Source organism: Panthera pardus, unplaced genomic scaffold (assembly GCF_024362965.1).
Source record: "Panthera pardus isolate Hobbes unplaced genomic scaffold, ASM2436296v1 HiC_scaffold_12, whole genome shotgun sequence".
Lineage (NCBI taxonomy): Eukaryota > Metazoa > Chordata > Mammalia > Carnivora > Felidae > Panthera > Panthera pardus.
In genome coordinates this window covers 13043535-13105602 of record NW_026526677.1, presented here as the reverse complement: position 1 = coordinate 13105602, position 62068 = coordinate 13043535, and the positions used below count along the sequence as shown (strand labels likewise).

The 62068-nt window shown below is 55.6% G+C and overlaps 2 protein-coding genes across 12 annotated transcripts; one reads left to right on the top strand and one right to left on the bottom strand.

Annotated features, from left to right (window-relative positions):
* Nucleotides 1–7962: 7962 nt before the first annotated feature.
* On the top strand, nt 7963–22473 carry RTN4RL2 (reticulon 4 receptor like 2). The gene is made up of 3 exons (XM_053899692.1): nt 7963–8369; nt 13986–14467; nt 21095–22473. Exons 1-3 carry the CDS (start codon nt 8339–8341, stop codon nt 21842–21844), a joined length of 1263 nt encoding a protein of 420 aa, XP_053755667.1. The 5' UTR covers nt 7963–8338; the 3' UTR covers nt 21845–22473.
* Nucleotides 22474–30891: 8418 nt separating this feature from the next.
* Nucleotides 30892–61285, bottom strand: SLC43A1 (solute carrier family 43 member 1). Of its 11 annotated transcripts, none has more exons than XM_019414412.2 (16): nt 59437–59551; nt 57118–57315; nt 51707–52044; nt 45486–45663; nt 45332–45387; nt 45120–45196; nt 42739–42831; nt 40967–41100; nt 38964–39142; nt 37716–37862; nt 37585–37620; nt 37209–37347; nt 35148–35289; nt 34822–34895; nt 32296–32419; nt 30892–31221 (listed from the first exon to the last, which is right to left on the bottom strand). In XM_019414412.2, exons 4-16 carry the CDS (start codon nt 45593–45595, stop codon nt 31075–31077), a joined length of 1458 nt encoding a protein of 485 aa, XP_019269957.2. In that variant the 5' UTR covers nt 45596–45663; nt 51707–52044; nt 57118–57315; nt 59437–59551; the 3' UTR covers nt 30892–31074. The 11 variants fall into 11 exon arrangements, with proteins under 11 accessions (XP_019269957.2, XP_019269956.2, XP_019269958.2 ...); XM_019414411.2 differs by having other exon boundaries at nt 57118–57310; nt 59437–59550; XM_019414413.2 differs by having other exon boundaries at nt 57118–57237; nt 59437–59548.
* Nucleotides 61286–62068: the final 783 nt, after the last annotated feature.

Below are 62068 nucleotides of genomic sequence, written 5' to 3'. Positions count from 1 at the left end.
CATGCAGATTGAATGAAATCACATACGTGACTCACCTCCCTGTCTGGAATGGAGTAAGCCCCTAACAAACACGATCGCTATAATTATTAGAGTGAGTCTAGGCTAAAGAGTTTTGATTTTATTACCAATAATTGTGGTTTTGTTCGTATAGCATTCTGTTGTGAAAATAATATTTCTATTTTTCACATTTATTTTTGAGAAAGAGAGAGCATGAGTGGGGGTGGGGCAGAGAGAGAGAGGGAGACAGAGACTCTGAAGCTCCAGGCTTGGCTGTCAGTGCAAAGCTAGACGTGGGGCTCAAACTCACAAACTGTGAGATCATGACCTGAGCCCAAGTCAGACCCTCAACCGACTGAGCCACTCAGGCCCCCCTGAAAATAATACTGCAACATTAACATAGAAGATTCTTTTTTTAGTGTTTATTTATTCACTTTTGAGAGAGAGTGTGTTGAGGCAGGGGAGAGGGGGAGGGGCAGAGAGAGAGAATCCCAAGCAGGCTCCACACCATCAGCTCAGAGCCCGACTCAGAGCTTGAACCCAGGAACCGCTGAGATCACGACCTGAATCTAAACCAAGAATCAGATACTTAACCCACTAGTCCACCCAGGCGCCCCGACAAAGAAGATTCTTAAACAAAAAGGAAAAGCACTCATTCTCCCAACCTTAAATAATTTTCAATTTTGCATATTCTCTTCCAGACTTTGTCAACATGAATACTTACTGTTCATAACTGCAATCACAGTGTTCATGCAAATTTCATATCCTGCCTTTTCTCAACAAACATGATGTTATAAACATTTTCCATGCTTCTGCATATTCTTTATAATTATCTGTTTGTGGCTGCCTAATATTGCATTGACTGGATGAGCCTTGGTTTTCTTAACCATCTCGCTGCCTGGAAAAATGTAGAAGGATAATGCCAGTGGCATTCCATGACCTTTTTTCATCTACTGAATTATGTTCTTAAGATCAATTCCCCGAAGTGAGATTAATGGGTCAAAAGGTAATAATGTTTTTGAGGCTCCTGTTACATTTTACTAGATTGTTTTGCAGAGTTTTGCATGCTGCTTCCAGAGATGTAGGAACACAGACTTCATCCAACGTTGCCAGCGCTGGGTGATGGTGTTTATGAATTCTGCTAATTTAATAAGTAGGAAACGCTATCCTGAGACTGCCTTCATTTCCATCTCTTTGATCACAAACAGGTTGAACTATTTTCCAAGTATTTGTTTACTCTCTGCTTATCCTCTTGGGTGAAATCGTTGCCCATCTCCTTCACCTGTTTGTCTGTTGAAGTCTTAAGGTTTTCCTTATTAATTTGAGCGCTTTAGAGTTCATAGATATTAATCATTTGCCGGCCAGATTTGGCCATGGGAGGCTTCTGAGCAGGAGGTCATCAGATTACAACTACATTTTGGGGGATTAACCTTGAGATTAACTGAGGTAAGTGGGTTGAGAGACAGAGAAATCTGCCAGTGGCTACTGTGCTTGACGCCATAGCAGGAGCGTGAACTGCGCAGGGGTGGTGGGAATGGGTAGGCGGGTCCGTGTCCCCCATACGAGAGCTTGTGGCTCTCTGCCCTGTCTCCCACAATGCCCTTCACACACATGCACTCTCTCGCAAATTCAGTGGCTTCAGCCCACAGAATTTAAGGGGAAAGGAATTATCCTGTCCTGTCCATTCACTACAGAAATGAGAAAAAGCCCACAGGGAATCACACAGGAAAGGGGTTCCATAAGCACCTTCCTTCTCCGGGGTCTCCTGGAGGTAGCGGAGGGTTGGAGAATTGGTGCAATAGGAAGGGGGCATCATCAGAGTCTTTCAACACATAATGTGGGTTCCCGGTCTAACAGAATCTAAAGCAGCTCATCTAATAGCCCCCCGGCCCCCCAGGCAGGCCTTCCCAATACTTCCCAAAGCCCACTTTCCATCCCAGACTTGCCCCCTCTGCTGGACGTCAATGCAACCAGCAGCACCTTGCACCATGATTATTTACTAGACCATGGCATCCAGGAGGTCAGCGCTGTTTGCCGAGTGCCTACTCTGTGCCAAGGCTGTGCCCAGCGCATGAAATAAAGTCAAAGAAAACATGGACCCTGTGCTTGGCAAGTTCACACTCTAGTAAGAAAGGGAGGCTCTCTTCAGCAGGAAGGGAACTCCAGCAGACACAATGGGACCCAAATGTCTAACCAACAGAACTTCAGGGAGCCAAAATTCTGACTTTTGGTCAAGACTGGCATGGAGCTTCATGAAACAAGGAAAGATTCACACAGACCTGGATTCAGAGCTTGGTTCCACAAATTGCTAGTCATGTCAGCTCTGATTAAGTCACATGACATCTCAGCATGGCTGCCCCTAACATTTGCAGGCTTAACACTGCAGATGGAAGGTAGGTACCATAGGCTGGGAGGTTTCTCCTCACCCCACCAGTCCATGCCAGGCAACCCCTGCCCACAAGTACCCCTGGCCTCTTACCCACACCAGCCTTGTTCCTTTGCATTCTTCAAGGGAATCTGACATTGGAAAACTAGGTTCAAACATAGAATGATCTAACTCCATGGCGTTCTACACACAAACTCAGCCACCTCCTCTTGTCTTCCCAAACATAGCTCCATCCCAAACAAGGACCTTACATACATCCTATGTAGGAATATCCTATCCACATGTCCAAGCTCCAGCTACTCCCCACAAACAGCTGCCCGATGGGAAAAGACACTCCCATAAGCCCTGGAAGTAGATTTGGGCCATTTGAGCAAAAGATTCCAGGATTCTGGATACCCACAGTATGGTCTAGAAGCGGAATACAGGCTCCCAGAGGGCATATCCCCTTGGTTGCAGGGACTTCACGCCCCATGAAGGGATGCTGGCTAGAGGAGGACCCGAACAAAACCCTTTAAAGCATGGGACCCAAGGCAAGAAGGATCTTTTGTTTTTTTAAGTTTATTTATTTACTTTGAGAGCAAGCACAAGCATGCGCAGGGGAGGGGCAGAAAAGAAGGAGAGACAGAATCTCAAGCAGGCTCCAGCTGTCAGTGCAGAGCCCCACATGGGGCTTGAACTGATGAACTGTGACATCATGACCTGAGCCGAGATCAAGAGTCAGACACTTAACCGACTGAGCCACCCAGGCGCCCCCTGGACAAGAGGGATCTAAGAGTAATACTACCTCTCTGAGGAATCTCTATCGGTAAACAGGGGATGTTAATAGACCCTGCCCCACAGAGCTGCTCTGAATGTTAAATGAGCCAGTGCACATAGTTCATGACATGAAGTGGTTAATAAATGCCAGTAACTGTTATAAATAATATAAACGGACAGAGACCCTAGAAACCAAACAGGGAAGGAGAAAACATGTTGTAACACCCTTGCCCTTTAAACTACTTCGGTTTATGTTTTTTTCCTGATTTTGGAAAGCAGCCCTGTCCCCATTAGGCAGGCAGAGTAGGACTTTGGGTGGGAGGGGAGAGGGTTCTGGGTGAAAAGTGCAGGCCCTGCCCCCGCCCCAGTATGCAGTCACTGAAAGGCTCAGGGGCCTTAGAGAGTCCCTAGAAGTTCTGACCTGCCCTTGGGTCCCTCATCACACCCCCAGAGCTGGGAAGGGAGTGTAGGGCAGCATGGAAAAGGATCTAGCTGGGAGGCTGCCTTCCAGTAGCTTCTGATTCCGGAGGGAGAAATGAGGATGTCACAAAGGCATGGCTCTGGGGACCCTTCCAGTGTCCACACTGCTCCTTTCAATGATGGGGAGCCTGACGCCCAGAGAGGAGAGAGGTCTGTCCCAGGATACACAGCCATTTGGAGGCTGGCTCCAGGCTAGAACCGGACTTGGAGCTCGGGCCTTGATTGTGTTCATCACACCAGGCAGTGCTGGTCCGTGCCAGAGGGAGGGAGAGATGTGGAGGCCAGACACACACACGGGGTAGGAGGTTCTAACTCAGTGGCGCCTGGGTGGCTCAGTTGGTTAAGTGTCCGACTCTTGATTTCGGCTCAGGTCATGATCTCACAGTTTGTGGGTTTGAGCCCCGTGTTAGGCTCTGTGCTGACGGCAGCTGGCATGGAGCCTGCCTGGGTTTCTCTGTCTCCCTCTTTCTGCCCCTTCCCCCTTCTCAAAAATAAATAAACTTAAAAAAAAAAACAAAACAGGTAACTCAACACCGACTCCCAGAATCAGCTGTGACCTCGGGTCCCCACCCTACCCTCTGCCACTAGACGGCAATATCTATTTCTGCCGGTTGTTGTGAGGCTGAAAAAGAAAATTAATAGTAATTTTATTAGAGTTTGTTGAGCACAGGGTCAGGTACTCTGTTAGGTTCTTTCATGTTTTATCTCATTTAATCCTCAGACAACCCCGCGCCCTGGGAACTAGTACTGCCCCCCTTCCATTTTCTGGCTGAGAAAACTGGGGCTAAGAACAGGTAAACACCCTGCCCAGAGTCCTGGAGCTAAGTCAGCAGTGGAGCTGCAGTAGGAACCTGCCCTGGACCCCAGAGCCACCCCCACTTTGGCCGCCGCCCGCCAAGTGTCCTACACAATGAAGTTGCCAAATCAGGTGTCAGAAAGAGCCAGGGACGTTCTGTGGACTCACGAGATGGGTTCCCCCAGGGGAAACAGGAGCCCTGGGGGTCACAGTGAGAGTAGGAGTGCTGTTAGTAAGTGGGCACTCGTAGAGGAAGTCGAGACTCACCTAATGTGTGCCAGTGTCTTGTTTCCTGTACCTGACCTCCTTTCCAAAGGAGGTTTCCACAAGAGGGACCCTCCCCCTTCTCCGGGAAAATCCATCCATCCCATCAGTCCATTCCTGAAGATCCTTGGGTTTCCCTTGGGGCTGCAGATCCACATACAGCCACCAGAGGGCAGGCCAGCTCTGTGGCGAGTCCAGAGGACCCAGTACCCCCAGAGACTGGCCAAGTAAGTGTCCAGCCAGGCAGGGATGGACCCAGATGCCCTATGACACAACCATCCTTTGTATCTTGCCATCAGCTTACTCCCTCGGATGTCAAAACATCTAACTGTAGAAGCCAAACTCATGTTCACACGTGGTGCCTGATTCCACTGGGACAAAGATCTTAAGAACGACCACCAAAACAGTAAGGACAATTGGTTATCACCACGGACACGGGTCAGAACTTCATTTTACTAAGCACTTTCTCATATCTTGAGTGGTTGGAGATGTACTGAAGCCTTATGAGTATGTTCCCACTGTACAGATGAGGAAACTGAAGGACCAGAAAAAGAATTAACTTACTTAGGGTCATCTAGAGAACGCTGGTCTTCAGACTGGAGGGAGAGTGGTTTCCAATTCCCTGACCGTCTGGAGGTGGGATTGGGGGGGTGGGAGCAGGGTGGGGGGGGGCATGGGGGATGCAGGTGTGGACAGGGAGAGAAACAAGGGGTCAGAACGCTCTACAGGGAAGGCCAAATGCATTGTGGTACTTCCTGTAAAGCAACCATCCACCCACCCAGCCACCCACCATCCATCCATCCATCCATCCATCCATCCAAAAGGGTTCATTGAGCATTTGCTGGGGACACAAAGACGGAGGAGAGGAGTTTCCTGCCCTCAAAAAGCTGGCAGTCTAATGCGGGAAAGTGGTGAGTCAGCAGATTATAAGAAACTGCACGGCTGTACAATGGGATGTGAGCAGAGGGTCTGCGACCCTCTGAGGGGCGGCCAAGTGGAAGGTGTCTCTGGGTCTCCCAAGCCCCGAAAGAGAGGCACGGAGCCAAGGATTATGGGCAGGAGCACCCCTTTCCAACTGCATCTCACCCCGGGATGGAGGCTCCCCTCCCAGCTTCGCGTGCTGGCCTGTGTTGGGGGCCAGGGGTCCTCCCACCCCTCTCAGAAGAGCGCGGGCCCAGGGAGCCGATGACAGCACACCTGAGTCAGCCCGCCGCCCACCCGCCCCTCAGCGTCTGTCTCCGCATCTTGTGATATTTCGCTCCCCGGGAGCCAGCCCCACTGCGCTCCGGAGGCAGCTCGGCAAACAAACCCAGCGACAGATTGTGCCGCGGCTCATTCCGGGGAAGGACGCCAAATCCCACCCTGCTACCCCCAACACTCCCTCCCCGCCGCCCCCTCCAGGCCCTCCTCCCAGGCGCGGGGCCTCGGCAGGGTGGGTCCCAGGAAACGCTGGGGCCTATTCCTGCCTTCTAGAGATGGGAGGGGGGTTGGAGCCCCAGAGACGCCCCTTTCCGCTCCTGCCTCTCCTGAACCAGAGAGGCGCGGCAGAGGACATTAGGTGAGGAGAGAGCCCAGGAAGGGCAGGCGACAAACCGGCAGGGGGCGCCCGAGCGTCCAGGTGCAAGACTGCCGAGAGCCTGCCAATGAAATGGGGGTGGGGAGACGGAGGCAGACACCGAGAAACAGACAAGAGACACAGAGATGTAGAGGCAGAGAGGCAGAGGGCCATGGGACAGAAGGGAGGCTACAGAGACACGGAGAGACGGTGAGAGAGACAGAGAAGTTAGTGATAGAGACAGATGCATAAAGATAGGAAATGACAGGGAGAGAGGCAGGAGGGAGAGAGGAAGGAATGGGGGGGGGGGGTGGAACAGAGAGACAGAGACTACAAAATATGAATAAGGGTGGGGGAAGAAAGTGAGAGAAGTCGAATGAGAGCCAGGGAAGAATGAGAGACTATGGGTGGAGCGGGGAATGAATGGGGAAAAGAAACCGGCATTTATAAAGCGCCGACTGTATGCCAGGGGCTGCGTTGGACTCTGGCACCGACAGGAGAGGAGGAGCCAGAGAGGAGGCAGCGGGGGCGAGGGGTTCTTTTTCTGTGCTCCCGGGAGCGGCTGCCCGGGGCTCTCGCGCTTCCTCGGGTGGGGCTGCGCGCAGATGGCCCTGGCCCGCGCGGCACGCGCCGCTCCCGCAGCGCCTACCCCGCGGGTGCCGCAAGGCCACCGTCCCCGAAGCGCCTTCCCCCATGGCCGCGCGCCTGTCCGGAGCCGGGGCGGCTCCGAGGGCCGGGTGCTGGGCGCCCGGGGCGGGGTCGCGGCCGGGGTCATTGTCCTCGCTGTCTTTGTAAGGAGACGCTTAGGTCACGGATCGGATGGTATAGCCTCGAACGCGGCCACACGAGGCGCGAGGGGCTCCGTCGGGATCAGAACGCAACCCTCTTTTAGAGGAAGAAGCAGCTCGTGTAAAATCAGTGGTCTCTTCCCCACGCAGGAGATGAGATATTCCCTTTAGGTCACATCACACTCACACTTAAAAATGCACACACTCGCACGCGCACCCAAACTTGCACCCCTTCGCAAACGCATTAAGGGCACACACACCCAGGCCCTATCCCCCTGCCAGCCATCCCAAGTTCACTGGCGCCAAACTCTAGCACTCCTCATGTTTCCCACCAGTGCAGCCCCGCACGCTGGTGGGCACTCTGCGGCTCACCCATCCGCACACTCACGTGCCCCCCTCTTCCCCGGGCCCGTTCAGAAGGTCGCGCGCAAACACTCCAGAGTCACACCTTCACAAGTGTCCTTGTGCGCGCGTGCACGCTCATATACACTCCATCTTGCACACGCAAACTCTTGCATATGCTATTCTTCTAATCGCACACACTCCGGGCCTGGGGTCTGCGAACGGAAGGGAAAGTGGAATCTAGGAGCTCTCCCAGGAAAGAGAAATGTGGAGGCCTGGACTTTGGCGCTGGGGACGCGGCAAGAAGGAGAGGTGACCCAGGAGCCCATCTCCTCCGGGAAAGTTGGGAGGGGGGACTGGACAAGTCCACAGGGTTCCCTCACACTACTGCACCGCCGCCGCCGCCCCCCTCCCCCAGGAAAGGATTTCTCTCGAAGCAAGGCTTCGCGAAGGCGATCGAACACCGTCCTCCGGGTTCCCCCAGCGGGGGAGGGGGTCGGGATGGAAGGGGCTGGAGAGCCGCGCCCGCCTCCTAGTGGCCAGGAGAGGGTTAAGTCGGCTGGCTAGGAAGCGAGGGAGGAGCCAGCGAGTGCGGGAAGGAGTGGGGGTGGTTGGGAAGTGCATCCTCGCTGTCCCCACTCTCCCTCGGCGAGCAGCCGGGGCGCACGGACCGACGGACTGACGGACTCGCGCGCCGCTCGCGCTGCTGGGGGGCGCTGGCACCGGGCGTCGACGGCCAGCTCCAGCCCTCCCAGCCCCGTCGCGCCCCGCCCCGTCCCGTCGGGGCCGATGGCTCCTCCGGAGGCCCGCAACCCGGGGGGCGCAGGGTAGAGCCTCGCGGCCCGGCCACACAGCCCGGGGACTCCCGGGCCCTCCCGGAGCCCCGCGGAGTCCCCGCCGTCCGTCCGGCGGGCTCAGGGAGCGAGTGGGAGCGCCCTCCCCCCGCCGCCCCCTCCCCCGAGCGTCGAGACAAGATGCTGCCCGGGCTCGGGCGCCTGCTGCAAGGTAGGGACCTCAGCCCGCCGGCCGGCGGAGGGCAACCCGGGGAGGGGAGCCGGGTGCCCCCTCCCCCCCGGGCGTGAGGGTGGGGCAGTCGTGGGGGTGGGAAGGAGCCTGGGGATGGGGGGGGAGAGCTTAGCTGGGGGCCCCGCCCCCGCGCCCAGGGTGGCCGGCTGGAGGAGCTCACCCGGCTCGAGCCTGCTGGGAGGTGCGGGTAGCTCGTGACCGAGGGGGGACGCAGGGGCAGGCGGACCCGGCCCGGGCTCCACCTGCTCCGGGGGACGCTGAGGACTCTGGCCGGCTGGGGAAGCGCCGACTCAGCAACTCCTCGTGCCCCGTGCCTCAGCACTTTCCAGTCACCTGGGAAGACTGGGGGTGTGGGTAGGGGGCTGTCTGGGAGGATGGGAGGCTCGGAGGGAAACCCAAAAGGCCCTGCCTGGTAAGACAGATGGAGGGCGCTAGAAGGGGGGGGGGGGGGTAGCTTCACGGACTGAGTGACAAACTAGGGTGTGGACCGGAGATTGGGGGTGGGGTGGGGAAGGGGTCAGAGAGAGGGGGAGAGCAAGAGGCAGTCGGTGATGGAGAAAGTGGTTTAGGGGAGAGACGGAGAGAGAGGAGGAGGAATAAAGGTTAGACGGGAAAAACCTGGAGGGAAGTGGGACCCAGGTGAGGCCCGAGGAAGAGAGAAGGAAAGGGGAGACCAGGTTGGGAGAGAGATGGAGAGAAAGCGAGGGAATGGGACCCAGAATCGGGAAAGGAGGATGCGTAATGGGAAAGAGGGAGGGAGGCTGGGACCCTAGGGACCAGGAAGGAAAGGGGAGTGGGAAGACGGGGAACCTAGAAACCAGAAAGAGGTGGTGGATGGAGATGGGGTGTCAGGAGCCGGGAAGAGGATCCAGGATGAACACCAGGATCACGGATAGCGAATCATAAATGGGAGAGGGGCTGGGCCTGGGGCTGGGGCTGGGAAGGAAGGAGGGAAGGAAGAGGAGGAAGGGGACTAGAAGGGAGAGAGGTACCAGAGGGGGCTGCCTAGGGATGAGACAAAGAGGCTTCTGGTAACCACTTCCACGTGGGAAGCCCTCCATTCCCAAAGCGCCCGCCTGGCACGTCCCTTCTCCCAGGCAGTGGTCGGTGGGCCAGCCTGGGGAGCTCTGAGCTCAGGGCCTTGGGGGCGGCTGTGAGGGGGCAAGGGTGAGGACACTCGAGTGGGGTGGCAGCCTCCAAAGGTGGGCACCTTGGCTGGCTGCGTGCTGCCATTTATATCTCTGGGCCCTGCCGTCGGATCCTGCCACCACCACCCTGGCGGCTGCTTATTTTGGGGTGTCACATTCTGGCAGAGTGAGAAGCTGTTTGCAGCAGCTCTAACCCTCTGTCACCCGCATCAGTGCTTCCCCAGGCCCCTGCGTCACAGGCATCACTGCCACCTCCATCCTTCTCTGCGCCCCCACCTCCTCAGCCCCTACCCCCCTCAGCATCTGCCTGCCAGGCCGCAGCCCTTTCCCAGCCTTCTGGGTCTGGAACCGTTTGTTGTTCATCTGGGACCCTGTGCCCTTCCCGCAGAGCCAGAGCCCTGGATGCCCCTTCCAGGGGGCATCTTTTCCCGGGGCCACTCTGCCCGCTGGGTTAGCACCCTGGCATCTGCCCCCCAACCCAGAGTCCATCCACCTCCTCCTCCTCAAGCTCCTTCTCTCACCAGAGCCTCGGGACTAAAAGGTGGCTCTTGGGGTGAGAACCTTGTTTCTGAGCCTTGGTACTCCAGGGTGATAGCCCAGAGTCCTTGACAATGGTCTCTCGGTGAATGGATACGTTTTGGCTCCAGGCCCCTCAGCCTTCCGGGATCGATACCATGTACTGGCCTCTCTCCGCTCCCCGGGCAGGTCAATCCTCACCCTATCTCCTGGACACTAGTCATTCCTTTTTGACTCCAAAATGGGCCGTCCCTTAAAGTAGCCACAAGCTGGAGCCCAGAAGAGGAAATCTGCAGAGAGCCTGGGTCCCTTCTTTGCTCTCACCCGGAAGGGCATCATGGCTGGCCCAGCCCCGTGCACCTGGGTGCAGTTTCTGTCTCCCTTTACCTTAAGGGCAGTGACTGTCACACTCAGGTGTGGGTTCTGTGGATGATATGGGGTCTCCAGCTGCAGAACCTGGGGCAACTCATTTTCTGTGCCTGAGCCTCCCTCCCCTCGCCTGAAAATTGGGGGCAATAATATTGACCTCACGGGGTTATGTTACATTATACTCTATGCGTAAAGACACTATTTCTCTACGTAGAAATACCGTGCCTGGAGCACAGTAGGTGCTTAATGACAGATGGCTTCTGCCCACCCCTGCTCTGCGCTCCCCTGCGGCTCTAGCCATCACCTGCTGACTTTAGAAAAAAGGAAGAGGAGGAAAGAGAGAGGACGGGGTGAGCCAAGAGGGTGGGGGAGGCTGTCACCACCACCTTTCCTCCGTCCCTTATAAGTAGTGAGGGCTTCAGTGAACTGAAGGCTTCAAGAAAGATATTGAAGGCAGACTGTCAGACATTCATGTCAGGAGGCCTGAGCTGCTCACTCAGAAACTGACCCTTCCCCTTTCTGGCCCTCAGTGGCACTGCCTGTGAAATAAGCGTTTTGGCCACTGACGTACCCACTCCCCCTTCCAGCTCCGACGCTCTGTATCTTGCCCTGGCCTTTGCTAGGGAGTCACAAAATGGGAGATGGGAGCAGACATGTGGTCCTCAGGGAGGGAAAGGAGACAAGGCCTGGAGGGAAGGAGTAATGGTGAGGAGCCGTGGGAAGCAGGGGGTGGGGAAGGGACCGTGTGGCGAGAAGAGAAAGGGCTCACACCACGGCACAGACCGAGGGCGGAGGAGGGAGAGAGGTGCGGCCCGCCAGCCCCCACTGCCTCTGCCCAGGAGCGCTCCAGCAGGGGCCGGGGGTGGGGGGCAGAGAAACCCAGCGCCCCCCACCTTCCCCTCCTCCTTGCCTCCAGTGAGAGCCGCAGCCTGAATTATGGATGAGGCTCCTTGGGTTACAGCTGCTTTGCACGGCAGAGAGGGCCAGAAATGGTAACAGAGTCACTGTTACGCAGCAGCTGTCACAGAGGGGCCCCCTGCTCAGGGCCCCTCCTCAAAGACCCTGCAGGGAACACCAGCTCCAACTTGGGGCAGTGGGCCGTGATGGAGGGGCGGATACAGGGGCAGGTGGAGGGGGCGTGGGGAAAGAAGAGAGGAGCCCCCTGATGTGGGCAAGCAGGGGGCCAGGGAGTTGTGAGTCAGCCCCGGCACCCTTGGCCTCTAGGCTGGAGGAGACCCTGGGGCCAGTGAGTGGCCCCTGACTCTGGAGAGCGGTGGGATTGCACATCCTTCCCCTGTCTCTCCTGGGGCACCGGGCAGCCCTGGAGGCTGAGGGAAGAGCTCCCTAATCCTCTGGAGGGCTGTGGCCTTCAGAGCTCACACTCTCTTGTGAGCTTGTGGATAAGGGGTGGGATTAAGGATCAGAAAAAGGATTTGACTTCCCCTGGCGTCAAGTCCTTGGGGAAGCAAGCTCAGAGGGGGACTGCTAAGAAGAGAAGTGTCCTGGCCAGGCATCAGGAGACTCCTTTTTGGTCCCTGCCCCATCAACCACTTTGCTGTGTGACCTTGGGCAAGTTCCTTGCCCTCTCTGAGCCCCAATGTGCCCTCCATAGAATAAGAACTTGAACCCGATGAGCCTGGAGGACCTTTCCAGCTCTGAGATCTCCTGTTCTTAGCCCCAAACCTCAGTCCTCGTGAAACCCACCCAGGGTTCCCTGCTGCGCTCCACCCCCCCCCCCCCCCCCCCCCCCCCCCCCCCCCCCCCGCCTGGTTCAGATGAGGGGTGAGAGACACGCCCCTCCACCCCACGTGGCTCTGAAAAACTCAGGAGGAGAAAGTAATCGTGAAACGCCGCACGGGGGAGGGGTGAGAAGGGCCGAGAAACGCGGAGGTGGTGTGAAGGAACGGAACAGCAGCCGCTGTGTCACTGAGTATTACATCACACCCAGCCTACACACGCACGGGGCCGCACTCACACACACGCGGAGTGCAGCCGGCACACGCTCGCACGCTCGCACCGCACAGCGCCAGGAGGGGCCCGGTCAGAGTTGGGGTGGCGCCCGAGGTGGGGGAACGGGAACACCGCACACATCAGGCATGGGGTCTCCCGCCCCCGCACCCGTGTGTCCCCCCAGGCGAGGAGGCGTGGCAGAGGGTCCACGATACCCACGCCACACCCCTTGCCTACCATCACACACACACACACACACACACACACACACACACACACACACGCCACACGGCAACCTCCAGAGCACAAGGCACCACTTAAAGTCACAGACCCTCGGTCTCTCCCCTGGAGTCTCTGAAGCCCAGAAAGCCCAGAAAACCTCGGGTCCTGGGTCCAAGCACCCATCTTCCTCCCCTCGGCCTTCATGGGCCTAATACATTGCTTGAAGCAGAAGGCTCTCAGTCTATGTGTGCCCAGGGAATCAGTGTCCGGGTTGTGGGGTGGAGGCTCCCCTTCACCCCAGGCCAACGTGCCAGCAGAAAATCCCAGGAGTCATCTGGAAGTCATGGTAAAGGGCAGAGGTCAAGCTAGGTCCAGTCCACAAGCTTACGAGCTGCAGGCAAGGCAAGAAGACCAGGGGACAGGGATGGACGAGGGGGTCCTGCACAGGGATACAGGGGCCTAGACTCGGCTCTTTAGCCCCAGGCCCTTAGGCCTGCTTCTCCATCCGTATCATAAGAAGGCTGAGCTATTTCCAGTATTCAAGTTGCTTGAAAATATATATACGTATATACATCTTTAAGTGACTTCGAATGAGAACAGCGTGTGGTATAAAAATGCAGATTCCCAGGCTGCCCCCCAGGAATTCCGATTCTGTAATCTTTCCAGGACCACCCGGCTGATTCTGTTGCAGGCGGCCGCTGGCCCCAGATAGAAACGCACTTGCCCCTGGTCCCTAAGGGCCCTTCCAGCTTGGAGAGGCCCTGGTTCTTCCAAGGTGAAAGGTGAAAGCTGCCGGCAGGCGAGGGAGGGGGCTGCAGGCAGCAGTGGATTCTGCAGGGCCAGACCCCAGGTCAGCCAGAGAGGGCCACCATGCACGGGCCTTAGATTCACCAAGGCTCTCAATTTAGTTCCAGCCGATCTCAAATGGGGGCGACTCACTCCCCAAGGGACATCTGGCAATGTCTGGAGACATTTTGGTTATCATAACCAGGGGGCAGGTGTGACTGGCATCTAGCGGGTAGAGGAATACCCGAAATAGGACATCATATAGGACTGCCCCTGGCAGCAAAGAACCATCAGGCGCACCACACCGAGGCGGGGCGGGGGGAGGGAGCCCTGGCAGTCCACATGGCCAAACCTACCACAGTGGAACCAGTTGAGAAAAGACCACCACTCGTCAAACAACGTTAAACCTCGCTGTCTACAGTGCCCTCTTGGCATCTCTTTATTTTTTAACACACCAGGAGCCTCAAAAATCAGAGGTGGCTGGGGCTTCTCGCGACTCTAGGGATGCACCCAGAACGCCTCCCCGAGAAGCCCTGCGGTGAGGTGTCCCCCGCACCCCACCCTGGCCCGCAGCCCACCCAGACCCGCCTCCCTCTCCCCACAGGTCCCGCCTCGGCCGGCCTCCTGCTGATGCTCCTGGCCCTGCCCCCAGCGGCCCCCAGCTGCCCCATGCTCTGCACCTGCTACTCGTCCCCGCCCACCGTGAGCTGCCAGGCCAACAACTTCTCCTCGGTGCCGCTGTCCCTGCCGCCCAGCACGCAGCGACTCTTCCTGCAGAACAACCTCATCCGCACGCTGCGGCCCGGCACCTTCGGGCCCAGCCTGCTCACCCTGTGGCTCTTCTCCAACAACCTCTCCACCATCTACCCGGGCACCTTCCGCCACCTGCAGGCCCTGGAGGAGCTGGACCTCGGCGACAACCGGCACCTGCGCTCTCTGGAGCCCGACACCTTCCAGGGCCTGGAGCGGCTGCAGTCGCTGCATCTGTACCGCTGCCAGCTCAGCAGCCTGCCCGGCAACATCTTCCGCGGCCTGGTCAGCCTGCAGTACCTCTACCTCCAGGAGAACAGCCTGCTCCACCTACAGGTGAGCCGGCCCCGCCCGGGGCTGCGCGCGCATGCGCAGAGCTCTCCCAGGACCCCGGGCTGCTCCGTCCAGGTGCCCATGGGGACACCCGTCCTGCCAAAGCATCTCTATTTCCCTGCCCCTTCTCTAAGTTTCTGTGTCCCTCTCACTCTCTCCAGGCGGGGTTCTCTTTTGTTTTCTCTCCTCTGTCTTCCTGTCTGTGCCTGTTTGGGTCCCTTGCTGCCTCTCTCACTAACTCTCCAACCCCCCATCTGTCTCCCTCTGCCCGGCTGTCTGTCTGTCTATCCTTTTCTGTCCCTCTCTGCCTCTCTCACCAACTTGCCTCCCCCATCTGTCTTCTTCTGCCTCTTCTGTCTGTCTCCCTTCACACGCCCACCCCACACACTCCCCCATGTCTGTCTGGGTGTATGTGTGTGTCTCTTTCTGTGATCCCTCCTTTCCCCCTTGGCTGCCTTCGAGGGGCTCTGCCTTTCACCGGGCACCCAGCCCGAAGGCCTTTGTGGCTGATTTTCTCACCTGCCCCCACACCCTCCCACATCCCAGGGAGGAACAGCAAGAGGGCAGAGCCCCTACCATTATGCCCCATGGGAGGCTCTGCCTCTCTCCAGCTCACTGGGTAATGGGACGAGGGCAAGTCCTCCCCTTTCTGGATTCCTGTCCCCCAGACCTGGCATCCCAGTGCAAGGGAAGAAGAACAAAAGGGTAAAGGGCTGTTAAGTAGCTGGAAAATGGATGCTCTGGAAACGGAAGGAATAACAGTAATTGCTATTTATTGTTATTGTCATTGATCTAAATATTGTTTATTGTTGTTGTTATGCTGACTGTTTGACAGCCAGATCCTCCCGTTCTATTTCCCCAGGAAGCAATCACACACCCTCCAAACCACTCTGGAAGAAATTCCTCCCTTGGCTACATAGCCTCTGGCTGGAAAGGGGGCAAGGACATCCAAATTCTCCCCTCTCCCCACATAAGCCTGGAAGGCTCTTGCTCCTCCCCAGGTCGGTGCCTGCCTGGTCTCACCAGTGTGCCAATTTGAACATCAGGTCAGTGTTGACGTGGACAGTGTTAATGACAATACCCTAACAAACCTGCGTCCAGCACCCATTATGGGCTGGGTGCCAAGGACTCAGCAGGGAACAAAACAGACCAAGCTCCCTGCCTTCAGAGATAGCATTCTAGTGGGGGGAGACAGACAAGAAGAAAAATGCAGAGGATGCTGGAAATCTTGTCATGGCTATTATCACTGCAAAAATAATGATAACAGTAGCATCCACTACTGCTCAGTGGGCACACTGTGCGTCTGGCACAGGCATCGACAGGCATCGACTCTGGTGTCGTTTACAGGCGTGTGACAAATTTTGACCGTCCTGAACCCCAGTTTGCCCATCTGTAAAACGGGGGCAGCAACAGCCCCCATCTCCCAGGGATTTTATAAGCGTTCAGTGCATGAATAATTTGTAAGGCACTTAGAATAGTGCTTGGCATACGGTAAGCACTATATAAATGCTTGTTAAAACACTATTTTAAAAAGAGAAACAAACCTCATTTAACATTGGTCTTGGTGAAATGGCCCATCTTGGACCCAATCCTGGAGATTTGGGTCAACCTCTTGGATTATCCTGAGGCCATGAGTGGGTCCCAGAATACTCCCTCCCTTTTCCTGCCTGCCTAAATTCGCCCCGGATCTCAGGGTGTATGAAGTCTATTCGGCCACCTCACCTCATTTCCGTAGCCCCGTTGGAGGCTGTTTCCTCCACAGATGAGGAAGTGGAGGCCGAGAGTCCCAAAGACTTTGTAGATAGAAGGCCTCTTCCCGCGAAGTCTCTTAAACCACTGCACAGAGGCCACGTGACAGGGGGCTAGCGTGTCCCACCATCTTGCTGAGCCTCACGTGAACCTGGCAATAGGGACACGGGATAGAAGCTCCCGAGGCCACTCAACCAGGAAGGGCGGGTGGCATCTGAGCCTGCGTCCACTCAGACTTCTCCACCGGCCTCTGTCCGGGCACAGGAAGTACAGCAGTGTGGGCTCCCCTTTGAGAGCACACGCCTTGGAGTCTGCTAAACCGAGGTTCAAATCCTGGCTCCCGTAGGACTTAGGACAAATTACTCAACCTCCCGGCCTTCCATTTCCTCGTCTCTAAAATGGCAATCGTGATGGCACTTAACATTTATCTGGGACATTTTGTAAGGTGGAACACTTAGCCCCGAGCCACACTCAATGCGGGTGCTATCATCATTATCCTATTACAGCCAGTAGTTCAACAACTACTCCTACGGAGCCCCTGACCTCCTTAGCAATATAGATCAGTTGGTTCAGAATGACGACTTTGGGGCCCGAGGACCCGAGTTTGAATCCCCCTGCTCTATTTTCCGACTTACTGAACTTTAGGCAAGGTTCCCCCCCCACTCTGAACCTCAGTTTCCTCATCTTTAAAAGGGGGGGGGGGCGGATAAAAGTAGTACCTGCCACAAAGAACGGCTGTAAAAAGCAAATGCATTTGTGTATATAAAGCACATAGTTCAGTGCAGAATAAATCATGTCATGATGCCATGACCCTCCATCGACCCTCAGGCCAGGAATGGCAGCCAGAGCCTGGGGTCAGGAAAGGCCTAGGCAAAGGGGGCCTTGAGTGGACACGGTGAGGGCAGGGGGTCCCCTGAAACGGGACATGTGTGTCAGGCACCCCTTGGTGTGAACGGTGCTGGGGATCATGGGAAGGAAGTGTCTTCGCACCTGGCCCTTCATAGAGGAGAAAGAGCCAGCCTCTGCCTGGGAGATGCCATAGGCAGGTGAGGAGACACGCGGGCTGGGGTGAGACCCACAGAGTGCAGGTGTGACCCAAGATGGCGCCTGCCCAGAGAGGGGAGCTTCGGAGGCGGTGAGAGGGCCACAGCTTTTCAGGAAGAGGAAGGTGGAGGTGGGATGGGGTGGAGTTTCTCATGGACCGTCTGTTGTAGGCCAGGCACTGCACCAGGGGGGGTTCGCTCATCACTGGATATTTACAGAGCACCTGCCATATGCGAGGGATTCTGGCGGTGAACAGAAACAGTGTCCCTGCTCTCCTGGAGCTGACGTCCTACTTGAGGAGAACCAGATGATAGAGACACCAGGTCTCTCCTCTAATCGTTACAGCCTGCACGGTACGCAAGGGCAGTCTCTGCACTCTGGCAGATCCGAATTGGAATCCCAGGTCCGCTTCTGATTTGCTGTGTGGCTCTGGGCAAGTTACTTAACCACTCTGAGCCTCACCGGGCCCATCTGTAAGGTGGAGAACATGACCTGCGCCTCAGAGGTTTGTTGTGGGGGCGGAAGCACATGCTGCTTGCAAAAGGCTCCGCACGAGGGGCGGCTCAGGGTAAGCGTCATTCCCCCCATTTAGCAGCTGAGGACGCTGACCCTCAGCAAAGCTCAGGCACCAGTCCAAGGTCACCCAACTGCTGAGGAGCGTAGCCTAGCATTGGCCCCCGTCCGCCTGACCCCAGAGTCCACATCCACATTCCACCATACACGGCTGGTGGACCCTAGCCAAGTGGCTTGCCTTCGGGGAGCCCCACTCTCCTGTTCTCTGGAAGGGACATAATAATGTTATCGGCCTCGTGGGGTCGCGATGATGGAGTTGCTACATGGGACTGGGCAGCACAGAGCTTGGCACACGGTGAGAGCTCAGCAAGTCAGCTGCTTGACGATGCTGACGCAGACGATGACGGTGACACCTGGCACAGACTGGTGAGCATTGTGAGTGGGGGTGCCTGGCACAGAGTAGACACTCAATACAGTTTTGTTGAATGAATGAGGTACATTCCAGGACTCACTTACTCATAAATATCAGATGAGGTTGGATCTTAATGATCAACCATCTCCAGTCCCTTGTTTCACAGATGAAAACACCTGAGGCCCAGAGAGGTTCGTGGAGCTGCCCAAGGTCACACAGCCCAGCTAGCAAGCCAGAGACTGGAGCTGGGAGGGTGGAAGGCAAAGTGAAGAGCAGGATGCTGTGGGGGAGGGGTGGGGGGGCAGGGCAGGGATGCTGCCTTGCGATTCCAAATGGATGCAGGGAGCTGTGAACTGACCTGGGGGGAGGTGAGGGAAATGTGGTTTTCCGAGATGGATGTGGATGACTTTAGCAACCGCTGTCAGCCCTGAGGGAGGGGGTGATGGGGGGTGGGGGGGTGGTGAGGGTGAGGGCTGTGAAAGTCAAGAGCTTATTAATGCACAGAGAACGTCTGAACAGGGAGAGAGGAAGGCCGGGACTTGAGAGCTGCAGCCCAGGAAGTGGCTGTGGGATTTGGCAACAGCTTGGATGAGGGGAGGGGTGTGGACCCCCAGACGGAGGCTCAGCAAGGGCAAGGCCAGGACTTTTACAAGAGGGAAAAGGGGGCAAGGAGAAGAGGTGGGAATTAAGGCATTCTGTAGCCCCCAAGTTGGGACTGTGGGTCAAAGGCGCCTGAATTTCTGGGTTGTCTGAATCTCTGGTGCTCCCTTCCTGACCTCTGGAAGTCCCCAAAGTGCCGATTACCTCTGCTTCTACTCCCGCCCCATACTGATCCTGACCAGGGATCTCTGGGTGGGGCCCACTATTGCTAACACTCCATAAAAAAACCAGAAACCCTAACTAGGTGTCTCAGTGGAAGGGTTTCAGAGCCCACTCCCTGGCGGGGGGGGGGCCAGGAAGACAAGGACAAGGAAGGCCAGACTGGGACAGGCTGAGGCCACGGCTGTGCAGAGAGCCCACTGGAGACCTGAGCTGGACACACGGGGTGGTGGCAGCAGGGGGCAGAGAACGCTGGTGTCAGAGACAGCCAAGAAGGTTGAGGGGACGGATCTCAATGTGGCCAAGAGGAGGGTTCTTGGCAGGCTCAGTTCCTGTAGCAGAGAGGGCGGAAGGCAGATGGGAGGGGGCGAGCAAATGCGGGAGCTCAGGAAGGTGGAGGCTGTGGGTGTGGGCTAGGAGTCAACGCCCTCCCCCCACCTGAGAGCCAGCGACCAGGCTCCTGAGTGGGATGGGCGGGATCATCCCCCCTGGCAGGAACCGGTGGGAACCACAGCCTGGAAACAGGACCCAGGGGTGAGCTGCCTTGAGCACAGCGTATGCTCTTATCGCTGGGAACTAGACTTCCTGGGCCTGCTGACCACAGCGATGTCCCGCACAGAGGGGTGGATCTCAGTGCTGGGGTCCTGGGCCCTTCATCTCTCTGGGTCTTTGTGCTTTCCTCCATAAAGAGTGGCTGGGCCGGTGGACCCCAAAGCACTGACTCCCAAGTCTGGCTGGCCATCACCAAGCTGGTGAGCCGGATAAAATGCAGAATCCACCCCCCTGCCTCCTACCCACCCTCCCCTGTGCAGCATACCTAGACCTATTCCCTCACCCCCATTAATTCTAAATCAGAGCTCAAGATCCTTCCAGCACTAACTTGGCCTGATTCTGGGACCCCCCCCACCCCCCAGCCCCAGGCAGGCAGGCGGGGCAGCCCCTCTAAGGGGACCAGTGATGCAGGGCATCAGACAGCAGGTTTCCTTCCCCTTCCCTGCTGCCTCCGGGGGTGGGGGGAGGGGGGCTGATGCTTGGTGCCATTAATTTCCCAGCCAAGTAGAATAGCAGAATTTTTGAGCCCCAGGAAGCTCCTCTCTGTTAGAGGAAAAGGGATGGACCTAATTGTAACTGAGACCCTACTGTCGTAATAACCACCGTTTATTGGTGGTGGTCTGTGTGCCCAGCGGGTACTGTATCCTTCCAGCATGATCTCACCTAACCCTCAGGTTGTTCTCTGGGTTATACATGCTGAGGAAACTGAGGCTAGATGAGGCTAAAGAACGTGCCCGATGTAACGCAGCTGGAAAGAGGGCAAGCTGGATCCGAAGCCCTGGGCTGTCACTCCAGAGCCTGTGGGCTTCACTGGACCGAATCCCAATGTGCCAGGCACTGTGCCCAGCACTTCACCCATCTGCTCTTTGTGTGGATCGTCTTCTTTAATCCTCAGAACAAACCCGGGAGGAGGTACACTCATCCCCATTTTATAGATGCGGAAACAGGCTTAGAGAGATTACTGGCACGGCCAAATCAGCAATCTTGGCCAACCCACAGAATGCCTACCCCTGTGGAAATCCTGTTCTAAGGAACTGAGTGTATGTTGCTTATCTAATCTCCACATCTCACAGGTGAAGAAACTGAGTCAGAGATCCTGAGACTCGCCCCAAGTGGCACAGTCAGGACTGCTGGATCCAGGGCTTGAAGTCAGGCAGTCTGGCTGCCCGGTCTGCATACTTAAGCAAACCCGGGGTTCTCCTCCTCCAAGTGTGGTCCTCGGACCAGCAGCATCAGCACCACCCGGGAACAGAGCCTCAGGCCGCACCCCAGACCTGCTGAATCAGGAACCCAGGGGGCAGCACGCAGGCCCCTGCAGGAGATTCAAAGCACTAGCGGTCTAAGAACCACTGCCCTCAACCGTATCGCGTTCCCCCACCTTACCCTCTCCGCGGGTGAGGGGAGGCAGGATTCAAACCCAGGACTCCTAATCAAAAGGTCAAACCCTTTCCGGTCTACCGCAGCGCTCTCCCTCCTCTCCACCCGCCCCTAAGGACCGCTCTCTTCTCTCCCTCCTCCCCGCCCCCCCCCCCCCCCCCCAGGATGACCTGTTCGCGGACCTGGCCAACCTGAGCCACCTCTTCCTGCACGGGAACCGCCTGCGGCTGCTCACGGAGCACGTGTTCCGCGGCCTGGGCAGCCTGGACCGGCTGCTGCTGCACGGGAACCGGCTGCAGGGCGTGCACCGCGCGGCCTTCCGCGGCCTCAGCCGCCTCACCATCCTCTACCTGTTCAACAACAGCCTGGCCTCGCTGCCCGGCGAGGCGCTCGCCGACCTGCCCGCGCTCGAGTTCCTGCGGCTCAACGCCAACCCCTGGGCGTGCGACTGCCGCGCGCGGCCGCTCTGGGCCTGGTTCCAGCGCGCGCGCGTGTCCAGCTCCGACGTGACCTGCGCCACCCCCCCGGAGCGCCAGGGCCGCGACCTGCGCGCCCTCCGCGACGCCGACTTCCAGGCCTGCCCGCCCGCCGCGCCCACGCGGCCCGGCAGCCGCGCCCGCGGCAACAGCTCGTCCAACCACCTGTACGGGGTGGCCGAGGCCGGGGCGCCCCCCGCCGACCCCTCCACCCTCTACCGAGACCTGCCCGCCGAAGACCCGCGGGGGCGCCAGGGCGGGGACGCGCCCACGGAGGACGACTACTGGGGGGGCTACGGGGGCGAGGACCAGCGGGGGGAGCAGACGTGCCCGGGCGCTGCCTGCCAGGCGCCCCCGGACTCCCGCGGCCCCGCGCTCTCGGCCGGGCTGCCCACCCCTCTGCTTTGCCTCCTGCTCCTGGCGCCCCACCACCTCTGACTGCGGTGCTGAGACTGAAGAGGCCATCGTCACCCCCCGCCCAGCCCCGCCCGGCTGAGGCCGGCCGGGCCCTGTCCCCGCCCCCCGGCCTTGCTGCCTTCCTGTCCCCTCCCCTCTCCTCTCTTCCCAGGGGACCCGGCCTGGCCAGGCCTCTCCCTGCCTCCTGGGCTGTTGGCTCAGGGCAGCCCCCGGAAGTCTGGACGCGTCTGGTGGCTCAGCCCTGTTCTCCCCAACTCCGGCCATTAACTCTTTCCCACCCCAAGGCTGGGGTGGGACACCCCAGGCAGCCGCTGTCCCCTTCTCCCAGTGCCCACCGTGGACGAGAGGGGCTTTCGTCCGCAGAGCATCTTCCACCAGCAGAGCCTTCGGAAGCTCCCGGGAAGGGAGCCCCACCCAGGAGCCCTTTGGAGGGATGCCTCACTTGGGGCCAGGCTAACCTGAGGCCCCTGCTTATCCTAGCCCCCCTCAACCTCCCGACACCGGAGGAATACTTTTCTCCTAAGTCTACCCGGGACATTTTTTAGGGTGCCCGGAGAGAACTTTCCTCTCCACCGTGGCCCCCGTGTGGTGAAGATCAACATAAGTTGTTTGGGGAAAAAAAAAATTTATTAAAAAATTCTATTATTTTACCTTCTTCTGTAAGATTTGTTGGCTCAGGACCTCAAAAGAGGGAAGAGGGCTTAGAACCGTCGGGATTTCAGGGCCAGGAGGGTTAGAGAGAGGAGATCCATCCCATGCCATCAAAGCGCTTCTTGCTGGCTGGAGCCCGTGTGTATGCTGCTCCCCGACGATGAGAAGCTCAAGACTGAGGAAGAGGGGTGTTTGCGGAGCCCCAGGCAGGCCAGGTGAAATCTGACAGCCAAGAGTAGGGGCTGACATCACCTCACCTCCCCATCTGTCCCAGAGAGGCAGCTGCAGCCCACCCTGGGTTGTCTGGCCCCTGAGGAGCTAACCCTGGGGAAGGCCTGCAGCCTGGTTAACAGCTCCCTCGCAGGCCCTGTTCCTTCAGGAGGGAAGAGCATTTCTCACCTCACCCTGCAAGGAGAAATAACAGACATCCACGGTCACAGCCAGCCCAAACATGGCTTTGGGCAAATCTGAAAAAGGCACCTCTTCCTCAGGGGAACCCAGCCCCACAGCACAGCAAACACCTTAGCAAGCGGAGCCTAAGGCTGAATTTCAGCTCACACTGGCCCCGTTGGCTGAGTGCCTTTGTGCAGTGTACAGCCTAACCCTACAGATCAATGTTCTCTTTCCCTTGGCTCCTGCAAGGTGGGATGGACCAGGTCAGAGAAGCAGTCCTGCAAGCAGGTTAGAAGAGAGACTGAGGTCCTAGGGTGACCAGAGGGACAAGAGTCCCAAGTTGGGGTGTCCTGCTGGCTTGAGGTATGACCAGAAGCTTCATCTTTCCAGTGTGTGAAGGGGAGACTGAGGGAAAGGAAAAAGCTTGACTAAGAAGGACTTGGGATGGAGCCTAGGAGTGAGTCTCACCAGAGCAACCTGGGGAGAAGGTGGATGGTTTTCATTTAGGATTAAGAAGCTACCTTGGGGGGTGGGAGTGGCAAGAGAGGGGACCCGGATGCCAGCGCTCAGACGGGAGGGGTGCTGAGGTTCTGTGACTCTGGCCGGGCAAGTCAGAAGGCTGGCCAGGAGAGGAGGCAGAAACAGGAAGGAGTGGACACTGAAGGCCTGAGGCAGGCCGACTTTGGATAGGCGTGTGGGGTGGGTGGGGAGATAGTGAAAACGGCTAGCTAGTCAGGAACCTGGGGAGCTCTGGGTCGGCGGTCTCCCAGGTGCCTGTGTCAGGCTGACTTTGAGGAGGCTAGCTACTGGGACCAGGGGGCCAAGAGCTCTGATGGAGGACGAGCTGCTGGGGGCTGGGCAGGGCAAGGGAGGGTGCTGGGAAATCAGATGCAGGCCGTCCAGGTCACAGAATTATCGTTGTGAAATATTCATGGGCCTTCGGTCCAGATTCTATTTCAGAACAGTGAAAGCAAGAGGAGTGTGTGAGCCTCAGGAAGAAGCCTACAGCAAAGCCTCTTTCCACCACCCCACCCCCACCAGCCCAGACAGACCCACGGACGCCCATCACGTGCACACCCACGCTCACACGCTCTCTCACACACACTCACACAACACAGAGCTACGGAGCACGTGCAGGCAGGCTGACACCCACGGGTCCCACAGACGGGCAGATGTACCCCAAATACCGGCGTGCACGCATAGCCGCACGGCCACCGAAACAGGACTCCGTGCACCGACCACCTCCAGAGATCTCACTTGGCACAGACCCCCAGCGTCTCCAATTCAGAGTCACAGCCTTGAACCCCACACCCTGAAACAGGAGGGGCTGTTAAGACCGTCCAGTCCAACCGCCGGTGCTCTGATGGGGAAACTGAGGCCCAGAGAGGGGAAGGGATTTGTCCAAGACTCCCCACCCTGGAAGGAAACAAAGCATCGTTCACCTCTACCCACATTCTGCATTGTCTGCCAGGCCCCCCCCGGCTGGCTGTGCTTAACTCCTCTCTCTAATGTCCTGTGTCTGCTCACTTACCCAGTTCTGTCTCAACCCACCCCTTCCTTTCCATCCCCCCACCACCTCCCTGCTTCATCTCCTCATTACCTCATGCCTAGAATACAGAAGAAAATAGCAATAACCTCCTCTCTGGTTTTCCTACATCCAGTCTCTCCCTCCCACCCAGCCTGCCCATGGTGGCCAGATTCATCTGACCAAAATTTGCATTATGTCCTTATGTCACTCAGAAACCTACAATGCGTCGTTACTGCCTACAGGTTACAGATAAAATGCCTTAGCAGAGCATCAAAGACCCTTCAGAGTCTGGTGCCAACTGCCTTTCTAGCCTTTTCTCTCATGGCCTCACCCCAAATCCTCACTCTAAAAAAGCTAGAATGATTGGATCATGCGCTTGAAACCCACAAAGCTCAAAGTTCCTCAATCTCCCCCAAAGTAGGACGCTTCTCCCCCGCTCCTCAGATTCCAGACTCCAGACCCCTTCTCCAAGGCCCAGTCTGCACCTCTCTGACCTTCTCAGTGGGAGTTCTTTGACTGTCCTTCAAAGCTGCAGCAGAGAGGCTCGGGCTCAGGCTACCTCGAAGCAGACGGCTGCCCCCCACTGGCCACCTTGGGAATCACAGACAGGCGTCTGTCAACGTGAACTGAACGTGAGCAGCCAGCCGCCCGGGGAGAGGAACAGGAGAAGGACGCCAGATGACGGCCTTTATAAGCCCGTAAGCCTCTAAGGTTCTTACACTCAGTAGGGGGAAGGGTTCTCAGCCCTGCTCTCTGAGCTGCTGGCTCCTGACTTTAGATCCCTGATCCACGAGAGAACCCCTCTCCTCTGAAATACAAAGACTTGCAGGACACCGCTGAAGGGAAGTTTGCCCACCAGCCTCTGAGAGGCCACAAGGCCGGGTACAGTCCAGGTGGCAGACCCAAGGTCCGGCTGGGGTCAGGTTTCTACATGAATTTTTAATACGTCCAGCCAGACCTGTCCGATGTTCCGAAACCTGAGCATCTCTTTTCGTGTCTGTCCATGATGCCCTTCCCCATCCCCGTTGCCCCTGGGGCGGGGGGGCAGGGAGGACAGGCCAGGGACGTGCACGAGTGGCGTCTGCAGAAATGATTCGGGGGAAGTGGAAGGCGAATGACCTAGTTATTCTCCCACTTACTGTGTGACCTGCAACAACTTACTTAACCTCTCTGAATGGCCATTGTGGTCTTTGTCTTTCGTTTGTGATCTGGGGGCAACACCGCCTGCTTAAGTTGAGCTGTTGTGGGGAATAAGTACAATACCCCCCTCGAAAGGCGACCTACATGGTTGCTGTTGTCCCCTTTCCTCAAGTCCGGCTTCCCTCCTCCGTTTCCTTCCAACACCAGAGGTGCCTCTTGCCCCTTTCTTTCGGAGGTGGGGACTCTGGCTGGGCCTGCCACGGTCCCCCAGTGACCCTTCGGCCTTCCTAGAAACTTCAGATGAAGTGGCAAAAAGGAAAGGAAGTGAGAAGGAGAGGCCAGGCTGGTGGAGTAAGAGAGGAAGATGGTCCAGCTGAGGGGAAGGGGCAGACAGGAAGCAGAAGACCCTACTCAGAGAGAGAAGAGCCAGGTGCAGGCTCCTTTCTTTCTTTCTTTCTTTCTCTCCCTTTCTCCTTCCTTCCTTCCTTCCTTCCTTCCCTCCTTCTGGCACCTTCTCCAAGGCTGGTCGGGTCACGCCAGAAGCCAGAATGGCCATTCTGAGCAGAGGTGAGGTCAGGAGCATGGAGACAGGGTTGGAAATGGGGGGCTGTTGAAGGAAGCTGGCCCAGTCTTTCCAGCACACCAACTCCCTGCCAGTGTTTCTGCCAGTGTTCCCTGCCAGTGCCAGGGTCTTTTCCATCTGATTTAGGTGGGAAGTTGCTAAAATGCAGATTCCGGAGCCCCCCAGACCTGCTGAATCGGATTACTGGGGGGGGGGGGAACCCTAGAACTGTGTGTGTGTATGGGGGGGTCACCAAGCATCCTAAGGGTTGAGAAACACCTGAAAGGTGGGGGGAAGGGCAGGGGAGAGCCGCAGACAGGGGAAAGGAAGCAAAGGGAGAAAAGTTAGATACCCACCCCCCCACCCCAGACACACTTGTTGGAAATAGCAGACAACACTCCAGAGGGGAAGAGGCTGTTGCCAGGGATGGGGAATAAAGGGTGGAGGAGTCAGAGGGAGGTCGCGGAGACCCACAGGGGAGGGGACACTGCAGCAGTGAGACCCAAGGTAAGCAGCCACAAGCGGAAACAGACACTTGCAAGGTGTTCCCCACCCTCGTGGGGATTTGAGACCCCGGACCTCTGGACGTGGGATGTGGACACGCCGGAAGAGTCTTCTCGGTTTCTGGGGTGGGGGCTCAGGCAGCAAGCCTCGCCTGCAGGGACGCGCGGCCCTCCCGGGAGGCCACAACACAGACGTGAGGATACTCACCCATCAGTCCCGAGCCAGAGCCCTCCCCTCCCCTCCCCTCCCCTCGGAACTGGGCTCGGGTCCCGCACCCGCCTGACCTTCTCCCTCCCTCCACCCCCCCAGCCCCCGGTCTCAGCTCATCTGCATAAAGTTCCAATTAACACGTTTTCCCTCAGCTATTTACGATCCCTGAACTCGCTCCCAGCTCGGGAGCTGGCTTCCCGCCGCCCCCTCGCCCCTCGGAGTGCGGCCCCCGTAACCCTAGAGCCCCGGGCGGCTCGAGGCGGCCTTGACCCCGCCGGCCGGGCCCGCGCCAGAGGAGGGCCAGGGATAAGGGGCGCGCCCTGGGGCGGCGGGCGGTGCAGCCGGGGGCCGCCGCAGGCCAGAGGCCAGGCTCTCCGGGAAAAGGCCGGCGCTACCCCCCTCTTCCTGGGAAGAGATGGGGAGGGGGGCTTCTCCTGGGAGACTCAGGGCGTCGAAATTCCTCGTTCCTCATCCTCCGGCCCCCGCACCCCTCCTTCCCCCCCCCCCACCCCCCGCCACGTACCCTCTCCCCTCCCCAGCCATCTGTTCCACTCGGCAGCGCCGCGACAAACACGGCTCCAGCTCGCTTCCGCCCCTGCCCAGCCCCCTCCCCAAGCTCTCCACCCCTCCCCCGGGAGGCCGGGATTTCTGCCGGCAACGCCCACCCCGTCCGAAGCCCCAGCTGGGCTTCGGCCGACGTCTGGACCCACTCCTTCCGTCTGGGCATCTGTGGGGGTGCAGATAACGCTTGCAAGGGTGGGGGTCGGGAAGGCATGAGATCTCAAAGGAGGGCAGTGCAAGCCAGGGTAGGAGTCTGGGGGTCGAAGCCCGGGAAGGACCCACCCGTGGGGAGGCTGTGTGTGGGGAGGGGTGGGGGGGGCTCCCTTCCAGGCTCGCCGCCCCCTCCCACCCCTTCCATCGCATCCCGGACACAGCCCCGCAGCGCCGCCTGCTGGGCACACCCAGCCCCCGGCCCACGTACCTTGCTTCCTCTTCCAGCCAGCACCCGGGTTGGGTGGGATCTATCGCTCGCGATCGCTTGCGATCGCCCTCCACCAGATTACTTGGAAAGTCAAGGCGCGGGATGGTGAGCAGTGAGACCCAGGTAGGCCCTCCGGGAACCCGCCCAACCCGTTGGTGGGTGCTGTCCAATTCTGGTTTAGAATGTTGCAAAAAGGGAACTGTGTTAGAAGCCAGGAGTCTGGGCTACAGCAGCCAGGGATCTGCTATGTGACTTTGTCAAGTCTCCAGACCCCTCTGGACGTGTTTTCTCATCTATGAAATGGGTGGATTAGTCTGTTCCATTAACCTCTAAAGATAATTTAGGACAAAGAGGCAGTTCATCTGTGATACTGTCTTCAGCACTAACATTTGAGGGTTCTCCAAAGTTACACACACACACACACACACACACACACCCCCGCGGGTGTATTGGGGTGGGGGAGATGAGCAACGCTTTTGAGGTCACTCTCAGCCCTGTGAGGACAGCTGAGCTGGGCTGAGAAGCTTGGGACCTCCTTTCTGTCCCTAACCGCCCTGGCAGGCCTGTGGTTAGGACTCAGCAGTCAGAGTGTCCAAGTTTCAAGCTCAGTTCCACACCTACCAACCGTGTGCCCTTGGTCTTGTGCTTTAACCTGTCTGGGCTTTCCTCAACCTACAAAAACAGTGTGAAGACAGTAACCTCTTGGGCTATAGTTAGGACGAAATGAGATAACCTGTGAAGTACAGGCAGATTCTCAACAAATGTCAGCGCCCCTCCCTGCACCCCCCCCCCCACCCCCGCTCCATTCTGTGACTTGCTCTAGCCTCTAAGGCTGCTGTCCCAGGGACATAAAGAGGTGTCGGCCTGGAATAAAAAAGGTGGAAGTTCCTGGAGGGTCCCTCATTCTCAAAGATGGTGTCTTTACCTTTGTGATTTTAAAGCCTCATTTCGATGTTAAAAATAAGTATAAATATAGTAGAAAGTGGAGCTCAAAATTTGCATAAGTTTTAAGATAAAACAGGAGACTATAAAAAAGTGTAAATTTCAACAAACCTCCAGCATTCTAAGGGATTATTTCTAAAGCATCCTGCCCCGATCCCCCTGTACAGACAAAAGCAACCTGCTGGCTGTACCTCAAACCATGGGAAATGGGGGAGCAGGAGCAGAGGGCAGGATGTGGGCTCCCTCCAGACACTAAGGGCAGGGATGGTTAAGCAGAGGGAGGTGAGGCAGACAGCCAGAGGTGGACAGGCTGGCACTTCAGGTGTCCTACTTAATGCCCAGCCAAGCCTGGGTGGGGGAGAGGGATGGGAGTGTGGGAAACCCCCCCCCCCCAACAAAGATACAGGCACACACCAGCCCGTCTCTCACTTCCCTTTTTATTTCCTCTAAGACCTACAAAAGGCAGTACCAGGGAGGGAACCTGCCCTCCGGCCCTGAAGGGGCTTACCCACCACCCCCCCCAATACCCCATCCAGGACACAGCCACCACCTCAGGCCCCTTTCCTCGAGGGGAAGGTTGTTTCGTCCACACACACACATTCACACGCACGTGCACACAAACACGTACATGTGCATGTGTACGCATGCCCGGTCTCTGGGCGTCGCATAGCTGGAACCCTAGGGGTAACCTGTTTGTTGATCCCACAAGCCGCCAGGAAGCACCAGGAGGTGGGCCCCTAGGATGAAGGCCCAGAGGCAAGACAGCCCGCATCCTGGTCTCCTCCAATCTGAGGAGAAAGAAGGCCCAATCCTTCTAGCACAGGGCTGTCTTCAGTCAATGGAGCATTATTGCTTTGGGGAAAATTTTTTTTAGTTCTTTTTTTTTTTTTCCTTTTAGCAAGTCCCTACAAAAATAGAACTTCTCTTGGTATTTATAAATCCACGGCCCAGCTCTGTGCGTATGTCACAGGTAGAAAAGCCATATGAGGCATTGCTGGAAGCCGAGCTACCCAGCCTGAGTGGCGGGGCCCAGGCTGTGGACAGACTGGTGACTGCAGGGCAGCCGGCCGACAGTGAAGCTTCTTGTCCTCCCGCTTTTAGGTAATTTGGCCTTAATAAAGTACCTGGGGTATAGTCTGTTGGGGAATTGCCCTCGACAGGCCCTCTGGGAAAAGAACCATTAGGGAAGAAAATAAGGTTCTGCAAGAAATTGAGCAGCTTTGGGGCGCCTGGGTGGCTCAGTCGGCTAAGCGTCCGACTTCGGCTCAGGTCACGATCTCACTGTCCGTGGGTTCCAGCCCCGCGTCGGGCTCTGTGCTGACGGCTCAGAGGCTGGAGCCTGTTTCAGATTCTGTGTCTCCCTCTCTCTGACCCTCCCCCATTCATGCTCTGTCTCTCTCTGTCTCAAAAATAAATAAACGTTAAAAAAAATTAAAAAAAAAAAAAAGAAATTGAGCGGCTTTACGTTTAGCCCTTGCCGTCCCCTATGGAGACTCCTCCACTTGCAGGAAGGATGGCCTCATGCATTTGCCAGCAAAGAGGGCCTGTAAAGGAGAGACATATGGATTTGAGACATATGGATATGGATTTGCCCCACTCGGGCAACTAAGGAGTGTATCTCTGGGCACAGGTGACTTCAACCCCTAGGCCCACCTGGCCCCCCGGAGGCATTCCAGATGGTGACTGAACCTAGCCAGTTAAGGTACAGAATGGTTCCTTAGTTCCTAGGTGCCTTGTCTCTCTGAGAATGTGTGAGGCATGGGTTTCTAAGGCCCTATCGGCCCCTTCCCGGCACCTCGGACCGAGGCAAACACATTGTTCTTCTGGCCTCATGTGGTTAGGAGGTCATGTCCCCGTAACTGTTCCACTTGAGGCGTCGAGAAATGGAGGGCCTTTCACGAGAACAGCAAAGCAAATGCTTTGTAGATTATAAACGCAGATGCATAATGGAATAAGGTAAGAAATTAATCAATAATCAAAGGGTATGTGGGAACTTTACGAGAAAATCGCCACGTTATTTCTTAAAGGTTGACTACACGTAGGAACATTTTTAAAATTAGGCGATGTTAGAAAAACATAGATGATGAATGCTCCAAGGAAATCACTAGCACATATCGTGCCACGTCTGCTACAATAAATCGGCCAGTTCAACACACTGCTGTTGTCTGTGTCCGTTTTTATTTTAGTTTTTTATTCTAGTTTTGTTTTATTTTCACTTTTTCGCCAACGCCGTTCATCCTTCGGGAACCCCTGGACCTGCTGGAGCCGGACTCCGGCAAGGCATTCCCTTTGGTAGCTCAGGCCTTGGCCTGTCATCCGGGTCCCTTGGCTGCAGGGGTCTAGGCAGTCACCTCGGAGCTTCCAAGCACCTTCTTTGGGCCCTCCCAGTCGGTGGCGTACTCCCTCTGGAGCTGGGCACGGTAGTAGAAGAGGTAAGAAGGCAGCAGGAATCCCAGGAGTGAGAATAACAGGAGGCCCAGATTCACCTTTAGGGCAAGGAGAAAGACAAGAGTCAAACAGGTACCCGCTTCCCCCCATCACCCTCAAGGGCCCTCCCATTTAACCTTCAGCAGAGAGGAGAAGGCAGCCATTTGTACTCAGGTCGTGGGCCACAATGATAAATATAGCTAGTGCTTCCAATGTTCAGTCACTGTTCCACCAATATCTCATTTAATGTTCAACGACCTCGTAAAGTTTCTTAGCCTAGTTGGAACCCTGGCTGAGGCTGGTGCCCACACCAGCTGGCGCCCTCTGGGGAGCTACTGAGGCAGTCTGGTCTACTTTCTGACATGGAAGCTTCTGGGCTGGGAACCATGACCTCTGAGGACGCTGACAAGGGGATCCCATTGCGGGTGCTGAGAAGAGACTCGAAGGCAGTTAAAGGAGCCAAGGCACGCAGCCGGAGGACAGGAGGCCCAGGGCAGTGGCCCTCACGTGCACTGGGCCACGGTCCACACCCGGCTCTGCCTTTCTCGCTGTGTGACTTTGGGCAAATTGCCATGACTCTAAGTCCCTCCTCAGGGCTGTCAGTACCTGGTGAGCATTCACTAAAGGGTGGCTACGCTTTCTCCATCATTCTTGTGGGAGAAAGGTTATGGGACAGGTGGCCCCACAGGGCAGACAGAAGGTCAGCTTTAGGGAGGCAGATGTCAGTTCTGGGTAAGGAAAAGCCCTTCTGACCATACCAATGGCTGCTGCCCCATCACTGAGGGTGTTGAGAGGGTTTGTTGGAACCCCTTTCCAGAGGTGCTGGAGAAAGGATCCATGCACTGGGTGAAACTGGACTGCATCAGAGCTAGGCCACTTCACAAGGCACCCGGAGGCTTAGCACAAAGATACTCCTGGGCCCAGGGTGAGGGATGCTGATGCGGCTGGCTGGGGAATCTGTATTTTTAACGTGCTGTGACGGGTTGTGAGGGACAGCCAGCTGGGGAGCCCCCAGATCAGAGACCTTCAGTCTGAGAGATGAGTGAGGGATTCTGTCACCTCGAAGCCCCTCCCCCTCAGCCCCCTGGAAAGGGGCTCCTGCTCTCCACCCCCACGCCACCCGCAGTTCTCACCCAGAAGGGCTCTCCTTTCAAGGGTCCCACCATGGCCATGAAAAGCGGCTGCTGGAGCAGGGCAAACACAGCACTGATGAGGGACTGCAGACCCGTCAGCGTCCCAAAGTGGTTGGACGGGAACCTGTCAAGAAGAGGTAGGCCAGTTAGGACGGGCACGTGGCCCTCTCCAGTCCAGCCCCCTGTGCCAGACTCCCCCCCACCCCCAGGTTAGGCGGGCAGGGCCTCTTTGCAGGGCACCTGGGTGGTTCAGTCAGTTAAGCATCCGACTCCTGATTTCGGCTCAGGTCGCGATCTCACGGTTTGTGAGTTCGAGCCCCACATCGGGCTCTGTGCAGACAGTGTGGAGCCTACTTGGGATTCTCTCTCTCTCTCACTTGCTCTCTGCCCCTCCCCGACTTGTGCGCGCACACGCACGCTCTCTCTCCCTCCCTGTCTCCAAATAAATAAATAAATAAATAAACTTTAATTAATTAAAAAAAAAAAGCCTCTGCCTGTGCTTTCTAGACTCTGCCTCAAAGCTGTGTGCTGCGGCTTCGGGGCCACTAAGCTGGCTTCTGCCAACTACTATCTGTGTGATAACAGCAAGTTATGCAATCTCTCGGAGACCCACTTCCTCCACTAATAACCGAGATAGCACTGACCTCGCTGGGCGGTTCATTTATTCTTTTGACAAGGATTCACTGAGTTCCCACGTGCCAGGTGCCATTCTAAGGTGCATGCACATTCAGCACTGAACCGAACCCTTGTAGAGGTGGCTTTCTGGTGGGGCCGGTGTCAGTCAGACAACGAGCAAGATACACACATAGATTGTTGGCTGGTGAAGGGAGCCAAGGAGAGACGTAGGGTGGAGAAAGCAGGTGGGGGCGTCCAGGGGGCTGCCACCGTGGACAGGATGGCCAGCAGAGGCCTCACTGACAAGGGGACCCTGGGTACGGACCTGGAGAAGGTGAGGTAACTGTGGGCCTTGCAGCTATCTGGAGGGAGACTGTTCTAGAAAGAGGGAACAGGAAGTGCAAATGGCCTAAGTAGGGGACACACTTGGGGTTTCTGAGAAATGAAGAGGCCGCAGCAGAGTGAGAGAAGGGGGAAGGGGGGTGAAGAGAGCAGACAGGGCCCAGGGTGGGGGAGTGGGGGAGCTAGAACTTGTAGGGCCTGTTAAGCCATAACAAAGCCTCTGGCTTTTTCTCAGAAACAAGGCAGGAAGCCATGGAGTGACAGAAAAAGACTTATGTCCCAGCAGGTGTCTCCAGCCCCTGTGTTAAAAATAGACCAAGGGAGGGGGCACCTGGGTGGCTCTGTCGGTTAAGCATCAGACTCTTGGTTTCAGCTCAGGTCATGACTTCATGGTTTGTGAGTTTGAGCCCTGCATCAGGCCCCATGCTCACAGCACACAGCCTGCTTGGGATTCTCTCTCTCCCACTCTCTCTGCCCCTCCCCTGCCCGCTCTATCTCTCTCAAAATAAATAAATAAACTTAAATAGACCGAGGGAGGCGAGAGCAGATGCAGGGACCCGGCCAGGAGCTGCTGCGCCCAGCCAGGGCAGGGGGGTGGCGGTGGAGACAAGGAGAGGGTCGCATTCGGGGTCTGTGGACAGCGGGACCGCGGAGGCTAGACATGGAGCGTGAGGAAGGGAAGAGCCAAGGCTCACTCCAAGGCTCCAGCCTGAGCAGGTGAAGGAGACGGGCTGCCCTCTGCTGACCCTGGTCAGGTGTCCTGCACCACGCCTGCCTTTGAAGAAGCCCCTGGTAACGGTGACAACTGTCACTGCCGTTGCTCATTACACACCCCGGGGAGTCCCTCAGCAGCGCTGGCAGTGGAAACCAGAAGGGTGAGGGGAGAGGGAACCGGGGGCTGCTCCAGATGGAGCAGGAGAGTCATAAGGCAGGCTGCAATCTGGAAATTTCTACAGGGCTGACGGGGGAGAGAGGAGAGCAGACGTAGGACCAAGGCACGTGGGTTGGGCGGGGGGGGGGGCTCAGTTGGTTAAGCGTCCAACTTCGGCTCAGGTCATGATCTCACGGTTCCTGAGATCGAGCGCTGCGTTGGGCTCTCTGCTGTCAGCACAGAGCTGGTTTCGGATCCTCTGTCTCCTTCTCTTTCTGCCCCTCCCCAGCTTGTTCTCTCTTTCTCTCTTTCTCAAAATAAATAAACTTTAAAAAAAAAAAAAAGAAGGAGAAGGAGAAGGAGAAGAGGGAGGAGAAGGAGAAGGAGAAGGAGAAGGAGAAGGAGAAGGAGAAGGAGAAGGAGAAGGAGAAGAAGAAGAAGAATCCTGGCTTCCTCTAAGGGAGGACCCCCTGGTGGCAGGCTACCTTTGAAGAGGCAGGGACCCCACCACCCAAGATGAGATGCCGGGAGAGGGCAGCCCCACCACCAGCCCACCAGGTGGCCTCCCAGCTCCCCACCGACTCCAAGAGGTCAGCACTCCTGGGAGGCAGCGGAGAGGGGCATGACGGGGTGGGCGGGGCCATTTCGACTGTGCTCGGGGATTCTTCGGGTTTTGGGGGAGGAAGCGGCTGACTCACACTGCAGCGTAGAGGCTCCCGCAGGCTGAGTGGAAGAAACCTCGAACCACGGTGTGCAGGATAAAGGTCACGTACTGAAACCAAGAAGAGAGAGGGAAGAGGTGAGAGCAGGTGTGGAGGCCAGAGGCAGGATGGGGACGGTGGCCGGCGACACGAAGCCGCGCGGAGCCCTTGCCCACCCGATCCCTGGAATACCCCCCCGGGGGGCCCCAGAGACCCAGAAGACAGACCCAGAGGACAAGAACGTGGCTTCCTGGAAGGCAGGCATGGGGCGAAATGGCAGGGGTCCTGGGAGGCAGGGAGATGGGGGAGGACAGAGGTGGTACCTGGAGGTGTAAGCTATTGACGAGGCAGGTGACACCAAACCCCACCAGCAGAAAGTTGGTCAGGGTGAAGGCGTTGATGGCATTGGTGATCTTCTGGATCTTGCGGTAGCGCGGTCTGGCCGACCTGGTGGCGACCCCATCCCTGAGGAGAACAGGATGTCACCGGCTGCTGCCTCCACGTCCCCAGCAGCTGCCTGGTTCCCCGCCTGGCCTTCCCCTCTTCTCCTGGGCCTCTGCCGTGGGGGCGACAAAGGTAGCAAACCACTCCCCCAACCCTGTGTTCCTCAAAGCGTGGCTCCCCCACCTTTTACCCCAGCATCACCTCAGGGCTTTCTTTAAAATGCAGATTCCAGGCTCCCACCCCAGAATCTCAGAGGCTGGGCCCAGGAAGCTGCATTCTGACAAACAGCCCAGGCACGTCTCACGCACACTGAAGCCTGAGAATCAAGGATAGGAAGGAAGGTGGCGAACCGGAAGCTCTCACACTGTCTCCAATCGGACGCCTCTATGGAAGCATCTCTGCCCATCAGCCTGGACAAAAGTAGATGCCACTCCGGGGACAGCAGATTGGCCCCGGACTACCCAGCAGGCCCCTCTCTGGCACACTCCAGGGGAGAGGCCAGCAGGCCGAGATGCTCATCTATCCTAGACAGATGACCCTGCCATCAGGGGCCATGGGCAGGGTGCCCGGGCTGGAGTACCGATGCTGGGGAGGGAAGCCACGAGATTGTTCCTTAGCTGCCTTCTCTCCTGTCCTCTCAGGACAAACAGGAACTATTTGGATTAACACAGAAAGAACCCAGAAGACCCGGGCTCAAGACCCAATTGTGGTCTCCAGCCAACAAGATGGGCCTCATTGGCCCCACCTCCTGCTACCCATGTCCTGTGTAGTCCCGTCCTACACTGTACCAGTTACTCTGGACGACCCACAGAATATGACAGAAACAATGGAATGTCACTTGTGAGATTTTGCTGTGAAGGACACAGAAGCTTCTGTCTTTGTCTCCCTCCCTTAGACCCCTTGCTGGGGGAAGCTGTTCTGTGGTGAGCAGCCCTCGGGACAGACCCAGGTGGAGAGGGGCCAAACCTCCTGCCAAGAGCCACCTGAGTGAGCTCAGGAACAGATTCTCTGACCTCGGTCAATATCTCAGATATCTGTAGGCCTGGCTGACAGCTGGAGAGCCTGCGGTGGTCTGAATGACTGTGTCCCCCCGAAATTCACATGCTAAAATCCTCATGCCCAACCTGGCAGTATTAGGAGGTGGGGGTCTTGGCGGGTGATTAAATCACGAGGGGAAAGCCCTCATTATGGGATTCGTGCCTTTATAAAGGAGGCCCCACGGAGCTCCCTATTCCTTAGGCCATGTGAGGACACAGCAAGAAGATAGCCGCCCAGAAGAAGGTCCTCGGTCAACCACTGGCTCCCTGATCTGAGGCTTCCAGGCTCCAGAACGGTAATAAGTAAGTGTCTATTGTTTTTAAGCCACCCAGTGTGTGGTATTTTGTCACACCAGCCCAAACAGACTCAGACAGACAGACCCTGAGCCAGAACGCCCAGCTAAGTCATTCCCAGATTCCTGACTCAGAAACTATACCAGACAAGAAACGTTAGCTGTTTAAAGATGCCCAGCTTTGGGGCTAATCTGTGATACAGCAATAGATGTCTGATATTCCAACTCTCTCTCTTTCTAGCCATAAGAAGGCTTTTGAGTATACCCTTTACAACATAGGTTCCGGAACATGCTACTACGAGCTGTGCGATCTTGGGTAAGTTGCTTAACCTTTCTGCGTGTCAGCTTTGTGAAGTGAGGATAACATACCTCCCTCAGAGAGCTGTTGTAGGACTCCGTAAGACAATGCAAGGTGCCTAGTGCACGGTCAGCACTCGACCTCAGCTATCCTTATGATCAAGTGAGCTATGCCCACCTTAGCCTTAGTTTCCTCATCTGTAAAATGGGGAGATATTCCTGCTCTCCCAGGGCTCTCGGGAGAAGGAAATGAGAAGCCGGGTGTGAAAGCACATGAAAAACAAAAAGCTGTCACCATCCCTATACAGGTCACCTGGTGTTTCCGAGGGCACTGCCCTCAGTGGGGGCGTCCACACAGTCCTTGATCCGCCAGTCCATGATGTAGCCAATGAGGGGGCAGGTGAGAAGGCACAACAGCTGCATGGCCCCAAAGATGGAGGAGTAGAACCCAACTGGGCAGGACGGGAAGAGAAGTGGAGTCAGGAACTGGCACGAGCAAGGCCAGCAGCCCGGTGGGCACTGTCACCCACTTCCAGTGTAGGAGAAGCAGTGCCAGAATAGCCCCCCTCTGACCCCCAGATTCTCAGATGCCCCAAATGCCCAGAGTTACAAGGCTGGGCCCAGGCTCCCTGTGGAGTGGGCACCAGTGGGGCAGGTGTGGGCCAGGCCCCCAACTTCTATCCCCCTACCTGTCTCTGCCGCCCTTTTTCTCAGGATGTCCGTCTCTGTTGGGGGGTGGGGGGAGAAGCCAGAGTGAGAGGAGCCCGCCAAGGTGACCCTCCTGTGCCCCCAGCCCCCAGTGGGCTCAGCAGCACCTCACCATGCTCCTGACCACCAGTCACGAGGTACTCCAGCATCTTGTTCATGGCGGCCATGTAGAAGATGACCCTCAGCTGGGTCATGCCCATGGTGAGAAGGCTCCACAGGAAAATGGGGGAACAGAGGCTCTGGCGGAAGGGGACAGACTCTGGAGAGACAGCAGAGGGCGCCCCTGAGCCCCAGATCTTCCATTTCCCTCCAACTGTCCCAGCTGATGCAGTTCTAGAGGGGCTCAGCCACTCACTGAGTGACTCTCAGGGGATTGGTTCCTTCAGAAACGAGGGCTCAGATTCACTGGCCTCCAAGTTCTTGCCCAGTTTAATACTGATCTCAACAGAACGTTTTCAGCTGCCCGCTGGGTGTATACCTTGGTGTGGTAATAACTCTAGCTACTATTTATTAAGCACCTTCCCATTTACCAAAAGTGAACAACAACCCTGTCCTCGGCACGTTCTGCAGATGAGGAAATTGACCCAGTGACTTGCTCAAGCTCACAGGGCTGGAAGCTGCAGGTCGGCTGGACTCAGCTCATGGCTGCCACCACTCTGCCACGGGAGGCTCCGCGGGGGTGGGGGTGGGGGGTCATACCCTCACGACTGCACAGCCTTGTGCCATTTACAGAGCTGCCATATCCACGGCTCCGTTTAAGCCTCACAGCTAACTTCCCCCTCCAGTGCACATGATGACTGCTAGTTTCAGAGATAAGGAAAGCCAGAACAGGCTTAAGTGATCTGCCCAAGTCACACGGCCTGCAACTGGGGAGCCGGACTCCCCATCTCCTGACTCCAGGGCAGGTGCACCTGCCGATCATCTGGGAGCTGACACCTTGGGAAGCGGCTCAGGCAGGTGGCTGCAGATCCTCTTCCAGCCAGCAGGGGGAGCCAGCCAGCCAGCCGGGCGCTGGAGGGCCTCGCAGCTGGCTCAACCTGGCGGCACCTGATGCAAGGGGCTCAGAGGCTGTAGCCCTGATGAAACCAACCGTCCCACAGGCCTGGAGATCCTGCCCCATTCTGGAAGCTCCTCCCCCCCTCCTTCACGCAGGAATCCAACAGACTACCCCCGAGTCTGAACTTGTAGAGTTCTCTGAGCTCTGATTTCCCCTCATTCTGTAAATGGGGATCAAACCTCACCTATTTACATCATGGGGTGTTGGGTATAGAGCACAAGGGGAGAGAACGAGTGCTCACTAATAAGCATGAGGACCCACCCCACCTGTCACCCAAGGCTGGCCCCTTGACCAGACACTCACTCTCAGGAGGGCTTTCTGAGATGCCACGAACATCCTGGGATGAGATGAAGACTTCAGCCCCGTCCTCCAGGCTGGGGGCCTTCTGGCTCAGCCGCTGGCCCACAATGGTCACATGGGTGTAGAAGCGGTCACCTGTCACCTTGTGATCGAGGGCCAGTCCGCTGAGCTTGATCTTCTTCCTGCCAGCAGCCAGGCCAGGGAATGTGGGAACCAGCCACGCAGAGCCCACCCTCGACAGCCTGCCCAGGGGGTCCATCCCAGTCTGCCCTAGGGGTGCCGTGCAACCCTTTACCTGGCGCTGGCTGACATGCCCACTGACAAGCTGCCTAGTGCAGGCTCGCAGCTGTCACTCGGAACCTGGGCCAGGGGCCGGCTTAGCACCCAGTAAGTGAAGGGTGGGCGAGTCTTTTTTCACTTGGGCTGTTGCCATGGAGGCAGCATTAAGAATTCAGACTCTGGAGGGGCACCTGGGTGGCTCAGTTGGTTAAGCGTTCCACTTCGGCTGAGGTCACGATCTCACCGTTGGTGAGTTGGAGCCCCATGTCGGGCTTTGTGCTGACAGCTCGGAGCCTGGAGCCTGCTTTGGATTCTCTGTCTCCCTCTCTCTGCCCCACCCCTGCTTGCACTCTGTCTGGGTCTCTCAAAATTGAATAAATGTTAAAAAATTAAAAAAAAAAAAAAAGAATTCAGACTCTGGAGGGGCGCCTGGATGGCTCTGTTGGTTAAGCGTTCAACTTCGGCTCAGGTCATGATCTCACGGTTTTTGAGTTTGAGCCCCACGTTGAGCTGTGTGCTGACAGCTCAGATTCTGTGTCTCCCTCTCTCCCTGCCCCTCCCCCACTCCGTCCCTCCCTCTCTCTCTCAAAAATAAATAAACAGGGGCGCCTGGGTGGCTCAGTGGGTTGAGCGTCTGACTTCGGCTCAGGTCATGATCTCGCAGTCTGTGAGTTCGAGCCCCGCGTCGGGCTCTGTGCTGACAGCTCAGAGCCTGGAGCCTGTTTCAGATTCTGTGTCTCCCTCTCTCTGACCCTCCCCCGTTCATGCTCTGTCTCTCTCTGTCTCAAAAAAAAAAAATAAACGTTAAAAAAAAAAATTTAAAAAAAAAAATAAATAAACATTAATAAAAAAAAGTTTTTTTAATGCTTATTTATTTTTGAGAGACAGAGAGAGACAGAGTGTGAGCGGGGGAGGGGCAGAGAGAGAGAGAAAGACACAGAATCTGAAGAGGCTCCAGGCTCTGAGCCCTCAGCACAGAGCCCAACGCAGGGCTCGAACTCAAGCCGTGAGATCATGACCTGAGCTGAAGTCAGACGCTCAACTGACTGAGCCACCCAGGCGCCCCCAAAAAACTTTTTTAATAAAAACAAACAAACAAACAAAAACCAAAGAATTTAGACTCTGGAGTCAGAGAGCCTGGTTCCAATCTTTAATTTGCCCCCTTCAGTGGTTGGACTTGAGGAAAGTCACTTTGTTCCCTGAACTTCTGTTATGAATGGAGTTAATAAAAGAACCCACTAACAGGACTGTGGAGGGTGGTAGGACTGCTAAGCACAGGGCCTGGCCCGAAGCAGACACTCAAATATCAGCTTTTTGACAGGCACCCCATGTGCTTCCTTGTGGAACATCTCCCCTGACCCCACTGAACTGATAGGGGGTGGGGAAAAGTCAGCATTCAGGCTGTCCTACAAAGGGTGGGGTATTTGAGTCTTTGTATCCCCCTCCTAGGACCGTATGACACATGGCACTGTTGCTGGGGTCCCTCCTACTCTGTTCCCGTCCTCCAAACTCAGAAAGAGTAACAGTGGCGGTGTTTTGACCACCCGTTATGTGCCACGTCTACTCAAATGCTTGTCGGTGGGGAGGATCACGCCCATTGTACAGATGAGAAAGCAGAGGCCAAAGCTGATTCTGTCCATTGTATTACCGCCCCCCACTCCCCACCCACCCCTCCCTCCACAGGGAGGGGAGTCCCCCTCATCACACAGCCCTCCACAGCCACTCACGTGTAGTTGACTTCCTCAGGAGCAGGAAAGGCTTCGCTGGGCCAGTTGAGGGCACAGTTCAGAAAGATGAGGCAGGCCAGGCCCGACCACGTGAACATGATGACCACGAAGGACACACCAGCGTCATATATCAGCTGTGGAAGGAGGGGCAGGCCCATGGGCCACCTGGCCTCACCTCTCCCAGCCCAAGGCAGAGCCCAGGCCTCAGGGACCCTAGACAAGGTCTCTTCTACCCCATTCCTTGCGCCTGATTTGCAGATGGGAAGTGGAGGCCGGAAGTTAAGAGACCCAGGAGACCACCATCCTCTCCCCTTTTCACCCCAGCCCCGTAACGAGACGTGAAGTAATCCCCCCCCCCCCCCCCCCCGCCCCGGGTGCTGAAGGTCTTTGGAATGTCAATTATTATCGGAAAAGGGCACACAAGCCTGCCTGTGACTCCACGCACATGTTGGCTTCCACACAAACATGCCATTGCATTTTATGTACAAAAGAGAAAAAGTAATGCTCTAGGTTTACCAGGCCTGTGTGTATCTTGCCCCTTCCTGGCACCTTCCCTGAGGGAAAGACAAACCCGACCGAGAAGCCTTATCTCACCTTTCACAGGTGTTCCCAGGGAGGACAACTGGGAGCGTGGGCGTGTGCGCATGTCCAAGAGCACTGCCCAAGGCCTTCCAACCCAAGTGGGCTGGGAACTGATTGGGATTCTGTGCCAATGCGTCAGCCCTCTACTGGGGAAGCCAGGTACCTAGAGATGGTGTCCCTGCTCTTGTCCTCCCTGCCTGGGACGACTGACATCTGCCCCCTCCTCAGGCTCCTGCCCAGAGCTCCAGTGCTGCCTGGGAAAATTTCTGCTCCTCCTCAGCCTTGGGCCTTGAGGCTCTCTTCTTCTCTGGGGGACAGGACAGAGCTTCAAAGAACCACATCTCCAAGTGAGTGGGTGTTAAGATCTGCCTCCTCAAACCCCTCCCACCCCCCATGCCTGCTGCTACCTGAACAACTGACGGCCACTTCCACCCATGCACTCTCAAACTCCTTTGGGGGCACCCAGCAAGTGCCTCCTAAACTAACAAACTTCACCGCCCATGGTGGAATCTGAAGGGCATCCTATGGCCCAGTTGAAAGCACGCTTTGCTATCATTTGATATCAGAGGAAGGCGTGAGGCCCCAAGCTTGCCCCCAAGCTAGAACTCAGGCCTTCCGGCTCTAATTCTGCCAGGCTGATTTGTTCAGGCTGTAGCCTGATATGGACTAACTTCATGACCTTGGACCAAGGCAACAAGCCTCTCCAGGGCAGGTGAAGGAAATGTGGCTGGAAAAGTGGTTGAGGCCAGAGAGATCAAGGGCACTGAATGTCTGTAAAGAGGACGGAGGGACTTGATTCTGTCAGTGAAGCAGGGCAGGTGTGTGAGCCAGGCCTCCAACTAAAATCATTCTGGAAGTCACGTGAAGGACAAACCAGAGAGGGGAAAGGTCCGAGGCAGGGAGACCAGCTGGGAAGGCTTGAGCTAGCCCAGAAGAGAGGACGAAGGCCTGGCCTAGGATGGCAGGAAAGGAAAGGAGGCAAGCAGGGAGACCCATTGGCCAGCGGCAATGCCTGGGCCCCTCCCATGACACTTCAGTGCTTGCCCCACGGTGGTGGGGCCTGACCTCTGCCTGGCAGGAACAACAGTTCCCAGGCATGCCAGCCACTCACCCAACGCCACCTAGTTTCTCTAGGCAAAAAGAAAACCCAGGTGACCTCACTGGTCCCCCGCCCCAAACAGGTCCAATACCTTGATTCCTGGGAACGTGATGGCAGAAGAGGCATAGGAGCCGATCATGAGGGCCATGAACGTAGACCGCAGGTTCCCAAACATGTTGGGCAGCTGAGGGCGGGAAGCAGTACCGGTAAGCTGAAGGACCCTGACACTGCCCAGGGTACCCCTGGCCCAGTCAATGGGACTAAGCCTCGATGCACCCCACCCCGCAGCCCTCAAAGTGAGCTCCAGGAACACCAGCCTCAGGAGAGGCAACAGAAAAGCTCAAAGGCAAAATCACGGGAAATTGGCTAACACCCTCCCTCCCACAGACTCCCAATGCACTTGAGCATCTCAACGGTTCCCAGAAGTGCCCTCAAAGAACACTTTTGTCAATTCCGCTCAAGCCCAGGGTTTCCCAAGTTAGTTGTTCGTGGAGCCCTTCTGTTTTGTGACGCCTCTTAATAACCCACGGAATGGGTGTTTAAGAAACACTGATCTAGCGCAACTCATTTGACAGATAAGAAAACTGAGGCCCAGTGAGGGAAAGAAATGTACTCAAGTTCACAGAGCTCCTTAATGACTTTCTCCCCTGTTCTGGCAACCCCGGCTCTATCCCGGACCCCAAGGCTGTGACCATGGCTGGCTCTGTAATGAGCCCTCCTGGGTGGCCCCAAAGGCACAAGTCACAGGAGGTGCCAGGGAGGGAAGGGCAGATGTAAAGGAGGGGGCAGGGGCAGGCCAGGTGACCAGGAGAAGTGGCTCTGACGCGCACAGCAGGCCAAGAATCGCCACCAGGAGAGAACTGATCATATGTTCTGCTCTCTGGCCTGAGCCAGGCCCTCCGGGGAGGAGAAAGCAAAGTCATGCTGCCCTTTGTGTACATCCCCCTCTGGCCCCACCACCCCCCCCCCCCAGGTCAACAGAGCCCATAACTGGGAAAGGCCTTAGATGCCACGCAACACTTCAACCCTCTCCACAGAGGAGAAAACCCGCAGAGAGCTGAGTCCTCCACCAACTTCCAAGCGGCTGTGAAAAGGGGGTGGGACCAGGCTGACCCCCGCTGGGGTAGAGGTTTCCCAGGCACCTGGTATCTGCAAGGCACGCTGCCAAGGACACCAGGGAAAGTGCCAGGGAGAGCTGCCCGGACCCCTGGCGCCCCCGCCCCAGGGTCTCGGGGTCGCTTGTCTCGGCCCAGCAGGGCGGCGCCGGGGTGGGGGGGAGGGCGCGAGGCCGGGCTAACGGGGGCGAGGGGCTGGGCAGCACTGGAGGTCCTGGCGGTCCTGGCTCGGGTCTGTCTTGGCGGGCGAGGGCAGAGGCCCGGGGCGGGGGCGGGGCAGGCGCCGGGCCCTGCCATTGGCTGGAGATTATTGGCGGCGGGGCAGGGGGAGGAGCGGCGGGCGGGCGGCGGGCTCAGAGCCTAGGCCGGCAGGGGCAGGGTCCGAGGTTGCGCACCGCGCAGCGCGGGGCAGGGCAGGGCACAGAGAGGAGAAGGGATCTAGGGCCCCAGCCAAGCTGCACAGCGTGGAGAAGGGGCTTCGCGGGGGGGGGGGGGCGGGGAGGAAGGGATCCGCTCGCTTCCTTGGAGAGTTGTGAAACGTCCCGGGCTGGAATTAAAGGCGGCTGCTGGGTGAGGTGAAATTCAGCCAAAAACACCCAGTTTGGCGGTCAGGACGGGTCAGGGCGGCCCTCATCCGAGATAAACAGCCCCGAGGCTGGCCCAGCCAGGAACCCCTCCCCCACCACACACTCATCAGCCTTTAACCCTTACACTCACATACAGAGACACACACACTTAGAGCAACACACACACAAAGCCACACACATTTGCAGGAGGCTGAGTCATGTGGAAAAAGCTGTTTCTGTAGGTCCAGCACGGTCAAGTGTCGGCAATTTGACGTGGCTTAACCTAATACCCCCACGAACACATTCACCTGCGCACGCCCTTGCCCATCTAGAGCATCACACACACACACGCACACACACACGCACACGCTGCTCCTACCGTGTCACTATCTGCCACACTGCCCAGCTTTCTTTTCTTTCCAGCACTTCCGACTACTGACAGAATTTATTAGTTTACTTGTTGGGAGAAGGCTGCCTCTTCGCCCAACCCCGGAACGGAAGTTCCAGAAAGGTGAGGAAGTCAGCAGTTCTGTTTGTGCTGTCCCCCCAGCGCCTAGAACCGAGGCCAGCAGACATTGTGTGCTGGGGACACACGCACCCCCCAACACCCACACTCTCACACGGCGTCACATCCCCACGGACACAGCCTCACGTCCACCCTCAGTGGCAGCCCGCACACGCCTCTGCTCTGGGTCCACTGGCTCCTCCCTCACCCGCTGTCCCCCTCACTCTCCTCTACTCCCACCCCCACGCCAGGGTGCCCCCTGCCAAGCGGGGCCTGTCACACTCACCGTGAGTGAAGAGAACGTTAAGCAGATGCCACCAAAGCCATTCAGGGACAGCGCCAGGAATATCAACGGAGACAGAACTGGGAAGGGGAGAGCGATGGGTCAGGGCATTTGGGGGGCTGTGGGAGGTCAAGGGCAGGAGCCGGGATGGCAGGCGATCTGCCTTCATCCCACCCATTCTTTTCCTGTGGGCGGCGAGAGGTCAAACGACTCACCTCTGGTGTCCCGAGAGGCCAGGGCCATGAGGGCGCAGGACGCGGCGAAGCTGGCACTGTGGAGACCCAGGGAAGGAGAAGGGGTTGCCCGCGAACACCCTGAGCCTCCCCTCCCCCCTGCAGCACCAGCCTTGCCTTCCTGCCCCCCCCTCACCTGCCAACCAGCCGCGTGGGCCGGGGGCCAAAGCGGTCCATGAGGATCCCCAGCGGCAGGGTCGTGGCGCTGAGCACGAAGGAGCCGATGGTGAAGCCCAGGTTGAGCATCTCTTCCTGGCGGTCACAGCTCAGCCACTCCCGCTGCTCATCCTGGGTGGTGTTGGTGGCGTTCTCAGCTGGGGAGGCAAGGGAAGGCTCAGCACGTGACAGCCGGGAGCAGCCGGGCGCAGGAGACAAGGGCCCCGGGGTCCGGGGACCTGAGCTCAAGTCCCACGCTTAGGGCTCACTGCCAACCAGGCGACTTTGAGGGTGGCCTAGAGCCACATCTACTCCGGTGAGGACTCGTCCTCAAGGTAAACTGCCCACTTGGAGTCGTGACAAGTTAATAAAAATGGTTAATGGTGAGGGAACGAAAGTGATTCACTTCACTCAGTGCTCACTGAATCACGAGGTGGTTGCTCCCCTGCCCCCTCTCTGTTACCTAAGCATCACTGCCAAGGGCACACTCAGGGCGCACCAGAGGCAGACAGACTAGGGTCGAAATTGCCACCACCCCTACCAACTGGGCAACCTTGGACAAGTAACTCCCTCTCTCTGAGCCACAGGCCCTTAGCCTGTAAAAGGGAGCAGAAGATGCCTAAGCCAGAAGTTCCTTAGAAGATTCCGCTGGGGGGGGGGGGGGGTAGGCTCTGAGATGGCTCAGCCGTTAAGCTTCCAACTTCAGCTCAGGTCATGATCTCATGGTTCATGAGTTCAAGCCCCACATCGGGCTCTCTGATGTCCATGCAGAGTCTGTGTCTGCCTCTCTCTCTCTCTCTCTCTCTTTCTGCAACTCCCCTGCACTCTCGTTCTCTCTCAAAAATAAATAAATGTTAAAAAAAAAAAAAGAGTCAAGACTCTTGATCTCAGGCTCATGAGTTCAAACCCCACATTGGGCAGTGCTTCCGTTAAAAAAAAAAAGTGAAAAGTGACAGGTGCGATGAAGAGAACAAAACAGGAGGATGTGACGGTGCCTGAGTGCTAGGAGAGGAAGCACCCACCCTCCATGGTGACAATGACTCCTGACTTCAGATATCAGGAGCACACGCAGGCAGCAGAGGGGTGACGTGACCTGTGTGTTAACATAAGGAAGAACACGAGGAAGAAGTCTCAGATCCTGAGTGCTGGCCAACCAGGGCAGGAAACACCTTGGGCGACGGGGAGCTGCCAGGGAAGCTGGGGAGAGTGTCCAGCCCCGTGGAAGAAGCCTGTAGGGTTCAGGCTAGCCCCATCATTCAGTGATTGTCCCCAGCACGGTTCAGTTCTCCACCAGGTCTGCCTGCACCGGATATCTGCTGTGTGCCAGGCACTGTGTTGGCACAGTGGGCAAAGTGGGAAGGAATGCAAAGATCATTTAGGCCACAGGCTGCAAACAGGCGACTGGCAGTGGCCCGCACCTGTGTTTTGCTTGGCGTGCAAATTTTAATTGGGTGCGGTTCAAAATCGGAAGTTATCCCATAAACGCGGCACCTGGGTGGCTCAGTTAACCAACTGATCAGACTGTTGATTTCGGCTCAGGTCATGATCTCGTGGTTCGTGAGTTCAAGCCCCGCGTTGGGCTCTGTGCTCACAGTGCAGAGCCTGCTTGGGATTCTCTCTCCCGCTCTCTCTGCCCCTCCCCACTCATGTGCTCTCATCCTTTCTCTCTCTCTCTCAAAAGAAATAAACATTAAAAAAAGGAGTTATCCCATAAAAATCTGGCTTCTCTTTAAGAAGTCGGAAAATCTGGCCATTGCTGGAGCTGAGTGGAGGTCACCCCTTTCTGCCAGGTCTTGCCTTAAAGGGTTTAAGCCACCCAAGTCGTCACCTCTCTTTTACCCCCTCAGACATTTGCCACCTTACACCTGCCTTACTTTATTATTATTATTATTAATTGATTATTATGAACTGCCTGGCCCAGTTGGCATCTGAGTTTGCAGCTCCTGAATTAGACACTGATTCTACCCCTCAGTCTTTCACCATCAAACGGCACCTTCTCTCACACAAGTCCTACTAGCTCTCGATTAATTAACACCTACTTTGTGCCAGGCTTTTTCATATGGTATCTGTTTCGATCCTCACAGCCTCCCTACCAAGTGAGTCCAATGACCCCCATGGTATAGATGGCGAGGCTCTGAGAAGCACAGCAATTCTTACAGGAGGGCTTCTGACAGCTTCACACAGCTTCACACAGCTTCTTACAGGAGGGCTTACACTCAAACTCAAGACCGTCTCCAAGGGCCAGCCCAGTCCCGTCCACCCCAGGGCCCCTCTGTCCTGAACACGGCGGCTCAGGACGCTTCCCGTGCCTGTGCTGGTGCTGGCGAGGAGACGTGTTCCTCCACTCATGGAGCAGGACAGCCCAGGGGCCTGCTAGCAGCTCAAAGTCAGTCAACGCATCTGTTGGTCTGGTTTATCCATCAGCCTCTTGTGAGTTTGACCAACACGAGCTGGCTCCTGAGGCCCCACCACTCTGCATGGTTGGATAAAGCCGGATTCCTTGGATAAAGCCAGCCCAACATGCACTTAGAACTCTATCCACGCCAATTACAACAGAAGAGGTCTTTGAAATCCAACTGCCCCGCTTTTATAGGCAAGTAACATGACGGGGTGGGACAGGGAAAATGTACTGAGTTACTGATAGAGCTGAAGCCTTAGAAAAAAACCATGTTTCCCTAATTGTGGTATGCATAACTCCGGATGAGTTAGGAGATGCAGGGAATGGAGTTTGATGTTTCACAGTTATTAGTCATTTCAATGTGTATCTGAAACACATACACATATACATACATATGCGAATGTATTGGAAAAACACGCATACATATGTATGTATGTTGGAGACATGTATGTGTGTGTGTGTGTGTGTGTGTGTATTAGACACATATGTATGATGTATGTGTAAGTACAATCAAACCCAACATTCCGAGGATATTACGCTTTAAACTCAGGCCAATTTTTTTAAGTGGGTTGATGTAAAAGGAAGCATTAAGTCAATAGTTCCTAGGACAGAGGAAAGGTAAAATCATGAGGGTGAACTACAAGTGACAAGATCTGTGAAGCCCTGGAAAGCAGGACCACGGGCAAACATTCACCCCTGGAGCCACACAGAGCACATTCAAACCCCGGCTTCACTAGCCGTGCTGCTGAAACTCCGAGACTCTGTTATCCCATCTGTGAAATGGGATGGTGGTCGGCTGCAACCCCGAGAGGCTGGCTGGCTCCGAGGACTGCCGCGCGCGTGCACACACACACACACACACTCACTCACAAAATGATCCCATTCTCTGAGTCTCTAGGGATGGGGAGCCCCTCCTCAAGGCCTGAGGTTTCACTTTCCTGCAGCTGACAGTCAGGTTCACCAAAACATCTGTGGGATTGGGCTCTAGCTGGTTGTCCTGCCTATGGCAGGACTGCTCCAGGAGAACTCTAAGCTGAAGGAGGTTGGAAGTGGCTACACTGTTCCTACGAGGACTAGGAGACAGGTCCTGGAGTCAGATCTGGGGTTGAATCCTTGCTCTGCTCATTAGCTGTGTGACCTCAGGCAAGTGGCTTAATTTCTCTGAGCGTCAGCTGTCTCTTCTACAAAACATGGTTAATAGTCATACCTATATCACAGACCTGTTAGGAGGACTGAAGATCTATCTAGCAAACAGCAAAGGCTTGATGAGCTTTAGCCATTGTTTTATTGTTTGGGCACTTTTGCTGGATAAAGAGAAGTTATGTGTTAAGTTGATTTGCCCCTGTCTAAATTCTGAACAGAGCCCTCTTCAACCGTGACACCCCTACAGGTGGTTCAACCACTCACCCCAGGGTGTCCCTCCAGAGAGAACAAAAAACACTGAGAAGACAGAGGGTGTGGCCAGGGAGCCCAAAGCCGACCCTAGTGAACACCTTGACCATGAACTCCACATTTGTTAAATGACAGCATTTGGTGCTCACATCGTTGCTCTGTGGCAAGGAGGACGAGGGGGAGGACGTTAGTTTTGGCGGGAACCTATCAATTTAAAGTTCTTTGTTCTAAGAGGGTTTAAAATCACCAATCATAGACACCTAAGATACCGTGGGGCAGTGAGTTCGTGACTTTTTACATGTTGGTCTTGCCTAGGCCAGATCTTGGTAGAAGGGGTGGGGGAGCGTTTTGCAACCTAAATTACCTACTTAGCAAGCAGGCAAAGTTACAGAAGCGAGATAGGGTGGTTAGTAATTTCCGATAACCCTAATAGGGAACTGCATAAGCTTTTATCTCAATTATTCATGGAAGGTGAGTTTAAGCCGAACTTATATACAGTAAGCTTTCTGATATCTTATAAGTCGACCTATTACATTTCCCACTCCTGTTTGTCAGTTATTCAAACCTTTGAATAACCTTATTCTGGCATCTGGGCTAGTGGGACCTATGGGCTACGTAATACCATAAGCTTTATAGATCCTATTTTTCGATTTATGAACTGGAGTAGTTTTATCAAACAAGGTCCCATAGTTATAGCTAGAAAGAGAAAGATAGGGGATCCCGCAAGGGCACTTAGGAGAGTTGTTAGCCAAGGGGACCAGGAAAATATAGACTCATACCAATTTTGATTAGTTTGTCTTTGTCTTTCTCTTTCCTCTAGTCGTTGTCTGACCTGACTCAAGCTCTGCTTGAGGATTCCTGAATTATTGACATAAAAACAGCACTGTTCCCCAAGGGCCATAAAAGCCCTCCTTGTTATAAAAATAACAGGTCTAAGCCCCTCCGATTCTGAAGTACCACCCCCGCTAAAGAGTTTACAGATTCAGATGGTTTATCGATATTCCTTTCTAATTCTGATATATCCTGATCAATGTGTTTGCTTAGTAATTTGAAGTTCTCATCCCCTGTGATGAAAGCGGCAGTACTTACGCCAAAGGATCCTGCAACCCCCAGTCTTACAAAGAGGGGCACTAGGATAGTAGAAATGGGTTCCCTCATAAATCGAGACTGGGGAATGAAACCTAGGGGTTCACTTCCTCCTTCACCTGAAAAGTAGAAGACCTGGGGTACGAGGTGGACTAGAATGCAGAAATCAGACCTCTTGATTATAAGGTGGAGGTTTAAACAAGGGGTTAAACCCAAGGAGCAAGCGAACCAAGTCCCAGAGGGTGGTACAAGGAAGTAAAGGGTACCCCCCCCACATAAGTATTATTTGGCAAGTAGATGGTGCTGTTACAATAAGTCAAATACCTGGACTGTTTCATCTGGTAATTTCCAGCACAGAAACAAGTCCCCGCTCCTTCTAGATCTCCTAAGGTGAGACTTGGGTTCTGCCCCTGGGTACAATGACCCTCTATCTGGCCATGGCTCAAATTCCTGACTTGGTCTTCTCTCGTTCCCAAAGGGACTGGAGCACCTATTCCTATGTAGTAGGGGGACCTAGGATCCAAACACAGCCAACAATCCCAAGTGATGTTAGGGTTGGTGGCATTTAAAAACTTAAAGGTATAGTACAAGGCTTTAAAGGTATCGGTCTCTCTTACTTCAGGTTTGTTCCTAGCGGGGGGAGGAGTCAACACAAGGGCAGCAGTGGTGGGCGAACGGGCCGTAAACTTAGCTGATGACTGGGCTAGAGGCCTGGGGGGCAGTTTTTCAGGGTCAGGGAGAGGGTTAATTACAGGATTGGGCCCAATGGGCGCTCTAGGGGTGACTCTAACTTTAAACCTCTGAATGGTGAACGCAGTGCCGGGATCAAGACCAGAAACGTATAATCTCAATCCCCATGTTTCCCCTGTATTCCATCAGGGATCTAAACCATTTCTGATGATGATAGTGACTAGGTGTTGACTCTCGGTCGGAGACACTGCTCTTATAGACCGTATAAACTGATCCTTTTCAGTAACCCAGTCAGCTATGGTTCCACAACCCCATGAGGCACAGTGAAACTGGCCTCGTCCTTGACAGCCGGCGGGCCCATCAGAGGGACAAGCATAAAGCTGTACTCCTTCGAAACTTGGGCAGTCTGGGGTTCTCTGGTAAGGCAAAACTCCGGTAGCACCTTGATATCATGGCTGTTTCCACTCAATGGGGAACAGAAGACACAGATTAAAGGTCAAGGCAGGGGAAGCGTAAGAGGTAGAATTTGCTAAAACCTGTCCCGTAGTGGTTTTGCTAACTATCCAACGGTACTGGACAGGGGCGTGGTCAGAACATGTTTCTCCGACCAAGGAAATTATTAAGAACAAAATTACCCAGCGGATTCTTTTACCAGCCGGACCTTCAAAGGATTTTCGGTCCGTTTGACAGTCCACTGTAGAGGAATGTGGTCGGGGTGTGCCGCTTTAATTTGAGAGCGATGGACCCAGTGGCTCCGGCCGGCAACTTTCACAGCGGATGGGGTGGACAGGATGATCGGATAGGGCCCAACCCAGCGTGCCTCTAAATTTGGGGAGGTGTGACGTTGCATCCAGATCCAATCTCCAGGTCCGAGTCCTTGGTCTGATGGTTCGACTGCAGAGGGCGGTTCCTTCCGGCTTTCTTTTACTAGGTTACGGATGGCTGGAAATGTACTTTGTAGAGCCTGCAAGGACTTAAGGAGATGTTGGTTTGAGATTTCCGCCCATTGTTCATCTCCCAGTTTTGGAAGCAAGCGAGGTGGTCTTCCAAATAGGATTTCAAAGGGGGGAATGCCTCTTACGTAAGGTATACAGCGTACTCTGAGGAGGGCAAAAGGAAGGAGGCCTACCCAGTTTTCGCCAGTTTCTGGAATTAATTTAGTCAAGGTTTCTTTTAGAGTTCTATTCATTCTTTCTACCTGCCCTGGACTTTGGGGGTGGTAGGCACAATGTAATTTCCAATTTATTTGTCAGCTTTTGGCCAACATTTTAGATATCTGGGCTATGAAAGCCGGGCCATTATCTGACCCCAAACCAACAGGGACGCCAAATCGGGGAACCAATTCATTTTAGTAATTTCTTAGCCACTATCTGAGCGGACTCTGTTTTAGTGGGGAAAGCCTCTAACCATCCAGAGAAGGTGTCCACCAGTACGAGGAGATAATGATAGCCATAGGGTCCATGTTTCATCTCAGTGAAGTCAAGTTCCCATATTTCTCTGGGTATCTGTTTGCGTAGTCGCTGTCCTGAAAAATTAAACTTGGGCGATGGGTTAGTCTGAGCACAGGCTTTGCATCAGTCTCCTAGGCTTGGTACGACTTTATTAAGGTTTGGAATAAAATAGTCTCTTTGGGCTAGTTCAGACAACTTGGTTGCCCCTAGATGCGTGGAGCTGTGGACTTGCGGGAGCCAGGTCCGTCCTATAGCTTCTGGTATGAAGATGCGTCCATCCTCGAGGTGATACCAATGCTGGTCATCTCTTTCTGCCCTCAAGCTTTTTATCAGGCGTAGCTCCTCTTTGGTCTAAAACGGTTCCGTGGAAAGAAAGCGTGGAGGCAGCAGAGGCAAAATTTTAATCGGGAGAACATCTCTTTCTGCTGTGGCCTCTGCTGTTGCGTCAGCAAAGGCGTTTCCTTTCGCTCGGGGCGAGTCTGCCTTTTGGTGGCTCTTGCAGTGTATAATGGCCACCTTTTTAGGAAGCCATAAGGCTTCCTTCCAGTAGGGCCAGGATTTCTTTTTTAATTTCCTTCCCTCCTGATGTTAACGGTCCTCTTTCCTTATATAGAGCTCCATGAACATGGGCGGTGGCGAATGCATACCTGCTATCCGTGAAAATGTTCACCGTTTTTTCCCTTTGCCCATCTGAGGGCCTGGGTTAGCGCCATCAGCTCTGCTCTTTGGGCAGAAGTGTCGTGCTCAAGGGCTTGGGCCCAGATAACCTGGTCCTGAGTCACTACAGCTGCACCTGCGTATCTGATCCCATCTTTGACAAAACTGCTGCCATCAGAGAACAGCTCGAAATCCACCTTTGACAGAGGTTGATCTCTTAAGTCCCCCCCTCAGTCCCGTAAGAGTACTCACAGTTTCCAAGCAATCGTGGCGTGGGGCCTCTGAGTCATCATCAGGTAGCAACGTGGCTGGATTTAAAGCCTCTGCCTTCAGCAAAGTGATGCGTGGAGGGTCTAGTAGCAATACCTGATCCTGGATGATTCGTGCGTTGATCCATCGGTCTGGTGGGGAGTGCAGCAGGGATGCTACTGCGTGAGGTCCTATGATCTGAAGGTCTTGCCCAAGCGTTAGTTTGGAAGCTTCTTTAACCAGTGGCGGCAACAGCTCTGAGGCAACTGGGCCACCCGGTGGCAACAGAGTCCAGCTGCTTGGACAAGTAGGCTACAGGTCGTTTCCAGGGGCCCAAAGTTTGAGTAAGGACCCCTTTAGCAATTCCCCGGATCTCATGCACAAATAGTTGGAAGGGTTTGGTAATACCAGGTAAAGCTAGGGCTGGGGCTTGGATGAGGGCGCTCTTGATCTGCTCAAAAGCCCTGTCTTCTTGTTCTCCCCAGACCATCTCAGTTCCTTCACCCCCAGTGGCGGAGTACAGGGGTTTTGCCATTTCAGCGAAACCTGGTATCCAGAGGCGGCAATACCCAGCAGCTCCTAGGAACTCCCTGATCTGCCTTTTAGTTGTGGGTTTAGGAATGTTGAGGATAGCTTGGATTCTTTCTGGCCCCAGCGATCGCTTGCCTGCATGCAGTTGGTAGCCCAAATATATGACAGAGTCCAAGCAAATTTGCGCCTTCTTTGCGGAAACTTTATATCCCAGGACATCTAATTCCCTTAGCAGGTCCTCTGTAGCCTTCGTGCAGTTCTCTAAGGAGTCAGCGGCTAGGAGCAAGTCATCTACATATTGCAACAGCGCAACATCTGGGTGGCTCTCTCGGTAGGGGACCAAATCCCTTCGGAGAGCCTCATCAAAAAGAGTGGGGGGAGTTCTTAAACCCTTGGGGCAGTCGAGTCCAGGTTAACTGTCCATTGTAAGTTCCACCTGGGTCTGTCCATTCAAAGGCAAAAATAGGCTGACTGACCTTTGCAATCGGCAAAGCAAAGAATGCATCCTTTCAGTCCAGGACGGAGTAAAGGCAGTAATTTGGTGAGAGTTCACTCAGGAGAGTGTAGGGGTTGGGGACTGTAGGATGAATTGTCTCCACCCTTTTGTTAACTTCTCTGAGGTCTTGTACCGGCCTATATTCTGAAGTCCCAGGTTTGGGGACAGGAAGCAAGGGAGTATTCCAGGGGGAATGGCATGGCATTAGGATCCCAGCTTCTCGCAAGCGGTTGATGTGTTTGGCAATTCCCTCCCTCGCTTGCTGGCTGATGGGATATTGCCTCACCCGGATGGGGGTGGCTGTGGCAGCTAGCTGGATCACTAGCGGCACTTGTCGAATGGCTAGTCCAGGGGGCTTAGTTTCAGCCCAAACTGTAGGAATTGTCTCTTTCCACTTTTCTATTAATGGAGACGCTTTCTGCTCTGGTTTTTCTAAGAGTCGATATTCCTCTGATATAGGGCAGGGAACTAGAATGGCAGGTGGCGGTAGGTTCAAGTCTATAGAATTTCCGGTAAAGGAAATTTGGGCCTTAAGCTTGTGCAACAGATCTCTCCCCAGAAGGGAATATGGGCAATCAGGTATGAGCACAAAGGAATGAGTAATAGTCCCTTCAGCTAGGTCAGTGATTCGGGCACGAGTCCGCGGGTAGCCTTGCGTTTGTCCTGTGGCTCCCGGAATGTATACCTTTTCTTTAATCACAGGTCCTAAGGGTTCTTTAAGACCCAGTGTCAACCAGGAATCTGGTTTCTTTCCCTTCTATGTTGAGGGTAACCACAGGCTCCTGGGGATTCAGGGAAAGAGGGGAGCTGTGGTGGTGTCATTGTTCCTGGGCGACCAGGATGGGAGGCTTTTTGTTGGGGCATTTATCTTTCCAATGTCCTTCTTTCTTACAATAAGCACATTGATTTTTTCCCAATGTTGCTCAGGGTCTTTTCTGGCCTCAGGGTTGAGGCCTTCCCTGTCCTTTGCTGTTGCCTGGGGGTTTTCCCCAGGCTGCTACAAGGACTTTCCCTATTTCCTTCCCTTGCATAACGGCAGAGCTGTCCCTGCTCTGAAAAACTCGCTGGGCTATTTCTACCAACTCTGAAATTAGCTTTCCTTCGAATCCTTCTAATTTTTGGAGCTTTTCATGGAGGTCTGGGGCCGACTGAGAAACGAAAGCCATATTAATGGTTTTTTGGTTCTCTATTGCCTCGGGGTCAATAGGAGAATATAAGCGGTAAGCCTGGTAAAGCCTTTCTAGGAAGGCTGCAGGCGACTCTTTCGGTCCCTGGACCGTGTCATGAATTTTTGTCAGATCGGTGGGCTTTCGTGCCGCTGCGCGAAGCCCCTGTAACAGAATCTGGCGATACTGGAGTAGACGCTCCCTACCATTATCCGCGTTAGGGTCTCAATGGGGCGGCGCGGAATGGAAAATGTGCTCAATTCTGTGAAGGTCTGTGGTAGGCATTCTGTCTGGGCCGAGGACTGCTCTCGTGGCTTCCCGGGGCACTCGGGCCCTTTCCTTGAAGTCAGTAAAACCTGCAAGAGTTGGTGACAATCTTCCCAAGTAGGTAAGTGGGTGGTGAAAATAGAGCTCAATAAGTCAATTAGGCCCTGGGGGTTTTCAGAGAAAGGCGGGTTCTGAGTTTTCCAGTTGTAGAGGTCCGTGGTGAAGAAAGGAGTGTAGAAAAGCGTTTGGGCGTGTTGGCTGCCCATCTGGACCGGGAGCTGGAGCCATTTGCCTAAGAAGAAGGATGGGAACTGGGGCATCAGCGGACTGGTGTTCTCCTCTATAGAGGGCTCCTGATCTGGTATGTGGGGGACTAGTCAAAGGGTCTCCTGCGGCTTTGGGTTCCTGGGGAGCTACTAGAGTCTGGGGAGAAGGAGGTGGTCTCTGAGGATCGGATAACAAGTCCGTCCCTTCGGGTTATCTCCTGAAGCACTGGGTAAAGCCTCTTTGAAGGCTGAGTGACGGGAAGCAAGGGTTTGGAGTTTGGAGGAGAAGAGGAAGGGGAGTGGGAAAGGGAGATGCCAGATGACAGCTTTTGGCCCTGTTTCTGGCACTTTCTCAGCCAGGAAGGTGGGTCTTCTAGGTCGACCCAAGTCACAACATATGGCTCCTGTGGGGATGAACATCATAACAAATCCCGCGGACAGCATAAGCAAGGTTAAGATTATAGGAGCCCTCTGTGGGGGGTCAGTCAACCCCAGAGAATGTCGGCCAGTCCAGTTGGCAATATGTCCGCAGCCAGGATGGCTTTAGGTTAAAGCCATAGTTCTTTCCTCTTTTTCTGAAACCAGAGAAGTTATTTAGGATCCATTTAAGGGGCGGGGGGGGGGGGGGGGCAAGGCTTGGACGAAGACTGATCCATGGCGGAGGTTAAACAGTGGGTCACACCAGAGATAATGATAGGTTAACAAGAAACGTTTAACAGGGCACACAGAGCACTGAACATAGAACAAATGGTTGGGGTGATCAAGCCCGACCCAGAGGATCCGAAGACCCAGAGGGTCCGGAGACCCAGAGGTTCCGGAGACCCAGATGGTGCTGGGGACGTCTCCACCAGATACCAGCTAGGGGGAAGTTAAGCCGCGTCCAGCCTTCCCTCCTAGAATCAGATCTGTCCAGTAACAGAAAACAGAGAACAGAAAATAGAAAATAGGTGCCGCCTCGCATACCTTGCTTAAGCCAGGTCTGAGAACGGAAGGCCGGGGCCGAGGAACGTCTCTCGGGAGCTCTCCCCTAGCTGTTCCGCTTCGGCCTCCGAATTTCGGGTGGTCATAGAATCTCGGTGGGACCTCCAAATGAAACACCAGACGCCGAATAGAAGCGAGGCAAGATTTTATTCACGGCCGGGCCAAACCTGATCTCCTGATCTTAAGGAGAAAAGTGCAGAGAATGGCCCCGCACAAAGGTAGCAGTGAGCTTACATGGATTTTAGCAAGTCAGAGTACGTCATTATTTAGTTAACCAATGACAATTTACAGCATTTCACGGTAGCCAATTATATTGTGACACACAGACCGTTAGTTTTGGCGGGAACCTATCAATTTAAAGTTCTTTGTTCTAAGAGGGTTTAAAATCACCAATCATAGTTAGACACCTAAGATACCGTGGGGCAGTGAGTTCGTGACTTTTTACATGTTGGTCTTGCCTAGGCCAGATCTTGGTAGAAGGGGTGGGGAGCGTTTTGCAACCTAAGTTATCTACTTAACAAGCAGGCGAAGTTACGGAAGCGAGATAGGGTGGTTAGTAATTTCCGATAACCCTAATAGGGAACTGCATAAGCTTTTATCTTAATTATTCATGAAAGGTGAGTTTAAGACGAACTTATATACAGTAAGCTTTCTGATATCTTATAAGTCGACCTATTACACTACAACCCTGAAAACATCATGCTAAGTGAAAAAAGCCTGTAACGAAAGCCCAAATATTAGAAGACACCATTTATTTGAAATATACAGAACAGCTCCTATCAGTGATGTGGTACCATCAGGCTATTACAAAGTATTGGACAGGAGAGGGCTCCCCCAAGCAGCCTGTCATTGTGAAGGCCAAATTCTTCAACAGAAGAGCTGAAGAGAAGATCAAGGGGTAGGAATGGCTGTGTCCTGGCAGCTTGAAGCCCCATGGAGGGAGGTCTACTAAAAGGTAACAAGTGCTTTTCCAAAAAAAAAAAAAAAAAAAAAAAAAAATCTATTTTTGTCCCACATAAACCTAGGATTCTGCTAATGGGTACAGGGTTACTTTTTGGGGTAAAGGAAATGTTCTAAAATTGATTATGTTGACGGTTGCACAACTTATTGAATTGTATACTTTAAATGGGTGAGTCATAAGGTATGTGACTTATATCTTAATAAAGCTCTCACATGTATTTTTAAAAAGCACGGGTAGAGGGGTGGGCAACAAAAGGGAAGCAGGAGTCTGGGGGTGATGGAAATATTCTAAATACCGATTATGGTGGTGGTGGTTCCCGGGGTATACATTTGTCAAGCCTGATCAAAATGTGTGACGTAGGGGAGCCTGGGGGGTTCAGTCGGTTGAGCGGCCGACTTCGGCTCAGGTCATGATCTCGAGTTCATGGGTTCAAGTTCCACATCGGGCTCTGTGCTGACAGCTCACAGCCTGGAGCCTGCTTCAGATTCTATGTCTCCCTCTCTCTCTGCCCCTCCCCTGCTCTTGCTCTGTCTCTCTCTCTCAAAAGATAAAATAAAACGTTAGAAAAAAAATTTTTTTAGAAAAAAATTGTTTTAATGTGATGTAAATTAATTTTCAATAAAGTTGATTTAAAAAACAAACAAACAGGTGGAGAAGGCCGGAAGGAGCAGTGCAGGAATCAAGACCATTACATGACAAAGGGCAGGTCCTCTCCAGTTGCCAGGGAAAACAATTCAGAGGGGACCTGGACTCCTCCCCTCCCCTCAGGAGCATTAGAATTCCTACTTCCTCATTAGACACCACAAGGGAAGCCAAAGGAATTGAAATGGAAAGCAGGGTCCCTCCACAGTGCCTGGCCTGGAGGAAATGAGGCTTCTAGACTTTGTGCAGATGGTGATTTGAAGACCCTGGGCTCAAAGTCTTGGAAAAGGAGGGGCACCGGCCTGTTAACATTCAAGTGCACTTTGTAGGCTCTCCTTTTTTTACTTAGCCTTATAGGAGTCCTGGTAAAACATGCCTCACCCAGCTGCGTGCCTGTTCTCCTTCTAGGGGTCTCCATCTTGATCTAGACCTGAAGCTGCCAAAGGGTCTGAATGCCCAGCACGATACCTGGCATTCAGCGAAGCCTAGATTAGATACACGAGGTAGAGGGGGCAAAACCCACCTACTCTCTAGAAGAAGTTTGAATTGGTCAAGAAGTGGGGCTGTCCCAACGCCTGCGCAGTGCTTGTCTTAGGCAGCCCCGCGTCCGGTCCGCTCAGCCTCGCGTTCTTTTCCAGCTTCCACCTTCCCCTTCTGCTGCCCCTGCCCCAGCCCGACGTGCCCTTCCTCGGGCGTACCTGAGCACAGGATGGAGTAGAAGCCCTCCTTCTGGAGCATGATCAGCAGGGAGCCCCAACCGAGGAGTACGGCAGAGAAGAAGAGGTTCTCCAGCATCGCGGTGCACGCCATCCACCAGCGCCTCCGGTACGCCTGCTGCAGCGTGGGGGCCATGCTGGCCGCGAGCCTGCACAGGAACACCGCGCTGAGCAAACGGACCCCCGGCGGCCCCGGGGAAGGGTCTCGCATCCCGGCGGCTCCTGAGACCCCTCGAGCCTGCCCGCGAAGGTCCCAGGGCCCTGGGCTTCCCGGCGGGTGCCGCCGACCTGGCTCTGGGCGCACTGGCAGTGCCAGGGGCTCACGCGGCGCTGCGCTCCCGCCGGGCCACTATCGGAAACAAGGAAGGTCCTGTCTGAGCGCAACAGATTCCTGGCGCGCTGCCGGGCTCTTCCAGCCAGGCCAGAACGCGCAGAGCCCGGCTCCCCGGGCCCAAACCCGCACTTCCCCAAGTCCCCAAAGGTCAGCAAGGGGCAGGGCGCGCTCTGAAGCCACCGCTGGCCAGCATCCGGCCGCCCGCGCCAGGAAGGACCCCCAGAAGCAAGCAGGAGGAGGAAGGGGAAGTCTGGGACTAGCCTGAGACACCCCCCGCCCCCATTCCTGCTGCCCCAGTAAGACCACTCCTCTCCTCTGGGGCCCGGCCCCCGCTGGCCCTCCGCCCTCCGCCTCTCCGCACCGGGCGCCCGGTGTCCCCACCGTCCCTCGATCCAGGCAGACAGCTGCCACGTGGAAGGAGACCCGGGGCGGGCCCTCCGGCGGCCCCGGCGCCCCTCACTCACTCGGCAGGGCGCGGGCCACCACGCGGCGCGCATCCGAGCCAGCCCGCGCTCTCGGGTCGGGGAAGGGTGCTCGCGCTCCGGCAGGAAGTCCCGCGGCCGCTGACTTTATAAGGGCCGAGCTCCCCGCGGGCGGGCGGCGGGCGGGTGTGTTTACCAGAGGGAGGGAAGGAGCCAGAGCTCCCCCCGCCGCGGCCGCGGCCGCCGCCACCACCGTGGGAGGAGACGGGACACGGGCGGCGCGGGGGTGGGGAGCGGCAGGGGGAGACGGATGCCGCGGAGACGAGAGGGACTGGGAAGGGCAAAGGGGGGAAGGGCGCGAGGGAGGGGCGGAAGGCACCAGCCGCGGCTCCCGGGGCCTCAGTACCCTCATCTGTGAAATGGGGCTCTGGGTTCCGGCGCGCCCGCAGGTCGGTTCAAACTCCGACAAGAGTGTTCCTCCAAACTGAGGAAGTGCAGCCGAAGGGGCCGAGAGGAAGAGGAGTACCCGAGGGGCCGGAGGAAAGGGAGGGAGGGACGCGCTTGGAGAAACGCGACAGCGAGCCGCGGGACCCCACGGGCTCGGGGGAGCGAGCAGGTTTTTTTCTTGGGGAGCCTGGGAGTGTCGGTGGGAGCCGGCCCGTGGGGCTCCCAGCGGACCCGCAGCCGGGGACCCCCTTAACCACACCCGCCGCTCACCTCTGGTGGGGGGAAGCGCGCCTCCCGCGGCCGCGGACGCCTCCGGGAGCGCAGCGCCTTCGCGGCGCGTCCACGCTCTGCGGCCGTGGTCGCGCGGGCCCAGCTGCGAACCGCACGGGCTATCGGACTTCTCTGCGCGCCGGGGCCGGGCCGCCTCGGGGACTCAGCGCCGCAGTCTGGTGTTCTTGCCTCCTCTGCCCCCTCGGAAGAAGTCGGGGAGCGGGGAACCCGCCGGGCACCCCCGATCCGCGAGACGGGGCATAGGCGGAGCGGATCCACGGAGTTAATTCTTGTATTTACACCCGTCCCGGGCTGCGCCCCGAGGTGGGGGCGGGGGCTCCCTTCCCTTCCCCTCCCCCAGGTCTAGTTTCACGCGCACGTGACTCGCCCTCTGGTCCCCAGATACTCCCCCGCAGCACACGCCCCAGCACAAAGAATTCCCACCCCCACCCCCGCCCTCTCCCTCGGGCCCCCCAGACGAGTTGGGCAGCGCCCTCTGTATCCTTGGTCAAAACAGAGAACGACTCAGCTGGAGCCGACTGGCCCCGATGCAGGGCCGGCTTGGGTGGGGTTTTGAACTGTGCAGTTGGGAGTAGTGTTTTCTGAGAAGCAGAATGACATGGGTTTCCTTAGAGTTAGTCAGCTGGAGGTCTGCATCTGGACTTTGAAAGTGACTGGCCTGGCTTAACTTGGGCAAGTTGTTTAAACTCCCTGAGCCTCGGTTTCCTTCTTTGTAAATTAGGATAAGGGGGGCGGGGGGCGTGAAGGACGGAGTTAAGGGTTATGATGCAGGTCAAATGCTGAGCCCGGCGCTCAGCGTGGGGTACGTGCAACAAGTGTTGATTGTTGTTACTGCTATTGCTATTATTAGTTCAGAAGACCTGGAAATAGGATGCTTCCAGACACTGATTCCTGGTAAATCTCCCCACCTCCCTGGGCCTCAGTTTCCTCATCTGTGAAATAGAGGGGAGGTGTGGGTTAATGAGGTGAAGCAAAGGCCAGTCAATACTGATGTGAACTTAATACAACGTGTTGAGAGTGGTAGTGGTGATATCCACAAAGCTCCGGAGCCATGTGAGCGACTGGCCATGAAGACCTCAAGACCAGGGGATCCCTTAATGGCCAAGCCACCAAGCCAAGA

Excerpts from the sequence above, each read along its gene's own strand:
- RTN4RL2 (XM_053899692.1), top strand. The coding sequence starts at position 8,339 with ATGCTGCCCGGGCTCGGGCGCCTGCTGCAAG. Across the intron at positions 8,370-13,985 it reads GCTCGGGCGCCTGCTGCAAG|GTCCCGCCTCGGCCGGCCTC; the intron begins GTAGGGACCTCA and ends CTCTCCCCACAG. Across the intron at positions 14,468-21,094 it reads ACAGCCTGCTCCACCTACAG|GATGACCTGTTCGCGGACCT; the intron begins GTGAGCCGGCCC and ends CCCCCCCCCCAG.
- SLC43A1 (XM_019414409.2), bottom strand. The coding sequence starts at position 59,590 with ATGGCCCCCACGCTGCAGCAGGCGTACCGGAGGCGCTGGTGGATGGCG. Across the intron at positions 45,664-59,436 it reads CTACTCCATCCTGTGCTCAG|CTGAGAACGCCACCAACACC; the intron begins GTACGCCCGAGG and ends TTGCCTCCCCAG. Across the intron at positions 35,290-37,208 it reads AGTGCCCTCGGAAACACCAG|GGATGGGGTCGCCACCAGGT; the intron begins GTGACCTGTATA and ends TGTTCTCCTCAG.